General features: G+C 41.5%; 3 protein-coding genes across 11 annotated transcripts in view; 1 reads left to right on the plus strand and 2 right to left on the minus strand.

Annotated features, from left to right (window-relative positions):
• The window catches only part of ZCCHC24 (zinc finger CCHC-type containing 24), a 137,995-nt gene extending 130,859 nt beyond the window's left edge, over positions 1-7,136 (plus strand). The window contains exons 3-4 of the mRNA XM_070752008.1: positions 5,637-5,801; positions 6,523-7,136. Of these exons, the coding sequence (XP_070608109.1) occupies positions 5,637-5,801; positions 6,523-6,636 (279 nt within the window). The 3' untranslated portion in view covers positions 6,637-7,136. The remainder of the gene's footprint in view (positions 1-5,636; positions 5,802-6,522) is intronic.
• Positions 7,137-28,114: 20,978 nt separating this feature from the next.
• On the minus strand, positions 28,115-51,755 carry PPIF (peptidylprolyl isomerase F). Its single transcript, XM_070752009.1, has 6 exons — positions 51,365-51,755; positions 40,987-41,017; positions 39,341-39,429; positions 36,215-36,311; positions 34,728-34,803; positions 28,115-31,354 (listed from the first exon to the last, which is right to left on the minus strand). Exons 1-6 carry the CDS (start codon positions 51,572-51,574, stop codon positions 31,222-31,224), a joined length of 636 nt encoding a protein of 211 aa, XP_070608110.1. The 5' UTR covers positions 51,575-51,755; the 3' UTR covers positions 28,115-31,221.
• Positions 51,756-66,308: 14,553 nt separating this feature from the next.
• Positions 66,309-72,089, minus strand: part of ZMIZ1 (zinc finger MIZ-type containing 1) — a 479,806-nt gene continuing 474,025 nt past the window's right edge. For all 9 annotated transcript variants that reach the window (XM_070751999.1, XM_070752003.1, XM_070752002.1 and 6 more), the window contains one exon: positions 66,309-71,770. In XM_070751999.1, the coding sequence (XP_070608100.1) occupies positions 71,663-71,770 (108 nt within the window). In that variant the 3' untranslated portion in view covers positions 66,309-71,662. The remainder of the gene's footprint in view (positions 71,771-72,089) is intronic.

Consider the following 72,089-nt stretch of genomic DNA (forward strand, 5'->3'; position numbering starts at 1 on the left):
ATGTTTCTATGAAAGGGACCTTGTAGGTCATCTAGTCCAACCCACTGCTCAAGCAGGAATCCTACACCACCCCAGTCAGATGGCAGTCCAATCTCCTCTTGAATATATCGAGTGTTGGGGCGTTCACAACCTCCACTGGCAGGCTGTTCCACTGGTTGATCGCTCTCACCATCAGAAATTCCTCCTTATTTCCAGGTTGAATCTCTCCTTGGTCAGTTTCCATCCATTGCTCCTGGTCTGGCCCTTTGGTGCCCTGGAAAACAGTGTGACCCCCTCCTCTCTGTGGCAACCCCTCAAATATCTGTATACTGCTGTCATGTCCACCCTGGCCCTCCTTTTCATCCATGCCCAGTTTCAGCAACCTCTCTTCATATATTTGGGTTTCTAGTCCTTTATCGTTTTGTTTGCTGTCTTCTGTACCTTTTCCAGAAGGTGAGGGAGATTATGATCCTGCTATATAGAGCGATGGTGAGACCACATTTGGAATACTGTGTCCAGTTCTGGAGACCTCACCTACAAAAAAGATATTGACAAAATTGAACGGGTCCAAAGACGGGCTACAAGAATGGTGGAAGGTCTTAAGCATAAAACGTATCAGGAAAGACTTAATGAACTCAATCTGTCTAGTCTGGAGGACAGAAGGAAAAGGGGGAACATGATCGAAACATTTAAATATGTTAAAGGGTTAAATAAGATCCAGGAGGGAAGTGTTTTTAATAGGAAAGTGAACACAAGAACAAGGGGACACAATCTGAAGTTAGTTGGGGGAAAGATCAAAAGCAACATGAGAAAATATTATTTTACTGAAAGAGTAGTAGATCCTTGGAACAAACTTCCAGCAGACGTGGTTGGTAAATCCACAGTCACTGAATTTAAACCTGCCTGGGATAAACATAGATCCATCCTAAGATAAAATACAGAAAATAGTATAAGGGCAGACTAGATGGATCATGAGGTCTTTTTCTGCCAGTCTTCTATGTTTCTATGTTTCTAGGTGACCAGAATTGAATGTAGTACTCCAGGTGTGGTCTGACCAGGGCATTATATAGTGGTATTAGTACTTCTCTAGTCTTGAAATCTATCCCTCTGTTTATGCAATTTAAGATTGTGTTGGCTTTTTTAGCCACCGCTGCATATGGTGACTCATATTTAGTTGGTTATCCACCAAGACTCCGAGATCTCTTTTATTTTTTATTTATTTTGTTTAATTATTTGTTTTGTCCAATACACAATAATATACAATGAGGGTTATAGAGGGTATAGTCAGGTAGAATGTATTAAAGGAAGAATAGAGGAGAAAATAAAGGAGTGAAATATAACTATGAGAGAATAGCAGAAAAAGATATAGGTATAGAAGAGAAGATATAGGAGATATAGGAGAGACAATAGGACAGGGGACGGAAGGCACTCTGGTGCACTTATGTACGGCCCTTACTGACCTCTTAGGAACTTGGTGAGGTCAACCGTGGATAGTCTAAGGGTAAAGTGTTGGGGCTTAGGGGATGATACTACAGAGTCCGGTAGTGAATTCCATGCTTCAACAACTCGATTACTAAAGTCGTATTTTTTACAGTCACGTTTGGAGCGGTTAATATTAAGCTTGTATCTGTTGTGGGCTCTTGTGGGCTCTTGTGTTGTTGTGAAAGTCACTCTTGTGACTTTCACAGTCACGACTGCTAAATGTGGTATTTTGGAATAAGATCTCCAGTGAGTATGTTTGAAGGTGTACCTAGGATGGAAAATTTGGAAGTTATCATTTTGGAAAGGATTTGTTTCTCAGATAAAATCCAATTAATTGGCATAGAATGAATGAATGAATGAATGAATGAATGAATGAATGAATGAATGAATGAATGAATGAATGAATAATGAATAAATGACACTATAAATTAGGATCCACCCATCTCACAAGATCAACTAAATAGATGCCCAAGAGAAGGCTCCGATTGGAGGCTCCGAGTTGAGCTATATCTCTGCTGTTGGGATCTTAGAAAAGAGATTAACACGGCCAAGATTCTTATAAATGAATACAGAAAATAATAGTTAGAAAGCTGTAGTTGCAATGCCGACAAGTAGGTTGGCAAATTTATGTTTATATGTTTTGGTTTTGTCTTTAGTTTTTGTTCTGTATTTGTTTTAAACTTAATAATTATGTTAATAATTAATAAAGATATTTAAAAAAAAAAAGAAAAGAGATTTAGAATTACAGGAATATTTGGTCCAGAATTTCTGGGAAAAAGAAAAGTCTGGCATTTTAAAAAGTGTAATTCGATTGGAAATGGGGGTCCTCTGACAATTCACTACCAAACTAGATACCATCATCAGTGCGGGGAGACAGGAGAGTGGAAATTTAAGACAAGGTTTATTACACCCAGAGTGTTGCTTTAGTAGGCGCAAAGCAAGACATCTAGGAAAGAAATAGACTGGTCTCCTTGGTGAAGGGCTGCAAATATTTTTACTACCACACTGTGGGCATGGCTTATTTTGTGGGCGTGGCTTACCAGCCATGTGACCAGGTGGGAGTGGCTTTACAATCATGTGACCAGGGGGTGGCTTAAAGGTCATGTGACTGGTTTAAAGGTGGCCAACTTGACATCACTCACGTCAAGAGCTTGAGTTAGGATTAGGGTGCCCGGCCTCGCCTCGCCTCAAAGAGACACAATCTCCCTCTCTATTTACTATTACCGAACATCCAAAATATACTATTTAATTCTATGTATATATTCCACATGTGTAGATACATATTGCACACAGGCACACGTTATCTACTATATAAACTGTATGTATATATACACACATACTCATACACAGCTCTTCCAAAATTAGTCTTTGGAAAAGGGTGCAATACAAGTCTAATATATTATTATTATTATTATTATTATTATTATTATTATTCACATTCAACGTCATTGACTGCGATAGGAAAAACATATTGATTACTGCAACACTCTCTACATGGGGCTACCTTTGAAAAGTGTTCGGAAATTTCAGATCCTGCAGAACGCAGCTGCGAGAGCCATCGTGGGGCTTCCAAGATTCGTCCATGTTTCTTCAACACTCCGTGGCTTGCATTGGCTGCCGATCAGTTTTTGGTCACAATTCAATGCCCTACATGGCATTGGACCAGATTACCTCCGGAACAGCCTGCTACCGCACGAATCCCAGCGACCGATAAGGTCCCACAGAGTTGGCCTTCTCCGGGTCCCGTCAACTAAACAATGTCGTTTGGCGGGCCCCAGGGGAAGAGCCTTCGCTGTGGCAGCCCCGGCCCTCTGGAATCAACTCCCCCCGGAGATTAGAATTGCCCCCACCCTCCCTGCCTTTCGTAAACTGCTCAAGACTCATTTATACCGCCAGGCATGGGGGAGTTGAGATATTCCTTCCCCCTAGGCCATTACAAGTTATGCATGGTATGTTTGTGTGTATGTTTGGTTTTATAAATAAGGGTTTTTAGTTGTTATATTATTGGATTGTCACATGTTGTTTTTATCATTGTTGTTAGCCGCCCCGAGTCTACGGAGAGGGGCAGCATACAAATCCAATAAATTATTATTATTATTATTATTATTACTATTATTATTACTATTATTATTGTTATTATACCCAGAGCCCAGAAGGGAAAAATAAGAACAAAATTCAAAAATTTTCTACCAGTTCTGCATTCCTGACCAAATTTTTTCTACCAGTTTTGTGTACCTCCACAAGGAGGGGAATAAACCCTTAAGAATTATCTTCAATAATGGGTGCATCTGTATAAAATTAAAGGAAATGTTTACGCTGCCAGGATTTTAATTTTATTATGTTTACATAGAACCCCAAACAATTACAAAATAGCTAGAGCTTTTAGGGAATTTTGTAACCGCCAGAGATAACAATATCCGCCCACGCAGATCATCAGATCCATCAAAGATATGATTCACGTTTTCCAGAAAATGGATAATAAAACAAATACATGGATAAGAAAAGCTAAAAGGCGGCAGGGGGGGGGGGGGGGGATGATTGGTGAATGCGAAGGAATGGCAGGACCTACTGGTAAAAAAGTCCGAGGGTTTTAACTTTTGCATTGAGCACAAATATCCCGTGGCTGAAAAGTGGAGCAGCCAAAAATATTCCCCCCAACCCCTTGAGGGTGAAATGACCAAGGAAGCCATGGAAAAGGGGAAGAAAGCTGGCTAATTGCAGGAAGGGAAAGCTCCGCTGCCTTTTCCGGCAATTGGAGAAAATAGAAGCAGCCATCTTTTGAAATGCACCATAGAGTTGGAATGGCCTTCAAAGAAATTCCATCGTTTAACAATCTCTGAAGGCCAGTTTTGTTTCGACTCCGACTTTGAAACTGATCAAAGGAAAGTATTTTTCAGTCTGTTTTGTTCAAATCGGGCCTCTGCTGGCAGGGTATCTTTAAATCTTTCTTTCTTTCTTTCTTTTCTTTTTTTCTTTCTTATTCTTTCTTTTTTGTCTGTCTCTCTGTCTGTCTGTCTGTCTGTCTATCTATCTATCTATCATCTACCTACCACAAATCAATCTATATCTATCATCTGTCTGTCTGACTGTCTGTCTATTTGTCTCTATCTATCTATCTATCTATCTATCTATCTATCTATCTATCTATCTATCAATCTATATCTATCGTCTGTCTGTCTGTCTGTCTGTCTGTCTGTCTGTCTGTCTGTCTGTCTCTATCTATCTATCTATCTATCTATCTATCTATCTATCTATCTATCTATCTATATCTATCACCCATCAATATAGGTAAAGAAAGCTACAGAAGACAAACAATTCAGCAAATTGAATGTTCCTTTCAGTTTCCAAACCGATTGTCCTTGTTAATAACAACAACAATAACAACTACTACTGTTGTTGTTGTTGTTGTTGTTGTTGTTATTATTATTATTATTATTATTATTATTATTAATATTAATTTAGGGCTCTGGCCCTCTGGAATCAGCTCCCCCCAGAGATTTGCACTGAACCCATTATTATTATTATTATTATTATTATTATTATTATTATTATTATCATCATCATCATCATCATCATCATCATTATCAGTATTATCATCATCATTATTATTAATTGGATTTATATGTTGCCTCTCTCTGAGAACTCGGGGCTGCTTACAGCATATAAAAAGAACAATGCAAAATCTGAAATCCACTATTTAACTAAAACTAACACTCTAAAACCTCAATTTAATTAAAAAAACCAGTCACTTCTAACAGACCAAACATACATTCCATTTAACAAACATTCATTCATAGGCAGGGGCTGATGGCTAATGTCCCCAGGCCTGTCGGCACAAGTGCGTCTTCAGACTCTTTGCGGAAGGCGAGGAGGGTGGGAGCAGTACGAATCTCTGGTGGGAGCTGATTCCAGAGGGCCGGGGCCGCCACAGAGAAGGCTCTTCCCCTAGGCCCCGTCAAGCAACGTTGTCTGGCTGACGGGACCTGGAGAAGGCTGACTCTGTGGGACCGAACTGGTCACTGGGATTCATGTGGCAGAAGACGGTCCCGTAAGGAATAATGTAGCTGCTGTTCTTGTTCTTATGTTAATATAATCAGCAAACAAAATGCCTCTTTGTTTTCGATCCTGGCCTTCAGTAAGCGTGGTCCCTCTTTTTCTCTCTTTCTTGTTCTTAGGCTCGTCCGAAAGGAGAAGGTTTGACTCCCTACCAAGGGAAGAAACGCTGCTTTGGAGAATATAAGTGCCCCAAATGCAAGAGAAAATGGATGAGCGGGAACTCGTGGGCCAACATGGGACAAGAATGTATTAAATGCCATATCAATGTTTATCCTCACAAGCAGGTACGGATGGGGTTCCAAAGAGGGTAGAAGTAGACGTTTAAGGCAGTGATGGCAAACCTATGGCACAGGCACTACAGGTGGCACGCGGAGCCATATCTGCTGGCATGCGAGCCGTTGCCCTAGCTCACCTCGTACAGAGGCTCTGGGAGGGTGTTTTTGGCTTCCAGAGAGCCTCCAGGGAGAAGAGGGAGGGCATTTTTAGCCTTCCCCCAGTTCCTGGGAAGCCTTTGGAGCCTAGGGAGGGTGAAACACGAGCCTGCTGGGCCCACCAGAAGTTGGGAAACAGGCCATTTCCGGCCTCCAGAGGGCCTCAGGGGGCAAGGGAAGCTGTTTTTGCCCTCCCCAGGCATTGAATTATGGGTGTGGGCACTCACGCATGAGTAAAAAAAGGTTCTCCATCACTGGTTTAAGGGATGTCCAGGTTGAAGACGCCTCCATGGCTGGATGGTGGCCACCAGAGGTCCTAAGCGCAACTCTGCTATGGAGTTTGTCAACTTTTCCACAACTCATGAAACTTCAGCGAGTGCTGAAAGCCAAGGGTGGCAACAAAAGAGATTATTATTATTATTATTATTATTATTATTATTATTATTATTATTATTATTATTTCCTGAGCTGCTTCTTGAAAAAAGACTCTTGTATCTGTCATGGATTCAGAGGGTGTAGCAGCAAAAAAAATGTGGGGCTGGGCTTAATCTCTGTGCTTGCTCCCACCATGCAGAGACCCTTGGAAAAACCTGACGGGCTGGACGTCTCGGATCAAAGCAAAGAACACCCTCAGCATCTCTGCGAGAAATGCAAAGTCCTGGGCTACTACTGCCGCCGTGTTCAATGAGGAAACCCGCGAAGATCCTGAAGGGAAGGAGGAGCTGTCGTCTGAGAACCTTCATCCGTCGCCAATATCGCCTAACTTAATCACATGCCTTTCCTTTAACTGAATGTAACACTTTTCCCGTCTATGTATGGACATAAAACCTGTATCCCTAGGTCTATGTGGCGGGATGCAGATTCCTTCCTTAAGGGTCACGCCAAACAAGCCATGTTTTGATATGGGCGGAGACCAACTGACCACTTGCTGGACTGTCCGCCCTACTCATGATGGATTCCCACCGCGATGGTGGTTTCCACCGATTGTTTACACAATTCCAGTATTCTACCCCAAGGGAACTAGTGTTGTTTGTCCAGAGAGATCTGTAAAGTTGGGGACGTGTGCTTGGATGAATTAAGGGGGTGAGGCAGGGTAGGATCACGAGGGTCAGGCCTGACTCAAGATGCAATTGATGGGGACAGTCCATAAGTCTAAACGCTATTGATAAATGCTTATTTTTTTAGCCTGGTGATTAGAATTCTTTAAAGCTAAGGTTTCTAGGAGGAATTAAGGATGTGGTGCAAATATTCCGTTGTCTTGGGTGAGTTAGGACATGGTTTGTTCTACTAGCTTGCTTGCTTGCCTCCCAAGGGTCCTGGAGGGCTTTTGGTGAGCTTTAAGGGGTTGCTGTTTCTTTTAATCGGAGGGCTGAAAAGAACGAGTGAATCATTGTCTGACGAGTGGTTTTCATGGAAGAATGGAGATGGTAGAACACACATAGAGTGGAACAAGAATTTGTCTTTCATTTATGTCAATGAAGGTCCCACTAAAATCGAGGACACCTATTTCAGGACGAGCTTGCATAAATGCCCTTATTTTTAAAAGTCTCTTTTTGTTTGCCCTAACTTCCCATGTAATCCTCGCCAATGGTGACTAAATTTCCTATCTTCAGGCTGCATAGCCAACATACAGGGGGTGGACAAAAAGATGGAAACACCTGACTTTCTGGTATCGTAACGTTTGAATATGTTCAAATCAATCCAAACTTGACATATTTTAATGGTTTTTTAAATAATTCTGTTATTTGATATGTTTTTTTAAACTACCTTTTTTAAAACAGAAATTTAAGGAAATTGGTTATAACCTTCTAGAAAGGGCCAACCTCTCAGACTTTCAAAGAGGCCAAATTGTTGGTGCTCGAATGGCAGGCGCTCGTGTAACAGAAAGTGCCCGAATGTTTGGCGTTTCAAGAGGTCATGTCTCAAAAGTCATGATTGCTTTTGAAAGAGAAGGGAAAACGTCCTCAGCCAAGCACAGGTCTGGTCGAAAGTCGAAATTGTCTGAGAGAGACCGGTCGGACTCTAAAGCGAATAGTTAGAGCGGATCGCAAGACCACAGCTCCTGAAATCACTGCAGAGCTCAATAGACACGTACAGAACCCAGTTTCCACAAAAACTGTTCAATGGGAGCTTCACAAATCTGGATTCCACGGAAGAGCTCCAAGGTGTTTCCATTTTTATGTCCACCCCTGTATTTTTAAAGCCCTTATTTTTAAAGTCTCTTTTTGTCTGCCCTAACTTCCCTGTAACCCTTGCCAATGGTGGCTAAATTTCCTATCCTCAGGCTGCATAGCCAACATAGGTAGCCAACAAGAGGTGGCTTCAGCAGACAAAGGCTTTCCAAATTGAGCTCCCTCTCGCCACTTGTCTCTGTTTCTCTACCATCGTTGTCCCCCCCCAAACACACAATTCCGAGTGGAGTTTGGCCGGTTCATCCATCAACAATGGCGGGACCAGCCAGAGTTTCATCTTTGTTTCTTGCTACTCTTTGCTACATGAACGTTCTCTCAATGGGTCGGACTGCACCCCACCACGTAATCCCTGGCCAACTAGGTGAAGGAAACGAAAGTTTGATACCCTTAGAGAAGGAAGACTGAGAATTAATCCCTCCCTCCCTCCCTTTCTCTCCCCCACCCATGTCACATCTGAGCAAAACAGTTGGAATGGACCTTGGAAATCTTGCAGTCTAATCCCCTGATCAAACAGTAGATATATTATTCTGGACAGATGGCTGTCCAGTTTCTCTTAAAAACTTAAGTGATGGACCTCTCTCAATTTCTGAAGGCAACCCGTTCCACTGATTTAATTGTTCTTGCTGTCAGGAAATGTCTCCTTAGTTCTAGGTTAGATCTCTCTTGGATAAGTTTCCGTTCATTAATCCCTGTCTTGCCCTCAGGGCCTTTGGAAAACAGGTTGTCTCCCTCTTTTTTGTCCATCTACAGATTGCAATTCGTTTCAATTCTTGCACGGTGCCACGACTGATACGTCTAATAGAAAAGTATCCGGGGTCAAGATTTAGCCTTGAGTTTAGAACAGGGCTCTTCTAGGACAAGATGGCTCTTCTAGGACATGTGGACTTCAACTCCCAGAATTCCCGGGCTAGCATGACTGGCTCAGGAATTCTGGGAGTTGAAGTCCACAAGTCATGGGAGAGCCAGCTTGGCCTACCTATGGTTTAGAACAGTGATTTTCAACCTTTTTTGAGCCATGGCACATTTTTTACATTTACAAAACCATGGGGCACATTGAGGGGGGGGGGCTAAAAAAGTTTGGACAAAAAATTTCTCTCTCTTCCTCCCTTTCGCTCTATTTCTCTCTCCCTCCCTCTTTCTCTCCCTTCCTCTTTTTTTTCTATCTCTCCATCCCTCTTTCTTTCTCTCTTCCTTCTTTCCTCTTTTTTGCTCTCTTTCTCTCTCCCTCCCTACCTCCCTCTATGTCTTTCTCTCTCCCACCTTCCCTCCCTCTTTCTCTCTCTCTCTCTTTCTTTCTCTCTCCTCTCTTGCTTTCTTTCTCTCGTTCTCTTTCTCTCTCTCTTGCTTTCTTTCTCTCTCATTCTTTCTTTTTCTCTCTCTTGCTTTCTCTCTCTCTTGCTTGCTTGCTTTCTCTCCCTCTTGCTCTTTCTTTCTCTCTCTCTCTCTTTTTCTCTCTCTTGTTTTCTTTCTCTCCCTCTCTTTCTTTCTTTCTCTCTCTCTTGTTTTCTTTTTCTCTCTGAGCTTCGCGGCACACCTGACCATGTCACACGGCACACTAGTGTGCCACGGCACAATGGTTGAAAAACACTGGTTTAGAACACCCAGAAATTTATTGTAGGAGTCTGTACCTTTCTGTTGGCCAAGATCAACTAAATGGGCAATCCCATTTCCCATGTCCTCGCGCAAAATTTCACTGGCTGCGCATGCACACATCCAAATCTCGTGCTGACGGGCTTGCATTGGGGGCGCGGAGCTCAATTTCCGCTACCAGAATCCCGATCCCAGCCGTACTGGCCGCAACCCATTACCGCTTCTAGCCCCCCCTTTTCTTTTTAATCTTTACTCAATCTCTTTCCAAGCTTCTTTTAAAAAAATTACCTTCATTTAAAATGCTGTTCAAGCAGCGGTGGAAGCATTCTAGGTGTCCCCTGTCTGTTTCTATAGAAATCTAGAGTCAGGCATGAAGAATCTACACCAGTGGGGGCGAACATTTCCTCAGGTGCTGAAACCGTGCGTGTGTACATGCTATCACACATGCGTGAGTGCCCACACCCATAATTCAATGCCTGGGGAGGGTGAAAAAGGCCAGAAATAGCTTGTTCCCCAACTTCGGGTGGGCCCGGTAAGCCCATTTTTCACCCTCAGCTCAGAGGCTGTCCCGGAGGCTGGGGAGGGGCAAAACGTCCTCCCCCATCCCCCCAGAGAGCCTCCAGAAGCCAAAAACACCCTTCCAGAGCCTCCGCATAGGCCAAAAAAAAGTTGAGCTAGGGCAACGGTTCGAGTGCCGTAGATATGGTTCCACATGTGACGTGTGGCACACATGCCATAGGTTCACCATCACTGATCTGGACCATACATTAAATTGAAGTTAGATAGAGCCAATGGGATTACACTTCGAGTGTTTGTGGGAGCGTAAATACTCTAGGCCAGGGGTGTCAAACACAAGGGCCAGGGGCTGGATCTGGCCTGTGGGGTGCTTAGGTCTGGGCCATGGGGCCGCCTTGGGAATAACAAAGGACCAGCGGTGCCTTTACCAGCGATAAAGAGCCCAGGAGGGCTGCATGTTGAGTTTTCGGAGAAGGGCGGTATACAAATCTAATAAATAATAATAATAACGCCATCCTGAGCTCCATTTTTGCCGGCAGAGGGTTCCAGGAGGCTGTTGCAGAGGAAAACGGCTCAGGAGGCTGTTTTCTCTGGCAGAGTGCTTGGGCCACCACCCCATGACACAAACATGAGTGATGTTGAACTGGCCATGCCCACCCCAGCGTCGCCCACTCCAGGTGCCCTGAGGTTAAACACAACCCCGATAGGGCCTTATAATGAAATTGAGTTTGACACCCCGGCTCTAGGCCATTTAACTCCTCCCTCTGGCCCTGCCTGCTCTTCTACAACTAGAGATGGATTAGGAATTCAGATGAAGGCAATACTCAACAGTGAAGATATGTTATAGAAAATCAACCAAGACCATTGCCAGATGATCAAGAAGACTAGTACAGTGGTACCTCTACTTATGAACTTAATTCGTTCCGTGATCAGGTTCTTAAGTAGAAAGGTTTGTAAGAAGAAGCCATTTTTCCCATAGGAATTAATGTAAAAGCAAATAATGTCTGCGATTGGGGAAACCACGGAGGGTGGAGGACCTGTTTCCTCCCAGGAGTTTCCTAGAGAGATCCCACGGAGGCTTTTCCCCGCCTTTTCCGGTCTTGTTTCCTCCCAGGAGATTCCTAGAGAGGCCTCACAGAGGCTTCTCCCCACCTTTTCCAGCCCTGTTTCCTCCCAGGAGATTCCTAGAGAGGCCCCACGGAGGCTTCTCCCTGCCTTTTCTGGCCCTGTTTCCTCCCAGGAGATTCCTAGAGAGGCCCCACAGAGGCTTCTCCCTGCCTTTTCTGGCCCTGTTTCCTCCCAGGAGATTCCTAGAGAGGCCCCACAGAGGCTTCTCCCTGCCTTTTCCGGTGCTGTTTCCTCCCAGGAGATTCCTAGAGAGGCCCCATGGAGGCTTCTCCCTGCCTTCTCCAGTTACAGTTTCGGAGGTTGTAAATGGAAAATGGTTCGTGAGACGAGGCAAAAAAACCTGGTTCTTATCTAGAAAAGTTCATAAGTAGAGGCATTTGTAGGTACAGGTATCACTGCACCCTGCATTGTACTTCAGATGGCAAGTAAACAGAGGTTCTTTGCATCTGGAACAGTTTCAAGATACTGGTAGGACCTAAGACCTTAGAGAACAGGACCTGCCTTATTTTGCCAAACCACAAGAGTTCAGCAATGTAAGAACTACTGGATAAGGGTCTACAAGGCAGGGAGTTATTTGACAGATCTAGCTACACTTGTCTACCTATTCTTAGTCTCTATAAATTCCAAGTCAAGCCATAGACCTTTCTGCCATAGAACTTAAGGAGCCCCGTTCAAATTATAGCCTGTTCCAGCTATTTCCAAATACAGTGATACCTTGTCTTACAAACTTAATTGGTTCCTGGATAAGGTTCTTAAGGTGAAAAGTTTGTAAGACGAAACAATGTTTCCCATAGGAATCAATGGAAAAGCGATTAATGCGTGCAAGCCCAAAATTCACCCTTTTTCCAGCCGATGTGCCTGTTTTTGCGCTGGTGGGATTCCAATGAGGCTCCCCTCCATGGGAAATCCCACCTCCGGACTTCTGTGTTTTTGCGATGCTGCAGGGGAATCCCAGCAGGGGAATCGCAGCATCGCAAAAATGAGCGCTTCGCTGGCAATAGAAGTCCGGAGGTGGGGTTTCCCAGCGAAGGGAGCATCAGTGAAATCGCAGCATCACAAAAACACCGAAGTCCTCGAAACCCCACCTCCGCACCTCTGTGTTTTTGTGATGCTGCGATTTCACTGAGGTTCCCCTCACTGGGAAACCCCACCTCCAGACTTCCGTTGCCAGTGAAGCGCCCGTTTTTGCGCTACTGGGATTCCCCTGCTGGGATTCCCCTGCTGGGATTCCCCTGCAGCATCACAAAAACACGGAAGTCCGGAGGTGGGGTTTCCCATGGAGGGGAGCCTCAGGGGAATCCCAGCAGCTCAAAAACGGGTGCTTCGCTGGCAACGGAAGTCCGGAGATGGGGCATCCCAGCGTCGGCGGTGGGTTTGTAAGGTGAAAATAGTTTGTAAGCAGAGGCAAAAAAATCTTAAACCCCAGGTTTGTATCTTGAAAAGTTTGTATGACGAGGCGTGTGTAAGATGAGGTATCACTGTACTCTCCATAGATATGAGACCTCCCAAGCCAGGATTACACCAATGGTTTGGCAGATTGAACTCGTTGGAGATGTTTGTCCAGCACATTTGGAGGAGGGGGAATTCTGGGCAAATGTTGCCAACACCAAGAATTATTTTCCAGACGTGCAAGCAACACATACACCCTACAATTTCTCAAGAAAAATGTTTCCTTTTTCCAATCGGTGGGAAATTCCTGTATCTTAATACAAATAGTTGTAGTGCCTTCTACAGTGATGGGGTGAACTTCCTAATTTAGAAAAGTTGCTAAATCTGTTTAGGCTGCCACTAGAAAGCAGGTGGATCTCTTTATGGGGGTATTTAGGAACTTTATTGATCTGCCTTAAGCCATAGGTAGAAAGCTATTTACGTGACACCTTTAGATAAAAGTCATCAGCAGTTGGATCATCCTTTGTATTGCATCCAATGGTTTTATGGCAATGACTCCTTTAAATCCCATTATTGTCAAAGGCTTTGTTATAAAAATGAATAGGTGTAGATGAAGCCATGGTTAGAGCATTTCTGGACTGTTCTTGTTTACATAGCAATTCTTCGGAATTAACAAAGCTGAAAGCTTTCTTCCGCATTGTTTACATGATGAAAGACTCAATTAATTGAGTCCGGCAAAAGAACGTGAAGATGAATGGTATTATAACACGTTTTAAGAAAAAAAAGATATAAACCAGATACATCTGGTTTATAATTAGACTCCCGAAGTCACAGCACCCTTTCTAGAATTGTGTCATTATCCAGAGCAGGAAGAATGCAGTAACGGCTTTTGAAGACTTGGACTTTAGTGTTTAAAGTTCATTTGGTCTCCCCCCCCCCCTTTTTAAGTAGGAGTAAGAATTGAATAATAGGAGAAAGACAATACAAGTAGCCTTATATTAAACCAGCTTCCGATTTTGTTGTCGTTGTTTGAGCACTTATAAAATATTAACCAAAATCTTTCTAGTTGTTGTCATTACCTACCTACATAAAATCCCCCAAAGTTATACTAGGAGAAGAAAATGTAGATAAGATTATTATTATTGTTGTTATTATTATTATTATTTTCAACTGATGTTAAAAATGAAGGCCAGTTGAGCACAATTCATGTTAAATAGCAGGTGGTTGTTCTTAATTATTTTAACAAAATGACAGTGTTGGAAGGGGTGGTGGAGGTCTTTTAATCCAGTGATGGCGAACCTTTTTTTCCTCGGGTGCCGAAAGAGTGTGAGTGTGCACTATCGAGCATGTGTGAGTGCCCACACCCATAATTAAATGCCTGGGGAGGGCGAAAACAGCTTCCCCCGTCCTCTGGAGGCAGGAAATGGACTTTACCCTCCCCAGGCTCCAAAGGCTCCCCTGGAGGCAAGGGAGGGTAAAACGCCCTCCGCCATCGCCCCAGAGGCTCTCTGGAAGCTAAAAATGCCCTCCCGGAGCCTTTGTGCAAGCCAAAAATCAGCTGGCCGGCACACACATGCACGTTGGAGCTGAGCTAGGGCAATGTCTCGTGCACCAGCAGATATATCTCCACGTGCCACCTGTGGCCCCCGGGCCATAGGTTCGCCACCACTGTATCTAGTCCAATCCCCTGCTTAAGCAGGAGATCCAATCACTACATGAGCCCTGTAGTGGAATGTCCAGCCCAAGCCGTTTCATGTAGGTTTAATACATTATGCTAAAAAAAGATGTCTTCTGGATAGGGTTCTGCAATTTGATTAAAAGTTAGTGGCAGACCGAACTCAGAATGTACTTTTGTGTGTGAGAGAGACTTTAGGAAACACCGTGATTTTAAAGACGGCTGAGAAAAAAACTCATTGGTAGCAAGTTAATTAGCAGTGCTATTGATGGAACGAACCAGTTGCGCGCGGTATGATGTGGAGCATCCGTTGAGATCGTTGCCTCTGAAAAGGGTTGGTTTTTAAACCAGGTTGTGAAGTTTTTCATTCGGGGTTGCAAATGAGAGAGCAGAGGGGGGATCTGCAGTGGTGGCGAATGACGTCCTACGTGCCTTAAAATAGAATAGAATAGAATAGAATTTTATTGGCCAAGTGTGATTGGACACACAAGGAATTTGTCTTGGTGCATATGCTCTCAGCGTACATAAAATATATAAAATGAATTCCTCTATCAGCCTTGTGGCCTTTCAGTTGAGCAGGGAGTAGATTCGAATTCGGCTTTCTAATAACGTTGCATGCCAAGGGTCCCTGATTTCCGGGGATGTGAACTCGGACCAGGCCGTGGCATGCCAGAAACGTGGCCCACGCAAACAAGGGAAGCCCGAGCCGCAGGACGCAAGCACAAATCCCTCCAGTCCATGGGAATACCTCTTTCCACGGAGCCTGTCCCCCGGTGCCTTAAAGTGTTGGGGAGGGGGGGCGCTGTTATAAGACATGATTTTATATACAGTGGTACCTCTACTTACTAACTTAATTAGTTCTGTGATCAGGTTCTTAAGTAGAAAAGTTTGTAAGAAAAAGCAATTTTTCCCATAGGAATCAATGTAAAAGCAAATAATGCGTTCGATTGGGGAAACCACAGGGAAGGTTGAGACCCTGTTTCCTCCTAGGAGATTCCTAGAGAGGCTCCACGGAGGCTTCTCCCTGCCTTTTCCGGCCCTGTTTCCTCCCGAGATTCCTAGAGAGGCTCCACGGAGGCTTCTCCCTGTCTTTTCCGGTCCTGTTTTCTCCCAGGAGATTCCTAGAGAGGCTCCACGGAGGCTTCTCCCTGTCTTTTCCGGCCCTGTTTCCTCCCGGGAGATTCCTAGAGAGGCCCACGGAGGCTTCCCCCTGCCTTTTCCAGTTACAGTTTCGGAGGCTCAGGTTTGTAAGTGTAAAATGGTTCTTGAGAAGAGGCAAAAAATCTTGAACAACCGGTTCTTATCTAGAAAAGGTCATAAGTAGAGGCGTTTGTACGTAGAGGTACCACTTTATCTAGCCAAAATTTCAGTGCTCTTTCTTCCATGTCTGCAAAGAGAAAAGAAAAAGAAACCACCACTGCCTTCTCGAAATATTTCTGCGTGATTGTAGCACTGTTTGAGCCTGACCCATATGGTAACGGAGCAAAATGAAGGCTTGTGTTTTCTTAGGATAATTTTCAAAAGGGACAATCGTGTGGAGTTCATAAAATGGATATTAATGTTTACTCTCCCTTGTTATGGAATATTTTACAGTTTTACTTGCCGAAGTGTATTTATCTTGAGTTATACTTGACATAGTGTTGTTCCTCTCCATTTTTTTTTAATACTATGTGTGTGTGTGTATTTTGGAGAACCTTTTAGATGTTTAAAATTTTTTGAATGGTTTCAAATATTTCTTTGTCATACTGAATTGTTATTGGAATACTTTGCAGTAACCTTTCTGTATATATTTGAGGGTCTTTTAAAATTACTATTGTTAAGTTTTGCTTGAGCCTTTTTAAAAAAAGTGTTTCTACAACTCTGAAGCTTTCGGAAAGGGTCTTAGTTTTCTATACTATGATACTAACAGAGCCAAGACTTTTCCTAAGTATTATACAAAATTAAGGGTGTATCCTCAAGAAAATATTTATGGAAGGAATTTTTTTTCTTTTTTCTTTTTTACAGTGCCTTTGTCTGTATAAAATATGCAACCGAGCTACATTAAGAAGGAAATATTGTCTGCATAGAATATTATATGAAAGTTGATACATAATTCTGACAAGAAAAATGAAGCCTTGCAATACTTTTTAAGCCATATTGTTCTTATTGCTTATATTTGGATGAAAATATCAGTATTAAGTAACCAGTGTATTATTTGGGTGTTTAGAACTTATATTAATATGCTTAATCGATTTATTTATATGTGTATTATGGAAAGTATTATTGCCTTATTTAGAAAAGCTAGGACTGATTTTATAAGAATCAGGTTGTTGGAGTTAACTTTTTCCGCTTAATGACCTTGAGTGAAACGCACTAACAATCCAGACCTAATACATGCATTTGGGCTGGGCCTAATGGCTACCACATCTGCCCGTTGTCAGCAGCAACTCTAGTGCAGAACTAAACTTTAGTAAGAACTACACTGTTCCCTCGATTTTCGCGGGTTCGAACTTCGTGAAAAGTCTATACCACGTTTTTTCAAAAATATTAATTAAAAAATACTTAGCGGGTTTTCCCCCTATACCACGGTTTTTCCCGCCCGATGATGTCATATGTCAAAGCCAAACTTTCGTCCGCCTTTAATAAATATTTTGTTAATAAACTTTAATAAATAAACATGGTGAGTAATAATCTAAATTGTTGCTAAGGGAATGGGAAATTGTAATTTAGGGGTTTAAAGTGTTAAGGGAAGGCTTGTGATACTGTTCATAGCCAAAAATAGTGTATTTACTTCCGCATCTCTACTTCGCGGAAATTCGACTCTCGCGGGCGGTCTTGGAACACATCCCCCATGAAAATCGAGGGAACACTGTAAAGCATAAATGCTCTATGGATGTTTTTCACACATTCCACTTAAACGCACACCTAGGATCTTTCCGTTTAAAGAAAGCAATCTTCATTTCTGTTATAAATTCTGTTTATGCATAGCATCATGGAGCAATAAAAAACAGTCACCATGTGCTTTACTGCTCAGCTGTTCAACTGTAACAGGAAACTCTTACTTTGAGCATAGAGTCTGTAGCGTAGATCCAAACCTGCAAACACTGCCATCTACTGGCTGGATGCTACTGTAGTTGTTGCATACCTATACATTCCCACATTACATTACAACAATTTTCCTATCTGAAGGGTCAAATTTTAGAAAGTAAAAACCAGGTTGGTCTGCTAGAGAGTTGAGCTCTTAGTGGTATGCACACTTTCTCGAGGAGAACTCTGGGCATCTTGTGGTGTGAGGTGTGAAATGATCCAAAGAGTTGTTGTTTCTGAAACGCTATCGTATAATTGGATGTGTTCAATTTGTTTACGTGCATCTTAGAGGTGAGCCGGGTACGCCTTGCTCTACCCAACAATGTTGAAAACTTGAAGAAACATTTCACTGAGGTCTGGAAAGCAACAAGTCTGGCGTTAAAGCAACACACTCAGTCATTGAAAGAAAAGATTGCGGTGATATAAGCATTTTGTGTTTATTTTTATTTAGAATGCATAATGTGACACAGTATGCATGTTAGAATCATTATACATTATATGCATCTTATTCTTTACGGTTTCCCATAGTTCCGTTATATTAAGATTGTTTGTTAGTTTTAAACCATGTTTAAAATGAGCTTGGGCCCTCACTGAGCTCTTAATGTCTCTTACAAAAGTTACTTAGAGCAGCAAACTCCAATATATGAAACTAATGTTGTCGTTATATTAATTTCTGCCGATTTCAATTAGTTTAATTACTTATTTTTTTTAAAAAAAAAATTCTAGCTGTACTCACTTGAGTTCTCAGTTGTATAATTTTTCTCTTCTTTAACCATTCGTTAACTTGTACAGCTTTTTTTTTTTTAAATGAAGAAAATAATAACTTTTCTATGGACATGGGCCTCAGAGAAGACAGGCTTAGCTCAGCCACCAAAGTGACAACTGACTATAAAAAGGGTTGCGGGAAAGACTGTCGAAATTCTGCTGTGGATTGTCCATAAAATGGCATTCCGATATGTGCCTTAATTACTGGATAGTATTAGCTTATTTTTTTAGTGTTATGGCAGTTTAATGCTGTATTAAAATACTGCAAACAAACAAGGAATAACACTGTCTCCTCTGCTTTGTTTCTTTGGAGCTTTGCGCGGGTTCTTAGGTTGTGCTGAAACCAGAATGGAATTGGAGAGTCCTAGAAGGAGATTTCTTCCATGGACGCAGTGGCTCAGGGGTCAGATGCTGAGTTCATCGATCAAAAAGATCAACAGTTCATTGGTTCAAATCCTTAGCATCGCAAAATGGACTGGGCTCCTGTTACTTGTCCCAGTTTCTGCCAACTCGGGGATAATTTTGCATTGGCAGTTCTGTGTTAGCAAAAACTTCAGAAGAGAAGGATTTAGGGGTGGTGATTTCTGACAGTCTCAAAATGGGTGAGCAGTGTGGTCGGGCGGTAGGAAAAGCAAGTAGGATGCTTGGCTGCATAGCTAGAGGTATAACAAGCAGGAAGAGGGCGATTGTGATCCCCTTATATAGAGCGCTGGTGAGACCCCATTTGGAATAATACTGTGTTCAGTTCTGGAGACCTCGCCTACAAAAAGATATTGACAAAATTGAACGGGTCCAAAGACGGGCTACAAGAATGGTGGAAGGTCTTAAGCATAAAACGTATCAGGAAAGACTCAATGAACTCCATCTGTATAGTCTGGAGGACAGAAGGAAAAGGGGGGATGTGATCGAAACATTTAAATATGTTAAAGGGTTAAATAAGGTTCAGGAGGGAAGCGTTTTTAATAGGAAAGTGAACACAGGAACAAGGGGACACAATCTGACGTTAGTTTGGGGAACGATCAAAGGCAACATGAGAAAATCTTATTTTACTGAAAGAGTAGTAGATCCTTGGAACAAACTTCCAGCAGACGTGGTTGGTAAATCCACAGTCACTGAATTTAAACATGCCTGGGATAAACATATATCCATTGTAAGATAAAATACAGGAAATAGTATAAGGGCAGACTAGATGGACCATGAGGTCTTTTTCTGCCGTCAGTCTTCTATGTTTCTATGTTTCTATAATCCAGGATACAACACAGCTTCGTTATCTCTGGGTCTCTCTGGAGTAGGAGAGGAGCCCCTGTTGAGGATGGAAATAAAATAAATTCGAACACGACAGAGTTCCTGTCGACTTAACAGGGTTTGGAGACAGGCAGTCTGGACACTTTTGGACAAGAGATAACGAGAACAAAAGACTCAGTCCTTCTCACCGAAACATCGTATATGACAAGAATATATTTATCTTCGTATTTCGAGTTCCTGCACTTAATTTATCTTGCACACAGGGAACACTGCATGGTTAGGAAATCCAGACAGATCAGTAATGTGAAGGCATAAGAAAGTTCAAAGATTAAGCTCTAGGCCAGGAGCATCCAACTCAATTTCACTGAGGGCCGAAACCACGCTGGCTTGATCTTTCCCCTTCGCACCCGAAGCCACGGTGGCCGGAGGAATGAGTGCAACCCGCGGTGGAGGCTTCCCTCCTCCCCCTCCTCCTCTCACGCCCCTTTGGCTGGCTGTGGCGGGGCCAGGAAGGTGTGCTCTGGAGGTGAGGAAGGAGGAGGGAAGCCTGCGTTGTGGGTTGCACTCGTTCCTCAACCAGCCTGGATTTCCAAAAGGAAGAAAGAAAAACAGATAGCGGAAAGCCCCATGGGGACCACGCATGGCTTTCTGAGAGAGTGAGAAGAGACACAGAGACAGGGAGCGAGAGAGAGCGAGATACAGAGAAAGAGAGAGAGAAATGGGAGAGAGACAGATAAGAGAGGGAGAGAGACAGAGGGGAAGAGAGAGAAAGAAAGATAGCGGAAAGCCCCATGGGGAGCACTCAGAGCTTTCTGAGAGAGTGAGAAGAGACACAGAGACAGGGAGAGAGAGAGAGCGAGATACAGAGAAAGAGAGAGAGAAATGGGAGAGGGAGAGAGACAGAGGGGAAGAGAGAGAAAGAAAGATAGTGGAAAGCCCCATGGGGAGCACTCAGAGCTTTCTGAGAGAGTGAGAAGAGACACAGAGACAGGGAGAGAGAGAGAGATACAGAGAGAGAGAGAGAGAGAGAGAAATGGGAGAGGGAGGGAGACAGATAAGAGAGGGAGAGAGACAGAGAGGGGAAGAGAAAGAAAGAAAGAGAAAAAGAGAAAGAGAAATGAGAGAGAGAGTGATAGGGAGATAGAGAGAAAAAAAGACAGGAGAGAGAGAGAAAAGATGAGAGGAAGCGAGTGAGAGGGAGATAGAGAAAAAGAGATGAGAAAAGGAAATGAGAGAGAGAGGGAGACAGAGAGAGGGAGATACCTACTTCCCATGAAAAACAAAAAATGGGAAGCCACAAAACCTGGATAGGTGTGGCTGTGGGTTCATGAGACTGGATGGGAGTGAGTGACATCCAGTTGGCTGTGCCCGACCAGGTTTTGTGGCTCCCGTTGTTTTACTTCCATTGATTACTTCTAGTCCTTCCCTCTTGTACTTTAGACTTTAGAGAACACATCAATCCCCTCTTCTCTGTCACTGCCCCTCAAGTACTGGAGGACATTTGTCATGTCCTTAATCCTCCTCTTTGATATGATAGACATACCTAGCTCTCTTGTCTCTGCTTTCTGTAATCTTCGCTAATGCAAGATTAGGGCCCCAGAATGGGGGGAAAAATAGTCCATCTCCGTTTCCAAAATAAAACTCCCAATACATCAACTCAAATGTAAGCATGAGAGACAGGCATGTTTTCCTGGGAATCTTAATGATGCAACTGCCACCATTAAGTCATTATTTTTTTCTTTAAATGTAAGCCAATTTATCAAAGAAAGGTCAGTCTGTCCCAAGGCAGCAAGGATTCAATCTTCTTTTGCCCTCTATTATATTATTTGCAGTAAATAAATACACCCTTGGGCATGTCCAAACGTCCCCGATGAGTTTGGTAACAATTCTACCTCCTTCACTTTTGAAGCACTAGATGTTCTGTTCAGTTTCTGAGCCTGGGAACAATTTATTCTTGCCCAAATATTTTGTTCTTCTCTCCATCTGTCCAGCTTCGGTCACCACAATAGGAAAAAAAATGCTGAGATCTTAGAAAGGATACAGAGAAGAAAAAGCCAACATAGCAGATAAGAGACCTGGAGGCCAAAGTATTAGGATGGATGGTTGAAGGAACTGGGTATGTCTTATCTAACAAAGAGAAGGACTGGGGTGACATGATAGCAGTCTTCCAATATTCCAATATCCAGATTACTTGTGGGACCATCTACTGCCGCATGAGTCCCAGCGACTGGTCAGGTCCCACAGAGTTGGCCTTCTCCAGGTCCCGTCAAGTAGACAATGTCGCTTGGTGGGGCCTAGGGGAAGAGCCTTCTCTGTGGGGGCTCCGCCCTTCTGAAATCAGCTCCCCCCAGAGATTCATACTGCCTCCACATTCCTTGCCTTCCGTGAGAACTTGAAAACCCATCTATACCGCCAAGCTTGGGGTCACTAGACCCTTAGCCGATGAGTGTGGTGCATGCTTGTTGTTCAAATGTGAATGAATGATTTTTTAATGTTTTAGGGTTTTTAGAATAGTTAGTTATATTAATTGAATTTTAGATATTTGTATCGTATATATTAATGAACTCAATCTGTGTAGTCTGGAGGACAGAAGGAAAAGGGGGGACATGATAGAATAGAATATAATTTTATTGGCCAAGCGTGATTGGACACACAAGGAATTTGTCTTGGTGCAGATGCTCTCAGCGTACATAAAATAAAATATACATTTGTCAAGAATCATGTGGTACGACACTTAATGATTGCCATAGGGTCAATAAGCAATGAAGAAGCAATATTAATAAATATTAATTAATTAATTAAGCAATATTAATAAATATTAATTAATATGAATAAAAATTGAAACATTTAAATATGTTAACGGGTTAAATAAGGTTCAGGAGGGAAGTGTTTTTAATAGGAAAGTGAACACAAGAACAAGGGGACACAATCTGAAGTTAGTTGGGGGAAAGATCAAAAGCAACGTGAGAAAATATTATTTCACTGAAAGAGTAGTAGATCCTTGGAACAAACTTCCAGCAGACTTGGTTGGTAAATCCACAGTAACTGAATTTAAACGTGCCTGGGATAAACATAGATCCATCCTAAGATAAAATCCACAGTAACTGAATTTAAACGTGCCTGGGATAAACATAGATCCATCCTAAGATAAAATCCACAGTAACTGAATTTAAACATGCCTGGGATAAACATATATCCATCCTAAGATAAAATTCAGGAAATAGTATAAGGGCAGACTAGATGGACCATGAGGTCTTTTTCTGCCGTCAGTCTTCTATGTTTCTATGTTTCCTTTAAAACTCGCTTGAACCATTTGGGTTATAAGTGGGTTTTTTAAAAGTTTCAAATCATTGCAAAATAAAGTATAAATGGATATTGATTTAGGAGAGCAGTGTTGTTTTGGAGTCAAATCTCTCGAGTCACAACTTAGGGAGATATTTCATCTGCTTCGCACAAGTGTGACTGAAACGTGGACATGTTGTACTTTAGTGGCTGAAGAGAAGGGGGGGGGGAAACTGTGCCAAACAGGTGCACAATTTCTTTATGCCTTGACATGGGCCCATTTGCAAAAAAAAAGAAAAGAAAAAAAAAAGACAAAGGATTCTCAGTAAAATTTGCAAAACCTACCACAGTGAAAGGACATTGTGCTTCGTTACAATCAATGGTTTTGTTTGCATCCATGCGAATCGTGTTTGGGTCGATGTGAGTTGATCTATGCAACTTCCAGGGCAATTATTTCTGGTCTCATTTTCTCTCTCTCTCTCTCCTTAGCTCGGACTGCCAAAAAGGGAGAAACGTCAGCCCCCATCCCAGATAAATTGCAGCTGTTGTTCTTTAATAAGGAATGCTCAAAAACTTCAATCCTGGTTGAATTGCATTAGCAAAATTTCTCATGGCAAGTCAAGTGATAGATACTCAGTTTTAACTACTGAATTAATCTATTTTCTGCATCCACAAGCTAAGATAGAATAGGAGAGGATTATCTATCTATCTATCTATCTATCTATCTATCTATCTATCTATCTATCTATCTATCTATCTATCTCTATCTCTATCTATTTATCTATCTATCTATCTTTCTATCTATCTCTATCTATCTATTTCTATCTATCTCTATCTGTATCTATCTATCTCTATCTATCTATCTACCTCTATCTATCTATCTATCTATCTATCTATCTATCTCTATCTATCTATCTATCTATCTTTATCTCTCTCTATCTATCTCTATCTATCTATCTATCTATCTATCTATCTATCTATCTATCTATCTATCTATCTATCATCTATCAATCATCTACCTATCAACTACCTACCTATCTCTCTCTCTCTCTCTCTATCAGATTTATATACAACATATAAAAGAAAACAATATTTACAGCAATGAAAGATTTCCCCCCCCCAAAAAAGCATGCTTTAATTTTTGAGAACATCTTCTGACCAGTGTCACAAAATAGAAACATAGAAACATAGAAGTCTGACGGCAGAAAAAGACCCCATGGTCCATCTAGTCTGCCCTTATACTATTTTCTGTATTTTATCTTAGGATGGATATATGTTTATCCCAGGCATGTTTAAATTCAGTTACTGTGGATTTATCTACCACGTCTGCTGGAAGTTTGTTCCAAGGATCTACTCCTCTTTCAGTAAAATAATATTTTCTCATGTTGCTTTTGATCTTTCCCCCAACTAACCTCAGATTGTGTCCCCTTGTTCTTGTGTTCACTTTCCTATTAAAAACACTTCCCTCCTGGACATTATTTAACCCTTTAATATATTTAAATGTTTCGATCATGTCCCCCCTTTTCCTTCTGTCCTCCAGACTATACAGATTGAGTTCATGAAGTCTTTCCTGATACGCTTTATACTTAAGACCTTCCACCATTCTTGTAGCCCGTCTTTGGACCCGTTCAATTTTGTCAATATCTTTTTGTAGGTGACAACCACACACATAAAGTCCTCCTTGTGTGATATAACCATAGATTTCTTGACATTTCTTTGTCATTGCTCACTTTTGTCATTCTTTTGTTCTGTCCTAATTTAGCCCTATCAAGGTGGTATACGATAAAAATCCTGGCCATATCCAACCACCCTGTCTAGTTTTTAGAACTGGAGTTGTGTAGCTGGGGTAGCTGGATCACCCAGAAACATGTAGGCAAACTAAAGACATTTTGAATGTGCGAAATCCTGCTGCAACAACATCGCCAAAAAGGCTTCAAGAGTTGCTAACCTAATCCTACATAGCTTCTGCTCCGGTAATCTCACACTATTAACCAGAGTCTACAAAACGTACATCAGACCAATCTTTGAATACAGCTCATATAACCCACACCTAGTGATGGGCGAACCGAACCCACACAATTCGGGTCCGTACTGAATTTTGCGGTGTTCAGTATGCCGAACACGAACCTGAAATTTTTTGAAACTTTGGGCAAAGTTCAGAGCCGCGTTCGACGTTCGGAGCTTTGACATCACCGGCAGGTTGCTAAGGACGCCAAGGTGATCACTTCCTGGATTCCATGGAATCCAGGAAGTGATCGCCTTGGCATCCTTAGCAACCTGCCGGTATACGTGACGTCAAAGCTCCGCCCCCAGAATCTCTTGGTGGGATTCCCTGTTTGGGTGAATTTTGCGTAAAGTTCATCCGAACTCGCCGAACTCGAACACCCTTGGGTTCGCCCATCACTACCCACACCGCATTTGGGATATAAATACATTACAGAGTGTCCAGAGATACTTTACTATAAGATCCCTCCACTCGCAACAGAATATGCAACTAGACTTAATTCTAGGTTTAGAAAGCTTAGAACTACGTCGCCTTAAACACGACCTAAGCATAGCCCATAACATCCTCTGCTACAACGTCCTTCCTGTCAACGACTACTTCAGCTTCAACCACAACAACACATGAGCACACAAAAGATACAAACTTAAAGTAAACCGCTCTAAACTCGACTGCAGGAAATACGACTTTAGTAACCGAGTAGTTGAAGCATGGAACTCACCACCAGACTCTGTACAACTTTACCCTTCGACTATCCAGTTGACCTCTCCAAATTCTGAAGAGGGCAGTAAGGGGCCTCCATAAGTGCACCAGTGTGCCTTCCATCCCTTGTCCTAATGTTTCTGTTTTGCTACTATCATGTACTGTATATAAACATTGTTATATCTTAGTATGCTACCAATATGGACTTGACAAAAATCAATAAATAAAATGTGAGGTTCCACAAGGAACAAGTGGTATCTTTCCTTTGAGAGCAGCAAGAATTGAGCTGGTCCACCAACTGTGCAGCCCTTACAGATATGGAAGGTCTATGATGGAGGAAGCTGATCTATCAATAGATATCGGTTACTTCCACTAAATAGACTGTACTATCTCATTCCCAATTGCCCTATTTAGTCTCACAGTTTGGCTCTTGGCAGAAATCACAGCTGGCTTTTCCTTGGGATCTTATGGAATGGCAGTCAGAAAATAAAGCTACAGCATTTATCCACTTTTCAAACTTATGAGTCTTAAGATCGTTCTTTTGGCACCATCTACTGGTAGAAGAAGAGTACAACCACATAAAATCTCTACTACGTAGCTACAGTTACAGAAATGATGCTTAACTTCATTCATACTTTCATACATGTATGAATGTATGTATATATGTATGTATATGTATGTCGACTAAACAATGCCGTTTGGCGGGACCCAGGGGAAGAGCCTTCTCTGTGGTGGCCCCAACCCTCTTTGTGTGTATGTTTCCATCCATTATTCCTTGTCTGGCCTTGAAAAATAGCTTGACCCCCTTCCTCTCTGTGGCAGCCTCTCAAATATTGGAAGATGGCTATCATGTCTCCCCTGGTCCTTCCCGTCACTAGACTATAGCCATGCTCAGTTCCTGCAACCGTTCGTCATATGATTTAACCCCCTAATCATCTTTGCTGCTCTGGTCTGCACTCTTTCTAGCCATACTTGCCTACAATGTAGGTATTGGAAGAGGCTTATATTGGTGGGAATTTAAGAGGAACGTTGGGATTACAACTTAGTGATAAATTTGGCATCATATTATCAAAGAAGAAAAATGGAACTAACACTGTATATAAAATGGGAGATATATCTATGTAGAGACCTATACTGTATTTAGGAAGAGAAATAATTTAATTAATTGGATTTATATGGATAATTGGATTTATATTTATATTAATTGGATTTATTAAATAACTCGATGAAAACATGCCAACTGGAATATTATATCATGTCCGTGTCTTTGTTTTTTAACTGTAAAAAACTTTTTAATAAAAAAAAGGAGGCCACCTATGTCAAAATTGAAAAGCCCTCTCTCAACATAAGAGAGGGGGTGGATATGATACCATTTATCTCCTGTCCACAACATAGTCCTTCCAACAGTTCCAAGAAAGCTCCACACCCCTTTGCACCTTCAGGTGGCCCTCAGGACAAAGACAAACCTCCAAGTGGACTCAACGATTCTCTAAAAGGATGCAAATGACCAGCTGTGGGCAAGGAATATAAATCTTTGGAACGAACTCCCTCCGGAGATACCTACCGCCCCATCCCTCCTGGCCTTTCGCAAAGCTTTGAAGGCCTATCTCTACTGGTGGGCGTGGCGGCCGCGAGCGTTAAGATGGGCTCCGGCCGATGCTGTGAGTGACTGGATTGGATGGAGTGTGTTGGGATAGATGGGGATTTTAGAATTCTTTTTAGCTTTGTAGTATTTTTATAAATTATATTTCTACACACAGTTTTGTATTTATATATTTATATATATTTATTAGATTTGTATGCTGCCCCTCTCCGAAGACTCGGAGTGGCATTATTATGTTGTACGCCATCCTGAGTCGCTTGAAAAGGACAGCACAGAAGTCAAATAAATAAGTAAGTAAGTAAATAAATAAATAAGTAAACAAGTAAATAAGTAAATAAATAAATAATCTTAACAAGAAGTTGCTTTTGTGTTTCTTTTGCAGTGTTTCTCAAATAATGGGGTGGGGGCCCCTGGCAGGGGGCGCAGAACAATACCAGTAGGGGGGCGTGACCCCAAGGACTGCAATTTTTTTTTTGCCGCAGGGAGTAGGGGGTGTTTTGCACCGAACAATAGCACCCAGCACAGAGCAGGAGGTATGAAGTGCAGATAGCAAACCCTTAGGAGACACCATGGAAAAATATTGAACAGGGATGAAAAGAAAGGAGGAGAGGGACGGAGATGATGAGACAAATGTTAAGTCTCCCGGAAGCTAAGACGAGGAAATGTGACGAAGCGAATGTAGCGCTTGGCTTCACTGTGACTATGGTGGGAGACAAGGAAAGACCGGTATGTTGACTGGGTTTAAAAATGTTGGCAGGGGACAGTATGAAGTCAAATAAATTACGGTGCCACTTAAACACATTACACCCCAATCATGCTGATAAGCCGCTTGAGTTTTTTCAGCGAAAATGTGCTGAATATTGCAAACAATCATCCTGGCAAAGAGTTGGGGGGGCACAAAATGTTTATTTCTTCCTGGGGGGGGAATAGCAGAAAATAATTGAGAAACACTGCTTTACGGGATTAAGGGACTGCTTCTTTTTAACCTAAGAAAGACATAAAACCATCTTCTTCTATCAAAGGTATTTAATATATTACATACTTAGAACAAACATGTCATTAAAAAATACCGTTTTATTATCGATAGAGGACACGAGCCAAAACAGTTCAAAAAAATGAGAAAATTGTGGATCAAAATTTCACATTGGTTGTTAGGCTTTTCCCATATAACGAGTCTCAACCAATGACCGCAACTAAATAAAAAAAATAAAAAATAAAAAAAACCCTTCATGATGTGACTTCCACCATTTTATGACCCATTTTCACCACAATTGTCACAATTTCCTTGCGGGCTCCCACGCGAACGTTAGAAGCCAACTGTGATCTACGAGGGTTGCCCAGAAAGTAATGCACCACATTCTTTTCTTCAACAATTATTTATTGAACACAATGAAACTTACACACAGGAATGATGTTTCTTCTACACTATTTTTCCATGTAATCTCCGTCCCATTCTATGGGTTTTCTCCAGCGAGACACAAAGGCGCATAGGCCCTGTTGGTACCACTCCTTGTTCTAATGGCCTCACCCTCTGTTCTTCTGTTCTGTTCTAATAGCCTTACCCTCTGCGCCCTGCGACTAACCGTACTTCTGTCAACTGCAGAGTGTCCATAAACTATACACAAACATTTGTGAATGTTCCCAACAGTTTCTTTCTCCAGTGAGAAATTCAGTGATGATACGCCGCTTGTAACGTACATCACTTACAGACACCATTTCGAAACACTGCTGTAGCTACGCTATCTGTCTGAAGAAACGCAAAATTTACACACACACTCCTGACAATTCAAATAATGTACAGTGGCACCTCTTCTTATGAATGCCTCTACTTAAGAACTTTTCTAGATAAGAAACGGGTGTTCAAGATTTTTTTGCCTCTTCTTAAGAACCGTTTTCTACTTAAGAACCCGAGCCCGGAAAAATTTCTCAGGAAATTTGAGAGCGGCATGAAGGCCCGGCCAGTTTCCTGCCATTCCACCTTTAATCCTGGCCATCTTGGGCTTTTCTGGGCTGCCAGAGGAGCCTTTCGGTGGCGCTTAAGGAGGCGTTGGCAGACCAGAGCGAACAAAACATTTCCCTTTCTCTGGCCGCTTGGAGAGGAAATAAACCTGCCAGCACCCAGAGAAAAGAAACGCTCCTTTCGCTCTGGGCAGCGACTGTCCTCCTCCTTTTCTTCCTCCTCCTCCTCTCACCCAAATTCTGAGCTTTTATTTCTTTCCTAATGAGTTTGCACGCATTATTTGCTTTTACATTGATTCGTATGGGAAAAATTGCTGCTACTTACAAACATTTCTACTTAAAAACCTGGTCACGGAATGAATTAAGTTCTTAAGTAGAGGGACCACTGTATATCTAAAGTTTTGCATTTGTACCATTACGGTAGGCTGAGAAAAAAAAATTGTGGAGCACTACTTTCTGGGCGACCCTCGTACGTGAGCACCCAAAACAGTCATGTGGTTGGAGGGGGGGGGAGATGCGATGGTCGTAACTTGGAGGATGGGTTGGAAGTCACTTTATTCAGCACCGCTATAATTTTGAACTGTACACATGAAGTCGAAGATACCTGTATAAGGCAGCATTTTCAACCTTCAGCAAAATGACCATTAGAGTTTGTAAATTCACATAAAAAGGGTCATCACATTTCAAAATCTGATAAAAGGCGCACATATATGGCTTCGATGTTTAACTCTGCTCGCTTAATGGAGACATGTACAATCAGTTAGAGACTAGAGCATGGGTATTTTCAGTTTGCCTTCAACAGGATTCAAGGTGACTGCTTGCGTCAACAATTCAAGTTCCTCATAAGCCCCCGGCATAGAGTCATTTTCTATACCGCCTGGGTTTAGGTATTTCTGTTTTAACTGGATGTGGCAAGCTTAAAAGGGCAAATAATTGAATTAGTAATCCAGTGACAATCTTAGTCTCAAAGCTGTGCCCAGCAGCTTGGCAGCTATTTAATCTACTTTTAAATAAAGCAAAATGCAGTTCCAATGCTGGTTCTGATACAGAATTGTAAGAGGAGAAATATACCATTGAGTATATACGTTCACCATGCTATATTTACAATGGTGGATATACCAGTGGGTAGGCAGTTATCCCTGATGCTTAAATTCAAGTCAAAATTACATCTGAATTAAGTAACTTACTTTTCTTTCTTTCTTTCCTTCTTTCTTTCCCTTCGTTCTTTCCTCCCTTCCTTTTTTCTTTCTTTCTTTCCCTTTGTTCTTTCTTCCCTTCCTTCCTTTTTTCTTTCTTTCTTTCCTTCCTTCTTTCTTTCTTTTCCTTCATTCTTTCCTCCCTTCCTTTTTTCTTTCTTTCTTTCTCTTCATTCTTTCCTCCCTTCCTTTTTTCTCTTTCCTTCCTTCTTTCCCTTCGTTCTTTCCTCCCTTCTTTTTCTTTCTTTCCCTTCATTCTTTCCTCCCTCCCTCCCTTCCTTTTTTCTTTCTTTCTTTCTTTCCCTTCGTTCCTTCCTCCCTTCCTTTTCTTTCCCTCTTTCTTTCTTTTTTCCCAAGTTAATAAAAACATTCTGCTTGTTCTGGTACCACATTCCTAAATTCAGATTCTAAGAGCAGCACATTCCTTGCAAGCACCAATTCTAAGCAGCCCAAACAAACATAATCATTTTGATCCAGGCACAGAAGCAGTTTCAGAACAAACTGTAGAAAATCTATTAATTCCACCTTTGCGGCTTGGAGGGTTTTTCAGTCTTCCAAGTCAGGGAGACACGAAGAGATTTAACTGAAAGTCAATATATTCTTTTAAGAGTTTGTGTTTGAAGTTTACAGGGGGAGAAGCTACTATGAAGCCATCTTGACTTAATGGCCCACACAATCCTACGTCTACTTGTAATGAGAAAAATTCAAGTACCAACAATCCAGTTCTCACATTTTCGGCTACTAAGCTACTGTGGATAGAAAATTTAATTTGGGTATTTAAAAAAGTGATAGACGCTATTGAAATTAAGAGTTCAACGTGGCTCAAATGACAACTGGACTTCTTCGTCTACTTCAGCGGGTGTCCAAGGGGATTAATTGAGAAATCACAAAGTAAATAGTTTTGAGGCTATTTTCTGCATCTCTGATTCTTCAAACACGTCTTGAGGTCACAGGTTGAACTGTTCACAGCTGGCCACAGTCGGTAATGACTATCTTCTTTGAAGTCTTCCCACTCTTTGACCCAAAGCTTTCAATTTTTTTCACAACGTCCATCCCTTCTTTGACGTGGCCAAACACAACGTGCTTTCCATCCAGCCTGCAATACAAACAAAAAACCCCGACAAATAACAGAATGTTGGAATAACAGAGCTTGAAGGGGCCTTCCTTCCACTTACAAACTCGCGCCTCCGAAACTGTAACCGGAAAAGGCAGGGAGAAGCCTCCGTGGGGCCTCTCTAGGAATCTCCTGGAAGGAAACAGGGCCGGAAAAGGTGGGGAGAAGCCTCCATGGGGCCTCTCTAGGAATCTCCTGGGAGGAAACAGGGCCAGAAAAGGTGGGGAGAAGCCTCCGTGGGGCCTCTCTAGGAATCTCCTGGGAGGAAACAGGGCCAGAAAAGGTGGGGAGGAGCCTCCGTGGGGCCTCTCTAGGAATCTCCTGGGAGGAAACAGGGCCAGAAAAGGTGGGGAGAAGCCTCCGTGGGGCCTCTCTAGGAATCTCCTGGGAGGAAACAGGGCCAGAAAAGGCAGGGAGAAGCCTCCGTGGGGGCCTCTCTCGGAATCTTCTGGGAGGAAACAGGGCCAGAAAAGGCAGGGAGAAGCCTCTGTGCAGCCTCTCTAGGAATCTCCTGGGAGGAAACAGGGCCAGAAAAGGTGGGGAGAAGCCTCCGTGGGGCCTCTCTAGGAATCTCCTGCGAGGAAACAGGGCCAGAAAAGGTGGGGAGAAGCCTCCATGGTGCCTCTCTAGGAATCTCCTGGGAGGAAACAGGGCCAGAAAAGGCAGGGAGAAGCCTCCGTGGGGCCTCTCTAGGAATCTCCTAGGAGGAAACAGGGCCAGAAAAGGCTGGGAGAAGCCTCCATGGGGCCTCTCTAGGAATCTCCTGGGAGGAAACAGGGCCTCCACTCTCCCTCTAGATTCCCCAATCGCACACATTATTTGCTTTTACATTGATTCCTATGGGGAAAATTGCTTCTCCTTACAAACATTTCTACTTAAGAACCTGGTCACGGAACGAATTAAGTTCGTAAGTAGAAATACCAATGTATATTAAAATTTAAATAAGATCAGCCCTGGAAAAAACTTAGACAAGCCCTGTACTTTGGCAGGAAGGCTAACTGACAGGCAGGATCATCAGAAAAGCAATTCTTTTGCAACAGAAAGCTGGAATGTTGACAGAGCTCAAAGGCTGGTCAGCAGAGCAATCCCTGCTCCCAAAAGTCTAGAGGTCATTGATCAGCAGGGCGGTCTTTGACTAAGCTCTAGCTGACCAAACAAAATCAGAGATAACTTGGGGCTACCTTTGAAAAGTGTTCGGAAACTTCAGATCATGCAGAATGCAGCTACGAGAGCAATCATGGGCTTCCCCAAATATGCCCATGTCACACCAACACTCCGCAGTCTGCATTGGTTGCCGATCAATTTCCGGTCACAATTCAAAGTGTTGGTTATGACCTATAAAGCCCTTCATGGCACCGGACCAGAATATCTCAGGGACCGCCTTCTGCTGCGCGAATCCCAGCGACCAGTTAGGTCCCACAGAGTGGGCCTTCTCCGGGTCCCGTCAACTAAACAATGTCGTTTGGCGGGACCCAGGGGAAGAGCCTTCTCTGTGACGGCCCCGGCCCTCTGGAATCAACTCCCCCCAGAGATTAGAATTGCCCCCACCCTTCTTGCCTTTCACAAGCTTCTTAAAACCCACCTCTGTCGTCAGGCATGGGGGAATTAAGATATTCTTTCCCCCTAGGCTTCTACAATTTATGTATGGTACGTTTGTATGTATGTATGATTGGTTTTAAAATAAGGGGTTTTAGCTTCTTTAGTATTGGATTGTCGCATGTTGCTTTTATCACTGTTGTTAGCCGCCCTGAGTCTACTGAGAGGGGCCGCATACAAATCCAATAAAATGAAATGAATGAAATGAAATAATTTAAAAAAGAAATCAAAAGGCCGAGTTTGTCCTCCACCACCCCACCCACCTCAGGCCCAACCTGTAGTTCTTTTTGTGACAACCCCTTAAATATTGGAAGACTGCTATCAAGTCAAAGAATCCCCATTCCTTCTTTTCATTAAACTAGATGCCCCCAATTCCCAACCCACTAATGTTTTAAGTCTCCAGGCCTTTAATCATCTTACCGTATTTTTCGGAGTATAAGACGCACGGTGAGTCTCTGCTCACAGTCGCTCATGCCCTACAGGGGGCTACCTTTGGTTGTTTTTAAAAAAATAATGATAGGGTTTTATATGTTTTTTAATATTAGATTTGTTCTACTACTATATTGTTTTTATTATTGTTGTGAGCCGCCCCGAGTCTTCGGAGAGGGGCAGAATACAAATCTAATAAATAAATAAAAGAATGTTCCGGTAGCTATGACGATCTAGTGGGCCTACCTGCCCACCCCTGCCCTTTACTGGCCTGTTGTAATCATAGGTTCATAGGCACTGAACTTTGGGATAGAATATTGATGAAGGGTGATGTTTTAGCCTAATGGGTGCTCTATAAACCTTATTATTATTATTTATTATTATTATTTATTAGATTTGTATGCCATCCCTTTCCGTAGACTCGGGGCAGCTCACAACACAATAAAAACAGTTCATGACAAATCTAATAATTTACAATTTAAAATTTAAAATAGTTAAACAAAACCCAATTTTTAAGCAGACATACCTACAGACATACCATACATAAATTATATAGGCCCGGGGGAGATCAATTCCCCCATGCCTGACGATAAAGGTAGGTTTTGAGGAGTTTACAAAAGGCAAGGAGGGTAGGGGCAGTTCTAATCTCTGGGGGGAGCTGGTTCCAGAGAGTCGGGGCCGCCACAGAGAAGGCTCTTCCCCTGGGGCCCGCCAACCGACATTGTTTAGTTGACGGGACCCGGAGAAGGCCGACTCTGTGGGACCTAACCAGTCGCTGGGATTCGTGCGGCAGAAGGCGGTCCCGGAGATATTCTGGTCCGATGCCATGAAGGGCTTTATAGGTCATAACCAACACTTTGAATTGTGACCGGAAACCGATCGGCAACCAATGCAGACTGCGGAGTGTTGGTGTAACATGGGCATATTTAGGAAAGCCCATGACTGCTCTCGCAGCTGCATTCTGCACGATCTGAAGTTTCCGAACACTTTTCAAAGGTCGCCCCATGTAGAGAGCGTTACAGTAGTCGAACCTCGAGGTGATGAGGGCATGAGTGACTGTGAGCAATGACTCCCGGTCTGAATGAATGAATGAATGAATGTATGTTCCGGTAGCTATGACGATCTACTGGGCCTACCTGCCCCACCCCTGCCCTTTACCGGCCTGTCCTTTTTCCGCTGATTTGCATGGCAGAGCAGGTGGCCCCGTGTCAGCTGTGTTTCTCCCCAGCAGTAACGTGGAAGGTACGTTTTCGTAACACTGCACATAAAGCACATGATCACCGAACCGGTTGTTAAACCAGTAGGATCCCACGACTGCCTTAATACTTACCAGTCTGTTTTGGCCGTGCAAATGAAGAACTGAGATCCGTTTGTGTTGGGGCCGGCATTGGCCATTGAGAGAATGCCTGCAAGAAACAAGAGAGGAATTTAACCTGTATATTTCACCAGAAGAGCCCTTCACTCCTCCACGGGAACAGAATACCATACGAAAATAGACTAACAATCCTGGGTCTAGAAAGCTTAGAACTACGGTGCCTAAAACACGATTTAAGTATTTCCCACAAGATCATATGCTGTAATGTCCTACTGGTCAATGACTACTTCAGCTTCAACCGCAACAACACAAGAGCACGCAACAGATTCAAACTTAATATTAACCGTTCCAAACTTGACTGTAAAAAATATGATTTTAACAATCGAGTTGTCGAAGCGTGGAACTCATTACCGGACTCAATTGTGTCAACCCCTAACCCCCAACAATTCTGGGAGTTGAAGTCCAGATTCCTTCAAGTTGCCATGGTTGGGAAACACTGATCTACGTAACAAGCCATCGTTTGATTTGGAGACTTTGGCCTGCCACATATTATGCATTGGGCAGTATTCGTGCTATGGGAATTTGGGAAGGATTGTTGCATGAGGGAAGTAGAAACATAGCCATAACAAGTTCCGTCTAGAGTCTCAAGGTCATCCTTCGTTCCACACCTACCTGGAAGTTGATGGGAGCAACGGACACACTGGTACGAAGGAGACTGGTCAACGTGATGAACTTGTGGGTGTGGGAACAAGGGAATGAACTTTAAACTGGGTGGGGAAACCCTGGTAGCCTTAGATTCGGGTTACTCTCAGATGTGCCAACATGGTTTTGCTAATACCCAGTGTTCCCTCGACTTTCGCAGGGGATGCGTTCCAAGACTGCCCGCGAAAGTCGAATTTCCGTGAAGTAGAGATGCGGAAGTAAATACACTATTTTTGGCTATGAACAGTACCACAAGCCTTCCCTTAACACTTTAAACCCCTAAACTGCAATTTCTCATTCCCTTAGCAACCATTTAGATTATTACTCACCATTTTTATTTATTAAAGTTTATTAAAAAAAATATTCATTAAAGGCGGACGAAAGTTTAGTGATGACATATGACGTCATCGGGCGGGAAAAACCATGGTACAGGAAAAACCCCACAAAGTATTTTTTAATTAATATTTTTGAAAAACCGTGGTATAGACTTTTCGCGAAGTTCGACCCCGCGAAAATTGAGGGAACACTGTAAATCGGAACTTTGAGGAACGTTATGCCTCGGACTCCGATTTAATTTCAGATGCTATTTGCAACCCTGACCAGTGGTGGGTTTCAATCATTTTCGCTACCGGATTGCTATTGGGAGCGTACGCGGTGCTTCTGCACATGTGCAGAAATGTTTAGGCGGGTAGGCGGAGCCATCCACCGCCATTACCGGTTTCCCCAATCCGGTGTGAACCAGTAGCGATCCACCACTGTAATGCCGACATCCAGAAGGATGGACGGGAAAATGTACTTACCGGCTCCAACATGTTTAAGAATGAAATTTTCATCGGGAAAGCGACTGCCGTATATAGATTTCCCTCCCGTACCGTTGTGTTTCGTAAAGTCACCCGCCTGGGGGAGGGGAGGAAATATTTGTGTCAAATTACATACACATATTAAAGAAATGAAATCCTAGAAGATTGAAATTTTCAGCAATCGGATGTCCTTTATGTTTATAACAAAAGTTTTCACCACGGTTGTGAAGTCATAGAGGGCTGTTTCATCACCTTCAATCACCTTCATTAGAAAGAGCACGGGTTTTTTTCTATCACTCTCTGTTTTCTCACCTTCAATTATTTTTATTTTTATTTCATTAGAAAGAACACTTTTTATTCTATCATATATGTTGTTTTTGTGATGGTTTCTTTTCAAATAAGGCTTCAATTTCACCTGGTCCACTTGACAAAGAATGACCTTATTCTATTTTATTCTATTTCTAATTCTTCTATTCTATTCTATTTCTAATTCTTCTATTCTATTCTATTCTATTCTATTTCTAATTCTAATTCTTCTATTCTATTCCATTCCACTCCACTCTTATTCCTATCCCTATTCCCATACATTTAACAATTCCCTTTTATAAAAAACATACCGAAATGTACGATTTATTGACTTTTAGAAGGTCTGCTCAACTCAGTGAGAATTTTTGGCATGGTTCAAGGATATCAGAAGTAGCTCCTTAAACAATGAAATCAATTATGAGACATCACCTATATAACAAACAATGTTGTTTGGCGGGCCCCAGGGGAAGAGCCTTCTATGTGGCGGCCCCGGCCCTCTGGAATCAACTCCCCCCAGAGATTAGAACGGCCCCCACCCTCCTTGTCTTTCGCAAATTACTCAAGACCCACCTTTGTCGCCAGGCATGGGGGAGTTAGGATCTTCCTTCCCCCTAGGCCATTACAAGTTATGCATGGTATGTTTGTGTGTATGTTTGGTTTTTATAATAAGGGTTTTTAGTTGTTTTATTAAATTGGATTGTTACATGTTGTTTTTTATCATTGTTGTTAGCCGCCCTGAGTCTACAGAAGGATGTGTAAACAAATCACATCAAAGCTGGCAGTCCATTGGCTCCGTGCATCATTTATGGGAGTCAACAACCAATTTTGGGAGGTTGGAATTGCATAGGAATTGGCTTCAGAGGCCTGCAAATCAATTTAATGCATTATGGGCAAACTCTGTATGCCTCACTCCCCAAATTTAACATGCCTGGAAGCACACCTGTCATTTAATGAGGCTGACAGATCAAAGTGCTCTACCTTTAATTGTTTTAATTAGCTCTGCCACCCAGAGCTTAAGTGTAAATTGTGGAATGACAGACATTGTTATTACAGGCTCTTTATAAAACACACTTAAATACGACTTACTTTTAAGTGGCAGGGCTATTTAGGAAGCCTGACAACAGAGTTCAAATATATCCAGAATGTGGGATGCATTACACATTTCCACTGGACTTCTGATGATATTTGCAGGTGAGGTCATTTATGAATGATCTAAGCAATTATCTTCAAGACTACAGTTTCTGATATTATTATTATTATTATTATTATTATTATTATTATTAATTAGATTTGTATGCCGCCCCTCTCCGCAGACTCGGAGGTAGACTGGCTAGTTGCTCTATGTATTGGGGTGGGTTAGCTTCTGCAAAACGCTACTCCAACAGGGATAGAAACAAGGAAGATTGACGGCAGAAAAAGACCTCCTGGTCCATCTCGTCTGCCCTTATACTATTTCCTGTGTTTTATCTTAGGATGGATATGTGTTTATCCCAGGCATGTTTAAATTCAGTGACTGTGGATTTACCAACCACGTCTGCTGGAAGTTTGTTCCAAGGATCTACTACTCTTTCAGTAAAATAATATTTTCTCGTGTTGCTATTGATCTTTCCCCCAACTAACTTCAGATTGTGCCCCCTTGTTCTTGTGTTCACTTTCCTATTAAAAACACTTCCCTCCTGGACCTTATTTAACCCTTTAACATATTTAAATGTTTCGATCATGTCCCCCCTTTTCCTTCTGTCCTCCAGACTATACAGATTGAGTTCATTAAGTCTTTCCTGATATGTTTTATGCTTAAGACCTTTCACCATTTTTGTAGCCCATTTTTGTAGATGACTTAACAATTAACTTAACAAACGTGTTACTAACACATGATTCTCTTAACAACCATGGGAAGGACGGTGGTAAAATGGACAAAACTCACTTAACTATTCCACCCCCCACCCCCCGGGAAAACATGTTGCTTCTCATCGAAGACACTTCAGAACTGAAGAAGCTTCTTGGATGAAAAGCAAAATATTTTCAAGGAACCCCCACTCCTCCCCAAGAAAATCCAGTTGCCTTTTAAAAGACTTGGATGTGGGGAGAATATTTCCATTAGATATCTATTTATGGTTAGTGACCAGACAAAAGGAGGTCTCTTTTCTTCCCTATCCAGTTCCAAGCTTGGCGACTGAAAGTGATCGCAAGGTGTCTTCCCGTCTTATTTCGAGCCATTAAGGTGTCTTTCGCGGCCGGGGTGGGCTGCTACGGGTTAGGGCTGGCTCGGCAAACCCCAAATCCCACCCCTGGCTGGCCCCACCCACCCCTCCCCTCCTAGGAGTCTCCACACGGCCCATTTTGGATACAAGGTAAGTGTAGTGGTCATGCGGTGGCTTGGGGAGGCGGGAAAATGTATCTTCTGGAAGTCCCAGAAATCCGAAAACTGGCTCATTTCTGACCTCCGGGAGGGCTCTGGAGCCCAGGGGAAGCTGTTTTTGCCCTCCCAGAAGCTCAAGGAAAACCTCTGGAGCTTGGAGAAGGTGAAAAATGGCCCTCAAGAATGGGCTTGTTTCTGGCCTCCAGACCCCAGGGGAGGTCATTTTCACCTTCCCAGGGGCTTGAGGAAAGTCTCCGGAGCCTAGGGAAGCCGAAAACCGCCCCCTCAGTGGTGCAGAAGGCTAAGCCACGCCCACCATGGCCACACCCACCCAGCAACCAGGCAGAAAACCCGTTGTTGAAATTTTTGAACTCCACTTCCTACTTTCGCTCCATTACCTAAAGCCACTTGTGTCTGATTCACAATTAACTTTGCAAAACGGACGTTTGGGATTTTATTACCTGGCACATGAACGAAGGGATCACTCGATGGAAGGTGGATCCTTTGTACCCGAAGCCCTTTTCCCCAGTGCATAAAACTCTAAAATTTTCTAAAGGGAAAAAAAAGAGCAACATTTATTGCAAAGAAACGACAGCATATGATAATGCAGATAATATATGGCAAGGGCTGCAGAAGCCCTGAAAAACAAAATACAGGCAGTCCTTGTTTAGTGATTGCTTTGTTTAGTGACCGTTATAACAGGGATTCGAAAAGTTCACTTGGTGACCAATCCTCACATTTTACGACCTTTCCAAGTCTGTGATGAGTGAGATTATAAAAACAGCAACCATTTCCCTTATCAAATGCTTTCTGATTGAGGTCACTAAACAAGGATAAAAAAATCAATTTAATGTATCTCTATATTGTCTGTTTGTCTGTATCTATCTATCTATCTATCTATCTATCTATCTATCTATCTATCTATCTATCTATCTATCTATCTATCAGCAATCTATCAATCTACTATCAATTTACTATCCTCTATCATCCATCACCTATCTCTGTCTATCTTCTATCAATCAATCATCTATCAATCTGCTATCCTCTATCATGCATCATCCATCCATCCATCCTTCTATCCATCCATACATCTATCATCTATCTAATCATTTATCTGTTCATTCATCATCCATCATCTATCTATTCATCCAGAACTTTTCAAAACAACCAGAGTATTTATTTATTTATTTATTTATTGCTTAGATTTGTATGCCGTCCCTCTCCGAAGACTCGGGGCGGCTCACAACACGTGGAAACAAATCATAAATAATCTAACAAATTTAAAATTAAAAGATTTAAAAGACCCCATATGCTAACAGACATACACACAAGCATACCATATATAAATTAAACGTGCCCAGGGGAAGATGTCTCAGTTCCCCCATGCCTGACGGCAAAGGTGGGTTTTAAGGAGTTTACGGAAGGCAGGAAGAGTAGGGGCAGTTCTAATCTCCGGGGGGAGTTGGTTCCAGAGGGCCGGTGCCGCCACAGGGAAGGCTCTTCCCCTGGGGCCCGCCAACCGACATTGTTTAGTTGACGGGACCCGGAGAAGGCCCACTCTGTGGGACCTGATCGGTCGCTGGGATTCGTGCAGCAGAAGGCGGTCCCGGAGATATTCTGGTCCAATGCCATGAAGGGCTTTAAAGGTCATAACCAACACTTTGAATTGTGACCGGAAACTGATCGGCAACCAATGCAGACTGCGGAGTGATGGTGAAACATGGGCATACCTGGGGAAGCCCATGACTGCTCTCGCAGCTGCATTCTGCACGATCTGAAGTTTTCGAACACTTTTCAAAGGAAAGGAAAAAAGTTCCCAGAATTTGGACTGCCTCTTTGCTATCTTGCTCTTTTAACACACCTTTTTAATATCCCCAGATCCATAAATCATCAATTCTTGTTCTTTTTTTTCCCTGCAAAAAGTCCCCATCAGCTTCCAGTCCTTGGCAGTTGGTTACCGGATCACTAAACAATTACCTATGATTATTTAAACATCCATATGATTTTAAATAGAGAAATGGAATTCACTATTTAAAGGCATGTTCATTTTCTCACTGTGATGCTATCCGAGGAAATGTTTAAAAAACATCATTAAGAGTTTTCTTACCGGCTGTTTTTGGTACCACATCAGCTTTCAGCTGTCAAAAGAAGAAGAGCAGAAAAAAAACACATGTGAAATATACCACCACATTTCAAGGGGAAAAAAATTACACAGAGTTGTAACACATTTAATAGGAGATTTCAGAATGAATTCAGTCCTGAGCATAGCCAAATCTAACTCTCCTCAACTTTTAAGTGAAACTGTTTTAAACCATCGGGTTTCAAGGATATGCTTTATAAGGAAGACATGCTGGTTAAAAATATAGAATCTGAAATATAATTATAACATAATTCAGTAATTATTTCGGCTGCACTTGCCGTATGGATAGAAAAGAAGAAAAATTGGTCAAATCATCATTTTATTTACCAATAATACACTCAGAATCATGGTGAAAATCTAAAAAAAAAACCCCTACCCCAATAAAATAGGCGAATGCATCATTTCTTCCAGCTACTCCATTTCCATATTTATATTTGTAGTTTTCAGGAAGTCCTTGACTTACAACCATCCGATTAGTGACCATTCAAAGTTACAACACAAGTGTCAGAGTGAGATTTGGTTTCTGCGCAAAAATCTTGCGAGTGGGTGAGATTTTGGTGAATTTATTTATTTATTATTATTTTATTTATTTATTGGATTTGTATGTTGCCCTTCTCAGAGGACTCGGGGCGGCTCACAACATATCAAAAAGTACAAAACGGCATACATCTCAAAAGATCCAATTAATATGACTAAAAGAACTTAAAAACTCCAATGTAATTTTGGGGGAAAAAACACAATCATTCATCACCATTTGTTTATTCAATTTTTAAATGCCGCCCTTCACGTTAGACTCTTACAACATGTTACAACATTCACACCCTAAATACACTAAAACTAGGATGCTTGGCTGCATAGCTAGAGGTATAACAAGCAGGAAGAGGGAGATGGTGATCCCGTTATATAGAGCGCTGGTGAGACCACATTTGGAATAATACTGTGCTCAGTTCTGGAGACCTCACCTACAAAAAGATATTGACAAAATTGAACGGGTCCAAAGACGGGCTACAAGAATGGTGGAAGGTCTTAAGCATAAAACGTATCAGGAAAGACTTCACGAACTCAATCTGTAGAGTCTGGAGGACAGAAGGAAAAGGGGGGACATGATCGAAACATTTAAATATGTCAAAGGGTTAAATAAGGTTCAGGAGGGAAGTGTTTTTAATAGGAAAGTGAACACAAGAACAAGGGGACACAATCTGAAGTTAGTTGGGGGAAAGATCAAAGGCAACATGAGAAAATATTATTTTACTGAAAGAGGAGTAGATCCTTGGAACAAACTTTCAGCCGAAGTGGTTGGTAAATCCACAGTAACTGAATTTAAATGTGCCTGGGATAAACATAGATCCATCCTAAGATAAAATACAGGAAATAGTATAAGGGCAGACTAGATGGATCATGAGGTCTTTTTCTGCCATCAGACTTCTATGTTTCTATGTTTTGTTCCAAAAATTGCCAAAATCTCTTTAGAACCATAGAAACATAGAAGACTGACAGCAGAAAAAGACCTCATGATCTATCTAGTCTGCCCTTATATTATTTCCTGTATTTTATCTTACAATGGATATGTTACATTCGGTTACTGTGGATCTACCAACCACATCTGCTGGAAGTTTATTCCAAGGATCTACCACTCTTTCAGTAAAATAATATTTTCTCATGTTGCTTTTGATCTTTCCCCCAACTAACTTCAGATTGTGTTTTATGAGTTTGCTTCCAACGGAGAGGGGCGGCATACAAATTTAACAAATAAATAAATTTAATAAATAAATAAACAGAAGCCAAATATCGCTTCGACGCATAAGCGCACCCTCCCATCCAGGTAGGAACTCAATACTAGTGGACACCTCTGGTCCAAAGCACCATTTCTCAACCCTGGCTACGTTTATTCTAAAATACACCTAATCATCTGGAATCATAATTCAATGCCTAAAGTACTGCACACATTTTTCTTTCTTTGTGCAGGAAACAGAAACAGCTTCTACATTTTTTTCATGCAGAACCTTGCAGTAATTCCTCCTCCTTTTTCAGGCAGCACTTAACCTCTTGCACAATCCCAACACCTTCAAGGGTGTTAAAAATAAGCCGCAAAGTGATGTCTGGAATTTCAAGTAAAACAAGCAGAAAGGCCTCAGACCAGACAAACTAAAATGAGCGCTGAAGGGGCGAGGAAATTTCACAGCTTTAATTTCCCTATTCGTCTAAAGCCGGTGTCAAATACAGTGATACCTCGTCTTATGAACTTAATTGGTTCCGGGACAAGGCTTGTAAGGTGAAAAGTTTGTAAGACGAAACAATGATTCCCATAGGAATCAATGGAAAAGGGATTAATGCGTGCAAGCCCAAAACTCACCCCTTTTGCCAGCCGAAGAGCCCGTTTTTGCCCTGCTGGGATTCCCCTGAGGCTCCCCTCCATGGGAAACCCCACCTCCGGACTTCCGTTGCCAGCCGAAGAGCCCGTTTTTGCCCTGCTGGGATTCCCCTGATGCTCCCCTTCATAGGAAACCCCACCTCCGGACTTCCGTGTTTTTGTGATGCAGCAGCGCAAAAACGGGTGCTTCTCTGGCAACGGAAGTCCGGAGATGGGGTTTCCCAGCAAGGGGAGCCTCAGCGAAATTGCAGCATCACAAAAACACGGAAGTCCGGAGGTGGTGATTCCCAGGGAGGGGAGCCTCAGGGGAATCCCAGCAGCGCAGAAACGGGTGCTTCGCTGGCAACAGAAGTCCGGAGGCGGGGCATCCCAGTGGTGGCAGCTTGGGTTTGTAAGATGAAAATAGTTTGGAAGAAGAGGCAAAAAAAACCTTAAACCCCAGGTTTGTATCTTGAAAAGTTTGTATGACGAGGGGTTTGTAAGACGAGGTATCACTGTACTTCCTTGCCTTATACATCTCTCTTCCCAGTAATTTTGAGAATTTAAAATGTGTCAAACAGTTGTAGGGTGGTAATTTGTATAAACATAACATGATTTTTGACAAATGTGCCTTTTCTTTTATGTACACTGAGAGCATCTGCACCAAGACAAATTCCTTGTGTGTCCAATCACACTTGGCCAATAAAGAATTCTGTTCTGTTCTATTCTATTATTGTTAATAAAGAAAAAGTAATGATAAAAAGTAATGATAAAAGACAATAGGACCATAGGACAGGGACGGTAGGCACAATGGTGCACTTATGCACGCCCTTTTGTACTTGTTGTAACCCATAAAAAATTATTTCCGTGAGTTGGGCAGGAATATTAATACAGTGATACCTCGTCTTACAAATGCCTCATCATCCAAACTTTTCGAGATACAAACCTGGGGTTTAAGATTTTTTTGCCTCTTCTTACAAACTATTTTCACCTTACAAACCCACCGCCGAAGCACCCATTTTTGCGCTGCTGGGATTCCCCCGAGGCTCCCCTCCATGGGAAACCCCACCTCCGGACTTCCATGTTTTTGTGATGCTGCAGGGGAATCCCAGTAGGGGAATCCCAGCAGGGGAATCCCAGCAGCGCAAAAATGGGCACTTCGCTGGCAACGGAAGTCCGGAGGTGGCGTTTCCCAGTGAGGGGAGCCTCAGTGAAATCACAGCATCGCAAAAACACAGAAGTCCGGAGATGGGGTTTCCCATGGAGGGGAGCCTCAGGGAAATCCCAGCAGTGCAAAAACAGGCGCTTCAGCTGGCAAAAGGGGTGAATTTTGGGCTTGCACGCATTAATCGCTTTTCTATTGATTCCTATGGGAAACATTGTTTCGTCTTACAAACTTTTCACCTTAAGAACCTCGTCCCGGAACCAATTAAGTTTGTAAGACAAGGTATCACTGTATTCCAAACCAGTTTAGCATCCTTGCTCAATTTAATAGCATGTGACAGTTTCTAGATGGTTATTCACAGCGACTTGAATGTGTCACCGGGTCAATTTATGACATAAGCCACACTGCACATGGTTCATGGGTGTGATTCTGCAAGTATTTACATGTGGATACATTACATCATAATGATTCAGAGAAAAAAACATTCCGGAAATTACCTTACACATGGCGTGTGGCATAACATTTGGATTCAACTCACGCCACCGAATGGAGGTGTGGGAGGGAATTCCAAGAATATTTTTAAATATCTAAGAATAATCCTGACATGTCACGTGGGAATGTGCCTGCAGGTAACTAAATGAGATATTCAAAACCTTCTCCCCCAGAAGAGAAGAAACAGGATGAAAGGGATCAGGAATTAAGGTTATTTTTTTGTTTTTAAAAAAATCAGATTTCAAAAATTTTGAAAATTTCAAATGCACTTTTTAAACTTCCTTTAAATCAGTTGAATGAGAAATCAGTTAGAATAGAATAACAGAGTTGGAAGGGACCTTGGAGGTCTTCTAGTCCAACCCCCTGCTTAGGCAGGAAACCCTACACCACTTCAGACAGATGGTTATTTATTCAGTATCTTCACAAAAACATAGAAACACAGAAGACTGACGGCAGAAAAAGACCTCATGGTCCATCTAGTCTGCCCTTATACTATTTCCTGTATTTTATCTTAGGATGGATCTATGTTTATCCCAGGCATGTTTAGAGTCAGTTACTGTGGATTTACCAACCACGTCTGCTGGAAGTTTGTTCCAAGGATCTACTACTCTTTCAGTAAAATAACATTTTCTCACGTTGCTTTTGATCTTTCCCCCAACTAACTTCAGATTGTGTCCCCTTGTTCTTGTGTTCCTATTAAAAACAGTTTCATCCTGGACCTTATTTAACCCTTTAACATATTTAAATGTTTCGATCATGTCCCCCCTTTTCCTTCTGTCCTCCAGACTATACAGATTGAGTTCATTAAGTCTTTCCTGATCAGTTTTATGCTTAAGACCTTCCACTATTCTTGTAGCCCGTCTTTGGACGCGTTCAATTTTGTCAATATCTTTTTGTAGGTGAGGTCTCCAGAACTGAACACAGTATTTCAAATGTGGTCTCACCAGCGCTCTATATAAGGGGATCACAATCTCCCTCTTCCTGCTTGTTATACCTCTAGTTATGCAGCCAAGCATCCCAGTGTTGGGGCATTCACAACTTCTGGAGGCAAGTTGTTCCCCTGGTTAATTGTTCTCACTGCCGGGAAATTTCTCCTTATTTCTTAAGTTGCTTCTTTTCTTGATTAGTTTCCACCCATTGCTTCTTGTCCTGCCCTCAGGTGTTTTGGAGCATGATGGATAAAAATCGTTTATTTTTATAAATGATTTTTAATTTTAAAAAAGGTTACGTTTAATAAAATTGACCAAATAAAGAAAGAAAAATTAGATCTGGAGAAGAACTAGACGTAGTAGGCCACTATGTTATAGCTTAGCCCAGTGATTTTCAACCTTTTTTGAGCCGCGGCACATTTTTTACATTTACAAAACCAAGGGGGCACAGTTGGGGGGCAGGCAGGCTAAAAAAAGCTTGGACAAAAAAATTCTCTCTTCCTCCCTTTCGCTCTATTTCTCTCTCCCTCTTTCTCTCCCTTCCTCTTTTTTTCTCTCTTCCTTCTTTCCTCTTTTTTGCTCTTTCTCTCTCCCTCCCTACCTCCCTCTATGTCTTTCTCTCTCCCACCTTCCCTCCCTCTCTCTTGCTTTCTTTCTTCCTCTCTCTGTTGCTTTCTTTCTCTCTTGCTCTCTTTCTCTCTTGCTTTCTTTCTCTCTTGCTTTATTTCTTTCTCTCTCTCTCTTGCTTTCTTTCTCTCTTGTTTTCTTTCTCTCTCTTGCTTTCTTTCTCTCTTGTTCTCTTTCTCTCTTTCTCTTTCTTTCTCTTGTTTTCTTTCTCTCTCTGAGCTTCGCGGCACACCTGACCATGTCTCGCGGCACACTAGTGTGCCACAGCACACTGGTTGAAAAACACTGGCTTAGCCAATGGATCTGAATGGAGGGTGATAAAAAAAAGGAAATTGAATGTTATGTTAGACTTTAGAGAATTTAGACTGAGTTTATTGTCACTTTGAATGTACACTAGTTGGCACACAATAAAGTGAAATTTCGCTGCATACAGGTTTGTACATAAACATGACAAGATAATAAACACAAAATTATGCATATACCCACATATACTGCTGAAAAAAATAAAGGGAACACTCAAAAGAACCCATCCTAGATCTGAATGAATGAAATATTCTCCTTGAATACTTTGTTCTGTACAAAGTTGGATGTGCACAACAGCAGGTGAAATTGATGGTCAATCCGTGTTGCTTCCTAAGTGGGCAGTTTGCTTTCACAGAAGTTTGGTTTACTTGGAGTTATATAGTGTTGTTTAAGTGTTCTCTTTATTTTTTTTGAGCAGTGTATATTATATGACACAGAGAAACAACACCTAAAAGCAACACCTAGAAACTTTATTGTCGGTCGTATCTTAGCATAGTCCCTCTACCTTCTAGAGACAACCCTCACTTCGCAAAAGACCTTGTAATACTCACATCAAATGACCTAAGTGCCAAAGCCCACTGCAACAACATCATCAAAAAAGCTTCAAGAGTTGTTAACCTAATCCTATGTAGCTTCTGCTCCAGTAATCTCACACTACTAACCAGAGCATCCAAAACGTTTGCCAGACCAATCCTCGAATACAGCTCATCTGTCTGGAACCCGCACTGCATTTCGGACATAAACACCCTAGAAAATGTCCAGAGATACTTTACTAGAAGAGCCCTCCACTCCTCCACTCGCAACAGAATACCCTACGCAACTAGAGTCACAATCCTAGGTTTAGAAAGCTTAGAACTACGTCACCTTAAACCCGGCTCATAAAATCACCGGCTACAACATCCTTCCTGTCAACGACTACTTCAGCTTCAACCACAACAACACACGAGCACACAACAGCACCCGAGTCTGCGGAGAGGGGCGGCATACAAATCTAAGTAATAAATAAAATAAATAAAAACAGATACAAACTTAAAGTAAACTGCTCCAAACTCGACTGCAGGAAATATGAATTTAGTAACCAAGTAGTTGATGCATGGAACTCGCTACCTGACTCTGTAGGATCATCACCTAACCCCCAAAACTTTAACCTTAGACTGTCCACTGTTGACCTCTCCCGATTCCTAAGAGGTCAGTGAGGGGCGTGCATAAGTGCACCAGGGTGCCTTCTGTCTCCTGTCCTTATGTTCCTCTTACCTTGCTCAAACACATTAAAACCTTCCCTACCATGAGGCCTACATCCCTTAAATCCCTTCCCAAACTTTTCACCTGTGAGAACCAATGCAGCCACCACCGATTGAGGCACCGCCATGTTAAATGTAAGCGGCAGATATTGGACAAGTTAAACAAAATGTTCATGTTTACTGAAAGAGTAGTAGATCCTTGGAACAAACTTCCAGCAGACGTAAATCCACAGTAACTGGATTTAAACATGCCTGGGATAAACATAGATCCATCCTAAGATAAAAATACAGGAAATAGTATAAGGGCAGACTAGATGGACCAGGAGGTCTTTTTCTGCAGTCAGTCTTCTATGTTTCTATGTTTCTTATGAATATAATTCGTTTCGTGACCAGGTTCTTAAGTAGAAAAGTTCGTAAGAAGCAGCAATTTTTCCCATAGGAATGGGAGGGCCTCATTTGCCAAAGGAAGCTTGGAACTGTATGGGTTGGAAACTTCCTGCAGTGGACAGACGATGGCTAAAATGATGATTTTTTTAAAACGTGGGACAAAAACACCCTGAAATGAGCCTTAATTTATTTTCTTAGCTGCCTCAACTGGAACAGAAGCATCGGGGTGACAACCTCTCTGCATTTTTGCCTTCTGCAAATCAACATTACAGGTGTGAATTTTCCAAAAGATGCCATAATTAATTCATGAGCCACCAGCCAAGTTTCAAAAGAAATCCAGTCATTTATTAAGAGCAATATTCCGACATTTACTCAAATGGAGTCAGCTCTGAGTTCATGTAATTTACGGCACCTCGTGACCCTGTCGCCCTTTACTCCTCCCTGGGCATGTCATAAATCACATTCTCCAAGGAACCACGTTGGTGGGGTTTTTATTATTATTATTATTATTATTATTATTATTATTATTATTATTATTTCAATACAACACAGCAAATGAGATCACTATGCTGGATTTCGTATTTCATCACCAGTCGGGCGCTTCCCAAGCACCTAGGACTGCGTGATGTAGCGGCGAATTATGTTTGCCGATCCCAGTAAAGCGGCCTTTTGCAATTGACAGATGGAGATTTTGTCAGTTCTGATGGTTTTCAAATGTCCACTGAGATCCTTTGGCACTGCGCCCAGCGTGCCAAGTACCACTGGGACCACTTTCATTGGCTTATGCCAGAGTCGTTGCATCATCATCATTATTATTATTATTATTATTATTATTATTATTATTATATTAGGGGAAAACCCCAATTCCTCTTCCAGAGTGGAATGCTTTGCCTCAAAATCAAGATTGTATTATTTTGTTGGGAAAATATACAGTAAGTACAAAAGCAACAGTACTCATTGAAAGCAACAGGACAGACTCTAACAAGTCCTGAGCCTAGAAAGCCTAGAACTACGGTGCATAAAACACAATTTGAGTATTGCCCACAAGATCATGTGCTGCAACGTCCTACCGGTCAATGACTACTTCAGCTTCAACCGCAACAACACAAGAGCACGTAACAGATTCAAACTTAATACAAACCGTTCCAAACTTGACTGTAAAAAATATGATTTCAACAATCGAGTTATCGAAGCGTGGAACTCATTACCGGACTCAATTGTGTCAACCCCTAACCCCCAACACTTCTCCCTTAGACTCTTCACGATTGACCTCTCCAGGTTCCTAAGAGCCAGTAAGGGGCGTACATAAGTGCACTGGTGTGCCTTTCGTCCCCTGTCCAATTGTCTTTCCTTTCTCTCACTTATCATATATATTTTCTTTCTTTCACATATCCTCTCCTCTAAGTTCACTTTTACCCTTATACTGTATATATTACTACATGTCTATTTTTCTTCCTATGTATTTGTGTATTGGACAAATGAATGAATAAATAAAATAAATAAATAAATGGTGGGGTTGAAAAGCAGGATTGATGCTTAAGAATGAGAAGAAGAATTAAAAACAGAAACCCAGATCTCCTTACACAGAGAAATAAAATAAGACTGGAGTAAATTCTCTTTACTATTGTGCCATTGACTTGGGTTTTTTTTCCTGGTCTGTTTTGGCCTCTGAAGTACCAATGTGACCTTTTTGTGTGAGTTGCCAGCCATTTGTTGAATGTCCTCTAACTGTAGAAACACAGACGGCCTCCTTGGGGCTGGTATTATGGGATGGGCAAAGGAGAACAGGGACCAAACAACCAGACTGCCACCAACTGGCAAAACACAATTGTGTAACTCTACACTGCTTCAGACAGATATTACCCAACACCTTCTTGAAAACCTCCAGTGTTGGAGCATTCACAAATTCTGGAGGCAAGCTGATCAATTGTTCTAACAGTCAGGAAATTTCTTCATAGTTCTAAGTTACTTCTCTCCTTGTTTAGTTTCCACCCATTGCTTCTTGTTCTACCCTCAGGTGCTTTGGAGAGTAGGTTGACTCCTTCTTCTTTGGGGCAACCCCTGAGATACTGGGAGACCGCTATCATGTCTCCCCTGGTCCTTCTTTCCATTAAACTAGCCATGCCCAGTTCCTGCAACCATTCTTCATATCTTTTAGCCTCTAGTCCCTAATTATCTTTGTTGCTCTTCTCTGCACCCTTTCTAGAGTCTCAACATCCTTTTATTATTATTAATTAAATTTGTATGCCTCCCCTCTCCGTAGATTCGAGGCGGCTCACAGCAGTAATAGAACACAATGTAGAATACAAATCTAATATTTAAAACTAAAAACCCATAACTTAAAAAACATACACACAACATACCATACATAAAACTATATACGCCTGGGGAAGATATTTCAGTTCCCCCCTGCCTGACATCAGAGGTGGGTTTTAAGAAGTTTCCAAAGGCAAGGAGGGTGGGGGCAATCCTAATCTCCGGGGGGGGGAGGAAGCTGGTTCCAGAGGGTCGGGGCCGCCACAGAGAAGGCTCTTCCTCCCCTGGGTACCATACCTGTGCATTTTGCTTTCTTTTGCCTAAATGTAGAACCTGACTTTTTTCCACCCTTGACTTTCATTTTAATGCAATTATTTCCATCATAATTGCACAGATCTCTTATGGCTCATTTCTGATTTCTAATTATTGACAGAAATTAGAAATGAGGACTCGTAAGAGATCTGTGCAATTATGATGGAAATAACTGAATGAAAATGAAATTCGACGGTTGAATAATAATGTTTATCTGTGGTTATTTTTATTTCGCCCCCTACTTTCAAGGGCACCTTGGCATTTCATCCAAAACCCCGCTTACCTCCAGCACGACGCGTCCCAGCGGCTGGTTGTCGGCGCCCACTTCCAGGAAGACCAGCGGGTTCGGCGAGGCGCTTCGGCCGCCGGTGCTGCAAGCCCGGCAGGCGGGTCCGGGGCCGCGGGCGCCTTCTGAGGAAAGAGCGGGGCTTCCCCGCGGAGGAGGCCGCGCCAAGAGGAGAGGCAGGCGGCTGGCCGAGCGCAGCGCCAGCATCTCGGCGGGGACGGCGGGAGACAAGGAGGCACCAGAAGCGGCAACGCTGAGCGGGAGACTCGGGGAAGAAGCACGACCGGCCCTGCACGCGGACTGAGGGCGACTGGCGAGGGCGGCGAGGCTGGCGGCCTTTATAAGCGCTTCCGGCCTGTCTCCGCAGCGCCCCGCCGGGGAGGGAAGGGAGGCCGGACGGCCTTGGGTTTGGCGGCGGGAGTTTTGAGGGGAAAGGGGAAGAGGAAGGAAGGAGAGGAAGAAGAAGGAAGGAGGAAAGAAGAGAAAGGGGAGGAGGGGAAAGAAGGAAGGAGGGAAGGAAGGAAAATAAGAAGGAAGGGGAAAGGAAGAGAAAGGGGAGGAAGAAGAAGGAAGGGGAAAAGAGAAAGGGGAGGGGGATGGAAGGAAAATAAGGAAGGGGAAAGGAGAGAGAGGAGGAGGGGGGAGGGAAGGAAGGGTAAAGGAAGATAAAGGATGGGGAGGGGGAAAGGGGAGGGTGGAAGGAAGGAAGGAAGGAAGGAGAAGAAGAATGAAGGGGAAAGGAAGAGGAAGAGTGGGGAGGAGGAAAGGGGAGGAAGGAAGGAGAACAAGAAGGAAGAGAAAGGAAAGAATGAGAAGAAAGAAGGGGAAAGGAAGAGAAAGGGTGGGGAGGGGAAAGGGGAGGGTGGAAGGAAGGAGAAGAAGAATGAAACGAAGAGAAAGGAGAGGGGATGAAGGAAGGAAGGAAGGAGAAGAAGGAAGAGGAAAGGAAGAGAAAGGGGAGGGGATGAAGGAAGGAGGGAGGAAAGGAAGGAAAGGAAAAGAGAAGGGGAGAGGAGACGGGGCAGGAGGAAGGAAAGAGAGGAAGAAGGAAGAGGAAAGGAAGAGAAAGGAGGAAGGAATGAGAAGAAGAAAGAAGGGGGAAGAAAAATAAAGGAAGGGGAGGGGAGGAAAGAAGGAGAGGAAAAAAGGAAGGGAAAAGGAAGAAAAATGAAATGGAAGGGAAGAAGGGGAAGGGGAGAGATGAAGGGAGGGAGGAGGAAGGAAGGAAGGGAGGGAGGGAGGAAAAAAAGCTGGGAGAGAAGAGGAATGGAAGGGAGAAGAGAGAGAACAAAAAGAGGGCAAGAGCAAGAAAGAAATTCATAGGGCCATTTGAATTGAACAAATGTATCCATACCAGAAAACAATGCTTAAGAACTGTAACAAACAGGTAAAACACTTCCCTCCTACTAAATTATTGTGTATCTGAAACATAATTCCTCTCATCATTTTAGAAACCTTTTTTAAAATAAAAATGGGGAATATCTATTCCAAACTTTTGGGATATTGTAAAGAAAGGAATAGATAGAATTACAATGGAATATAATTCTTTGGAATTCCAAGTGTGATTGGACACACAAGGAATTTGTCTTTGGTGCAGATGCTCCCAGTGTACATAAATAAAATATACATTTGTCAAGAATCATGTGGTACAACAATGATTGCCATAGGGTACAAATAAGCAATCAGGAAACAATAAATATTAAAATAAATCATAAGGATACAAGTAACAAGTTACAGTTACATAGTCATAAGTGGGAGGAGATGGGTGATGGGAATGATAAGAAGATTAATAGTACAGTACTGTAATAGTAATTCTGTTCTGTTCTATTCTATTCCATTCCATTCCATTCTATTGTTGAATAATTATATTCAATTGAGTTTAGTTAATATTATTTATTTATTTATTTATTTTTAACAAGTTTTTATTCACAAATAGAAAAACAATACAATTCAAAAAGAATAGTAAACGACTACTACAAACATGTAATTAAGAGAAAGAAAAGAAAGGGTGTGGAGAAGAAAAAGAAGGAAAAACCTAGAAAAAGAGAAGAAAGAGAAACAAGAGAGATGGACAGAGAGAGAAAAAGAGAGAAAAGAAAATAGAATAAAAAGAAAATAGAAAAAGAAAGGAAAATAGTTACATTGTACTGTACTGTACATGTTTTTTTCTTTCTTTTAATACTGCCCCCTATCACTGCTTCTCGGTACTGCAGCAAACCACTGACCCCATTCATTTGAGGCCTGCTTTCTTGTCAGCAACTTTTACCTCAGAATCTTCTGTTTCAAATAAGATTCTCAATCTTCCCTTCTACTGAATATTCTTATACAGTATTCAGTACTTTAAATTCTTTTCTCTTTTCTCTCAGATTACTGTTTTTTCTTGTATTTCTCTCTTTACTTTCTGAAATCTCACAAATTTCCTTTCTGGGCCTACTCTCTTTACTTGCTCTCGTTTTATTTCTCTCTGTGTCAATCTTTCTATTTATTTGGACCTTTAACATTACAAGCGACATAAAAATGTCTTTATGCTCTGCATGTGAATGTAGCAAGACATCTGTGGAAAATAATCCAAAGCACAATTATTATTTTCATGGGCAAGTCAATATTTTAGCAAGAAAATGGATATCAGGTGAATTCACCACAGGGCTTAGAGCTGATAGTGGGTGTACTTATTTTATAAATAGTTTTAAATTAATTATATTAACTTTCCTATATATATTTGATACACTGGATTCAATAATTTGTTTGCTTCATTCATTTAAAGAAAGCATGCTAATGATTTTATGCTCCACAGTTAATTTGATATATTAAATTAATTTTAACAGGTATTTTATTTTAATATTAAAATTTGTAACATTCGTTTTCTAAGTAATATTATTACAATATTATTAATATTGATAATATAGCAATATTATTTATAAATTGAATATTTCTTTTAATACTTCTTTGCATGATTAATTTCTTTTTTGCCATTTTATTTATATGTGTGTGTGTGAAACTGACATAACATTTTAAACCCCAAGCCCAACATCACAATATAGTGTGTGTATTTATTTTATTTTAATTTTATTTTATTTTATTTTATTATTTTATTTATTTTATTTTATTTATTTTATTTTATTATTTTATTTTATTTTATTTTATTTATTTTATTTTATATTTTATTGTATTTTATTTTATTTTATTTATTATATTTATTTAATTTTAATTTTAATTTAATTTAATTTAATTTAATTTAATTTAATTTAATTTTTATTTTATCTTTATTTTATTTTTATTTTATTTGACTTCTATGCCGCCCAATCCCAAAGGACTCAGGGCGCCTATCACCATCATCACAACCATCGAAGTGCATTCACTTCATAATATTAATATTATTATTAATAATAATAATAATAATAATAATAATAATTATTATTATTATTATTTCGATTTGCATGCCGCCCCTCTCTGCAGACTCCGGGCAGCTCACAATAATAGGTTTTTCTCAGATTTATTTCTTTCAGTCACAAACTCTATGCATAAAATGCATAGTGCATTAAAAAAAAAAAGTTCATAAGTATTCAGAGCACTATCTAAATTTGGTTTCATCCCTGCTATCCATGATGAACGGTTTCCTTTCTGCCTCTTATGCCAAAAATGCTTAACCAATTATTTTATATTTATGTACAGTATTTCAGTTTTCTATTACAGTACATGTTTTGAAACTACTACTACTACTTCCTCCTCCCCTTCCCCTTCCCCTTCTTCTTCTTCTTCTTCTTCTTCTTCTTCTTCTTCTTCTTCTTCTTATTATTATTATTATTATTATTATTATTATTATTATTATTATTAAACAATTAATTAGTGGTTTCTTCTTCACTACTTTGCCTGTCCTTTCCTCCTTTTATTTTTATTTTTTCATGGATGCCATGTTGTTTGCAAGCTTGTGTAGACCAAGTTAATGGCCTTTTGGACTTCCTCCATGTGAATAGGAGTTCACTTTTTGAATACGAATTATACATCATATGGGAGGGGGGCATCGGGATTTTAGAGATGTTTAGTTGGGGCATGGCCCAAAAAAAGGGGCTAAACTGTTGAGAAGATTACTGTCCACCGGCTATTTAGCAATGTATATCAGTTTAATTGAAACTTCACCTGCGATGGTGGCCTATCCCTTCAAGGTCACTAATCTAGGGGTTAGTGAGGAATGGCCTTGCCATTTTTCATGCTTTCTGTTATTGTTATTATTTTTAAAAGGCATAACAACATCAACAAATACACATATAAAACAAATACTGTATAAACAAAACAATGAGGGATCAATTTCCCCTTTTACAGCAAGTTTGCATAGGTATGTATCAACATTTCAAATTTTCGCTTTTAAATATTTACATATATTTAAATATTACACTTTACATTTTACTTCCCTTGTTCTTATCATATTTATATATCGTATTTCTTAGACTTTTACGAGCCGTGGCGGTGGACATAATTTAGCGTTCCAGCTAGTGGCCATCCCCTGATTTTCCTGCTGCGGTGAGTTTTTTGCTGAAATGGGCCAATTTATTTTTATTTTTTATTTATTTATTTTGTCCAATACACAATGAGGGTTTTAGTGGGTATATATCAATATACACATAGTAAAATACATGATGAAGGTTATAGAGGAGATACTCATAGTAAAATATATCTAAGAAATAATAGAAAAGAAGATATAGGAATAGAACATACCAATGAAAGAATAGAAGAAGAGATATAGGAATAGAGGAGATACTCATAGTAAAATATATCTAAGAAATAATAGAAAAGAAGATATAGTAATAGAACATATCAATGAAAGAATAGAAGAAGAGATATAGGAATAGAGGAAAGGTATAGGAGATATAGGAGAGCAATAGGACAGGGGACGGAAGGCACTCTAGTGCACTTGTACTCGCCCCTTACTGACCTCTTAGGAATGTGGAGAGGTCAACTGTGGATAATCTAAGGGTAAAGTGTTGGGGGTTTGGGGATGACACTATGGAGTCCGGTAATGAGTTCCACGCTTCGACAACTCGGTTACTGAAGTCATATTTTTTACAGTCAAGTTTGGAGCGCTTCGTATTAAGTTTGAATCTGTTGTGTGCTCTTGTGTTATTGCGGTTAAAGCTGAAGTAGTCATTGACCGGTAGGACATTGCAGCATATGATCTTGTGGGCAATACTCAAATCGTGTTTTAGGCGCCGTAGTTCTAGGCTTTCTAGGCCCAGGATTGTTAGTCTATTTTCGTAGGGTCTTCTGTTTCGAGTGGAGGAGTGAAGGGCTCTTCTGGTGAAGTATCTTTGGACATTTTCAAGGGTGTTAATGTCTGAGATGCGATATGGGTTCCAAACTGCCCGCCATCATTTCTAAAAAGTAACAATTCACGTCTTTGAACTTTTGATTTGCAAAAGCTTTTCAGCTCATTTCTACATGACCCAATAAATGTGCACCCTCATTTCCTGCTGCCGACGCCCTTGGCAAGGCTGGGCCGCTGCAGAGTTTTCAAGATGTACAATGCAAATAGATGAGCCACTTTTAATTACCTCATGCAATTTGCCAGCACGATGAGTGGTGCGTAAATGAGTTTCTAAGACTCACATGGCTACATTTGCAACCCTCGAAACCGGTCATTATTGGCAGTGAATCATTGTTTATAAATAGGGGGAAGAAAAAAAAAGTGAAACAGCTTTGTGACATGTCTGAAGTCTCTCTCCCCCCCCCCCAAAAAAAAAAAATGTTCAAGGTGCTCTTTTGTAGTCCTCCAGTAATTCATGAATCTTACTGGATAATTATATGAAAATGAATTGCTTAAGGATACCTTAATATTCTATTATTAATAGCGGTATTACGTTGGGTGTGTTTAGAAAGTGTAAATGTCTACAGAGATTTTCAGTTGTCCAGGTCATGGTTGTCCCGAAGGTGCTTTGTCAAAAGGCACCTGGACTTTCTTGTTTTTTTCCTTCTCTTCTCAGAACTGAAGAAGCTTCTAGGATGAGAAACAAAACGTCTTCAAGGAGAAAACTAGAAAGTACAGCTGTGTTTTGTGAAAGCAACTTTGAATGTTTAATTGTTCATTAGCAAGCAATGGCTGGGATTGCCCTAGCTTGCTTCTTTTCTTTCTTTCTTTCTTTCTTTCTTTCTTTCTTTCTTTCTTTCTTTCTTTCTTTCTTTCTTTCTTTCTTCCTTTTCTTTTTTCACCCTTCTTTCTTTCCTCCCTCCCTCCCTCTTTCTTTCTTTCTTTCCTTCCTTCCTTCTTTTCCTTCCTGCCTTCTTTTTATTTTCTTTCTTCCTTTCTTTCCTCCCTCCCTCTCTCCTTTCCTTCCTTCCCTCCCTCCCTCCTTCCTTCCTTCTTTTTCTTTTTTCATCCTTCTTTCTTTCCTGCCTGTTTTTTATATATATATATATCTATATTGGGATTGTTTTATGAAATTACTAATTTTAAATTGTAATTAGATTGGTGGGCATTGGATTTGTTATTATGTACTGTTTGTTATTGTTGTTGTGAGCCGCCCCGAGTTTGCGGAGAGGGGCGGCATATAAATCCAATAAATCTAATCTAATCTAATCTCCCTCCTCCTTCCTTCCTTCTTTCTGTCTTTCCTTCCTTCTTTTTCTCCTTCCTTCCTTCCTTCCTTCCTTTCTTCCTCCTTTCTTCTTGATATCTCCCTCCTTCCTTTCCCCCCACTCTCTCCTTTCCAGTACCTGGATCCATTAAATAAGATACTAATTTTGTTTAACCTTGTTTTCAGCATACCAAACAATATACTGAAATCACGAACGAGAGCTAATTAGGGCTGGAGCAGTGATTTCCCGAAAACGCTGGAAACAATCTCAACCAAAGCAAGAAATACATAGAAATGATGAGATCTAACAAGGGCAGAAGCCGCCTGGATCCCAGCAGGCATAAACTTCCTAGAAAGATTTTCCCCTTAAACCTAGTTTCCTTAACGTGATATTCTAGTGTTAGTCAATAGGATGTGTACGCAAGGCACTGACTAACACCCGACAGCAGGACTCCTACCCCTATACTTGCTAGAGAAAGAAGGAGAGCAGAGAATAACAGCTAGATAGAAAGGAAGCAGCTGTGATGTTGAATATTGCACTACAAATGCATGATGTAAGAAAGAGGGATGTGGCTGAGTAAAACTAAATGTGTCATTATAACCTTGTTGTACGGGAAGGTGACAGCAGGGCAATTAACCACTGGCCAATTGCTCTCATTGTTTGGAAATTTCTCCTTAATTCCAGGTTGAAAGTTGCTTCAAACAAAATCACTCCACCAGATAAACTTAATCCACACACAAGAGCCCTCACGAGGCAAGACAAGGCCAGAGTTTGCCAGGCACTTATCTTTCCTTGATAAGTTAACATCCATTCCTTCTTGTCCTGCCCTCTGGTGCTTTGGAAAATAGGTGGATTTCCTAAGTGTATCGGTAGTTATTGAATTGGATGTCCATGTGCCGCTACTTTGTTGGTTGAGGCAGGCAGGGTTCCCTTGGGTCCCATTTGTTGGGGGTCCAGGGAACGGGAGGGTCTTGCATTCCCTTTCTGCTCAAGATCCCCATGGACAATTGGTGGGCCACTGTGTGACACAGAATGCTGGACTCGGTGGGCTTTGGCCCAATTCAGCGTGGCTCTTCTTATGTTCTTCTTTGTGGCACCCTCCCAAATACTGGAAGATTGTTATCATGGCCCCCTCCCCCAGTCCTTTTTTCTAAACTGGCCAACCCAAATTCTGCAACCATACAGGTGAAACTTGAAAAATTAGAATATCGTTCAAAGGTTCATTTATTTCAGTAACGTAACGTAAAAGGTGAAACGTAATAGAGTGATACCTCATCTTACGAACTTAATTGGTTCCGGGATGAGGTTTGTAAGGTGAAAAGTTTGTAAGATGAAACAATGTTTCCCATAGGAATCAATGGAAAAGGGTTTAATGCGTGCACCCCTTTTGCCAGCCGAAGCGCCCGTTTTTGCGCTGCTGGGATTCCCCTGAGGCTCCCCTCCATGGGAAACCCCACCTTCAGACTTCTGTTTTTTATGTGATGCTGCAGGGGAATCCCAGCAGCGCAAAAATGGATGCTTCGCTGGCAATGAATGTCCGGAGGTGGTGTTTCCCATGGAGGGGAGCCTCAGGGGAATCCCAGCAGGGCAAAAACGGGCTCTTCGGCTGGCAAAAGGGGTGAATTTTGGGCTTGCACACATTAATCGCTTTTCCATTGATTCCTATGGGAAACATTGTTTCGTCTTACAAACTTTTCACCTTACAAACCTCGTCCCGGAACCAATTGAGTTCATAAGACGAGGTATCACTGTATAGGGGAGAGACTCATTACATGCAAGACAAGATATCTCGAGCTATGATTTGTCATAATTGCGATGATAATGGGATACAGCTCATGAAAACCCCAAATCCCCCATCTTAGAAAATTAGAATATACATGCAGTCAATAAAACAAGGATTGAACATAGAACGATATTGGATCTCTGAAAAGTATAACCATGTATGTACTCAGAACTTAATGAAGCACAGTGGACCAACACCAGCAGATGACGTGGCTCCCCAAATCAACACAGACTGTGGAAACTTTACACTGGACCTCAAGCATCTTGCAGTGTGCGCCTCTCCATTCTTCTTCTAAGTGAGATGCAAAAGTTTCCATCTGACGTCATCTGCTGGTGTTGGCCCATTGTCCTTCATTAAGTCCTGGGTCAACACAGCCATCTACCGGGAGATTTTGGAGCATTCCATGCTTCCATTCGCTTGTGAGCTTTATAGGGATGCTGACTTCAGTTTTCCAGCAGGATTTGGCACCTGCCCACACTTCCAAAAGCACCAAAACCTGGTTCAATGACCGTGGGATTACTGTGCATGATTGGCCAGCAACAATATCGCCAAAAAAGCCTCTAGAGTTGTTAACCTGATCCTACGCAGCTTCTGCTCCGGCAATCTCACACTACTCACAAGAGCCTACAAAACTTTTGCCAGACCCATCCTAGACTACTGCTCATCTGTCTGGAACCCATACCACATCTCAGACATCAACACCCTTGAAAATGTCCAAAGATATTTCACCAGAAGAGCCCTTCACTCCTCCACTCGAAACAGAATTCCCTACAAAAATAGACGAACAATCCTGGGCCTAGAAAGCCTAGAACTACGGCACCTAAAACACGATTTGAGTATTGCCCACAAGATCATATGCTGCAATGTCCTACCGGTCAATGACTACTTCAGCTTCAACCGCAACAACACAAGAGCACGCAACAGATTCAAACTTAATACGAACTGCTCCAAGCTTGACTGTAAAAAATATGATTTCAACAACTGAGTTATCGAAGAGTGGAACTCATTACCGGACTCAATTGTGTCAACCCCTAACCCCCAACACTTCTCCCTTAGACTCTCCACGATTGACCTCTCCAGGTTCCTAAGAGGCCAGTAAGGGGCGTACATAAGTGCACTGGTGTGCCTTTCGTCCCCTGTCCAATTGTCTCTCCTTTCTCTCACTTATTATATATATTTTCTTTCTTTCACATATCCTCTCCTCTAAGTTCACTTTCACCCTCTTTTATATTATCACATGTCTATCTTTCTTCCTATGTATTTGTGTATTGGACAAATGAATAAAATAAATAAAATAATAATAAAATAAACTCCCCTGACCTGAACCCCATAGAAAATCTATGGGGCATTGCCAAGAGAAAGGTGAGAGACACGAGACCGAACAAAGCAGGAGAGCTGAAGGCCCCTATTGAAGCATCCTTCCATAACACCTCAGCAATGCCACAGGCTGATAACTTCCATGCCACACCGCACTGGGCAGTAGTTGCTACAAAAGGGGCCCAAATAAAGTACTGAGTACATATGCATGCTTATACTTTTCAGAGGTCCTATATTCTGTGTACAATTCTTTTTTATAACTGATCGCGTGTAATATTCTAATTTTCTGAGATGGGGGTTTGGGGTTTTTCATGAGCTGTGTCATGCCTTCAGTGGCACTTTCCTATGTGGCTGCAGCCCTACAGGGTAGTTTTATCTATGCATTAGATCAGTGTTTCCCAACCTTGGCAACTTGAAGATATCTGGACTTCAACTCCCAGAATTCCCCAGCCAGCATTTGCTGGCTGGGGAATTCTGGGAGTTGAAGTCCAAATATCTTCAGGTTGCCAAGGTTGGGAAACACTGCATTAGATTCTGGGAAGGAGAATTGGGTGCCTGTCTCCTTAAGAGAGAGTGAGGAGGATGCAGGGGGTTGGATTGCAAGCAATGGTTTCTGGCCTCCTTTAGTAGTCACAGTTTTTCCTCCTTTGCAAGAAAGGGCTGGCAGGTTATCTCTTTTAGAGGGGTGAATTATTCTCCCCACAAACATTGAAGAATCCAGACCCAGCTCCGGAGCAAAGCAGGAGTATCCAGAAGTCTGCAAGGACAGCCTGATAAGTATTTTTTATCTTAGTTAGCTGGTCTGGGCAAACAGCCAAGTTGTTTAACTTTCTTTAAGTGAAGTCTGTTGAACCTTAGTTGTGGATGAGTTTTTTCCTCCTTGGAGACTACGCCCCGAGAGCCAGGATGATAGTTGAAGCTAGTTTGCTCTGGGGCAGAATAAGCTGTACCCCATAATCATCACAATTATGACAAATTATGGCTTGAACTATCTTGCCTTGCATCTTTATTTATTTATTAGACTTTTATGCCACCCTTCTCAACCAACTCAGGGCGGCGTGCAACATACTACTACTAGTAGTACTATATTATACAGTGGTACTTCTACCTAAGAACGCCTCTACTTACGAACTTTTCTAGATAAGAATCGGGTGTTCAAGATTTTTCAAGATTAACTGGAAAAGGCAGGGAGAAACCTCCATGGGGCCTCTCTAGGAATCTCCTGAGAGGAAACAGGGCCGGAAAAGGCCATGGGGCCTGTCTAGGAATCTCCTGGGGGGAAACGGGGCTGGAAAAGGCAGGGAGAAGCCTCCATGGGGCCTCTCTAGGAATCTCATGAGAGTAAACAGGGCCGGAAAAGGCAGGGAGAAGCCTCCAGTGGGGCCTCTTCAGGAATCTCCTGAGAGGAAACAGGGCCGGAAAAGGCCATGGGGCCTCTCTAGGAATCTCCTGAGAGGAAACAGGGCCGGAAAAGCCAGGGAGAAACCTCCATGGTGCCTCTCTATGAATCTCCTGGGAGGAAACAGGGCCGGAAAAGGCGGAGAGAAGTCTCTGTGGGGCCTCTCTAGGAATCACCTGAGAGGAAACAGGGCCGGAAAAGGCAGGGAGAAGCCTCCGTGGGGCCTCTCTATGAATCTCCTGGGAGGAAACAGGGCCGAAAAAGGCAGGGAGAAGCCTCCATGGGTCCTCTCTAGGAATCTCCTGGGAGGAAACAGGGCCTCCACCCTCCCTGCAGTTTCCCCAATCACACACATTATTTGCTTTTACATTGATTCCTATGGGAAAAATTGCTTCTTCTTACAAACTTTTCCACTTAAGAACCTGGTCACGGAACGAATTAAGTTCGTAAGTAGAGGTGCCACTGTATATACTATTACTTTTCATCATTACTTTTCTCATGTTTTATTTATACAAATTACCATACTATAATTGTTTGACAAAAATAAATGCAATACAATACAAGTGTATAGAAATCTAGTATTAAAAATACTACAAAACCTAAACATTTCTAAATCCCCACTTATCCTAACCCAATCATCCACATATCATCTAATCTAGTCACTCATGGCATCGGCCAGAGTTAAGTCTCAGCGCTCAGGGCCCTCATACCCGTCGGCAGAGATGAATCTTCAAAGCTTTGTGCAAGGCCAGGAGGAAGGGGGTGGAGGCAGTTTGTTCCAAAAGGGCCAGGGCCACCACAGAGAAGGTCATTCCCTAGGTCCCGCCACACAACATTGACATTTTATATCCTGGTAAGCCGCTTTGAGTAGCCATGGGGGGAATAGGCGGCAATATAAATTCAATAAAATAAAATAAAAACAATAACATAACATATAACTAACTAACTGAATAAATAAATAAATAAATAATGGAAGGACTACTTATATTGCTTCTTCTTACAGGCTATGCACACACTGATTTAACTATTTTCTTGTTATCGGTTATCTCCACATTTCAATGCTTAATTTGACGCTTTGCAACCAGGTGGGGGGAAAATGAGTTTCTAAAATGTAATGAAAGTATCTCCACGAGAATTGAGGGCCAAAAGATACATGTTAGAGAAACCAAAGAAATCTGAGCTCACCAAACAATTTCAGAAGAGGGGAAAATTCTTATATAAACACTGTAGTTCCTTGGTAAACTCATTAAAACTTTGAGATTCCCTGTTGGGCTTAGAACAATTGTTAGTATAGTCTTTCAGGCTTTTTGTGAATCTATTTGTGTAACTGTGCAGATCATGGCCTATTTGTTAAATTGACGGGATTGAAAGCAGCTTTGGCTTACAAAGACATATGCCAGGTAAGAATGAAATTGAATGGGTTGTGTTGTTATTTTTTAACCACACTCATTTATAAGTTATGTTTTGGGTTTGTGTCCCAATGCTTTGATGAGCATTTGGATCCCAAATTCTGGCAATGGTGCAGGGCATGGAAAAATATTTTGAGATCGCATCAGAATTGCAAGCAAACAAACAAACAAACCTGTTTTAACAATTTGGGTAACACAAACAAAGGCTGTTGCTCAAAAAATATTTAGGAGTGTTAGAATAATAATTGTTGGTTGAGTAATAACATTTTTCCTTCAGTCAATAATGTCAAACATATGTGGCCATTCAAAAAAATAAAAGGAACATCCAAACAACATATCCTGGATCTGAATGAATGAAATATTCTCACTGAATACTTCGTTCTGTACAAAGTTGAATGTGCACAACAGCCGGTGAAATTGATTGTCAATCAGTGTTGCTTCCTAAGTGGACAGTTTGATTTCACAGAACTTTGATTTACTTGGAGTTATATTGTGTTGTTTAAGTGTTCTCTTTATTTTTTTGAGCAGTGTATATCCACTAAGCAAACTGATCAACTCAAAGTCACTCCTAATATCTACATAATCCTTTTTACCCATCAACTTCAAAACTAACATAAATTAATTTTTCAGTTCTCATTGTGTATTCATTTTCATCTCAATGATGATAGATGGACAGAGACTCCTAAATGATGAACAGCAATGAGCGATCTGTATTTCAAGCAGGTATTCGTAACACGCAGTATGTGGTCATGATGTATACAGGCTAATGCTGGACCAGTTCGTCTGGTATTACATAATGTTTGTACTCTTCGTTCTGAACATTGCTGAAGGATGGAGAGCATGTTAAAGAGATGACACAGAAGCTTAATTATTTCTATCTCTACCTATGGAATCAGCGTAGTACACAAGCCAACGAAAGCCCTTCAAAATCTTCTAAGCAGATCATAAGACCTCGCCACCCAGAAGACAAAACAGGAGTCATACACAACGTACAGTGTGATGACTTCAACAATCGCTATGAGGGACAAAAAGGCGGAAGACAGGCAGAAGACCTGATGAAAATTCTTTAATTTCACAACGTACAGACAGATTGAACCCTAGTTTCAATTGGGGGAAATGCCTGGGAATTTCTAGAAGCCTGGCACTCTGACAAATCAGACATTGATGGACACTTGGACATTAACCTCATCTATGGACTGTGCAAAAGAGGCAACCAACCAGTCCAAAAAAGAGCAAAAAAAAGACCCAAGCACCTCTCCAGCAACCATTAGCACCCAGATCAGCAGAGATGAACTCCAAGATTAGCCTCAGACCAGGGATCAAGTATTATTAATACTTGATTAAATATTCAAGTATTATATAAACAATCTTTAATCTTTGACAGGATTTATATGCTGCCCAACTGCAGTCAACTCTGGGTGGCTAACCAGCGACCGGTTAGATCCCACGGAGTCGGCCTTCTCCAGGTCCTGTCAACTAGACAATATCGCTTGGCAGAACCTAGGGGAAGGGCCTTCTCTGTGGGGGCCACGGCCCTCTGGAATCAGCTCTCCCCAGAAATTCGTTCTGCCCTCCACCTCCTCACCTTCCGCAAGAGTCTTAAGACTCACTTATGCCGCCATCTTGGGATCATTAGATTTTGCCCCCTGGCTGACGAATGTATAGAGTTTGTTGATTGAATGGATATGTGTGTATTTTAAATGATTCTTTAGTTTTTAGATGTAACTTTTAATTAATTAATTGGATTTTGATGTCTATTGTCTTTTTATATTTAATTTTATTTAATTTTAATTTATTAGATTTGTATGCCGCCCCTCTCCGGAGACTCGGAGCGGCTCACAACAATCACAACGATATACAAATCCAATATATAGAAAGAAAACAAAAAACATTTAAAACCCTATCATTACGAACCATACAATACAATCATACCATTCATAAAAGCTATACGTGCTCAAGGGTATCTCAGTTAACCCATATGTTGTATGTTGTATATATGCTGCATGTCGACCCGAGTCCTTGGGGAGGGGTGGCATATAAACCCAATAACTTAAATTCAGATTCATTTAACAACCATGTGTGACTAACTTAACAACTGCAGCAATCCACTTAAAAACGATGGCAGGAAAGGTTGTAAAATGGGGCAAAACTCATTTAACAACAGTCTCTCTTAGCAAACCAAGTTTTGGGCTCAATTGTGGCTGTAAGTCAAAGACTACTTGCAGGGTCATACAATTATTATTATTTTTTCTTGAGATAACACCGGAAACCAAAGCTCGAGGTGTACAAAACAGCTGCCCAATGATCAGTCCATCATTTTTTTTTCCAAATTTATTTAGGAAAAGAAAAGTAACATGAGCAAAAAAATGAGTGTACTTTCAGTGTTACAAGAAAGTATATATAAACGTCTAGCAATAATCAATCTGATCTTTTTTAAATACAAAATAACGACATGAACACCTAATATACAGGTTTCATTCGAATACATATTTATTAGATAAATATTAGGTTTGTCACATCATCTAACTACATACAATTTTTGCAAGACTAAAAATCACAATTCTTTTTTTTTTTCTGACCAGTTTTAAAGTATGAAATGACTGGAGTTGTACTGTACATACAATGTACAAACAAAAGACAAATGGCCATTTTTGCATGTTAATTCAGATTGTACTTTTTTTAAAATTCTCGTTCGGATCACAATATCAAAAAAATTGTACAAAGTATGAATTTGGTTACAATCTTTTATTATCTTCATTATCATCACCATCATTATTATTTAATCCCCTTATTTTCTTCATTTTTTTTTTCTGTAGCACCCTAAAAATACACAGGTGATAAAGACTAATACACTGAAGCTAATTATTACATGAAGGTTAAACAAAACAAAAGCAATTCCTCACCTCCCGCCCCACAGAAGATTCAGAGTATATTACAAGAAATGAAACAAATGTGGAGACTTCACAAACGCTAACAAACAGGATTCATTTTCCACATTAAGATGGTTCTTCAAGCTTTATTATCCCCCCCCTGTAAAATAAAAACAATACACAATCCAAGGAAAATGAATGCATTTCTGTTAACATGTCCCTATTTTCCATTTACATATGTACAGCTGTCCCTTGGAGTCTCCACTGCAAACATTAGTGTGTGTGTGTGTGTGTGTGTTTGTGTGTGATCATCCTATAACAACAACAGCAATAACAACAATGCCCTGGCAGTAGAACTATAAATCTTTGTGTAGGCTTTTCCAACTGTTGGGAAAATTTAAAAGCAGTTGAAAGCTCAAACAAAATGCTCCTAAAACAACAAATTGTGTGGTGTGATTTGCTATTCAACACACACATATAAAAACCCTCATTAAGGCCATAACTTATATTTCTTCAGAGTGAGTTGCGCTAAATGTAACAGGTTTGACTTTTAAGGACTTAACTCCACACTGTTTAGCAAATATTCTCTGTATTTTAACAGGATGGCAGTGTAGTTTATTATTATTATTTTTCTCTTCCCGGGCCTAATATGCTGATGAATCATTTGCGTCTATTTGTGTGTCTTGTATTTGTGCAGTTTGTGTGTGTAAGTGCAGTGCTTTCTAGGCTAATTTTCGGAAAGCCGCCGCGCTCTTTTGATCCGATTCATGCCCTAATTCCTCAACTTAGCCGTAGAGATTCCGTGTTCAATAAATAACGCTTCTCCATTTTTTGCTTACCTCTACTATCCCCGCCCCACAATGTGGATTTAATTTCTGTTCTTTGATACCTTCAAATAATGGGACGCCTCATACCAACAATAACCTCAGGCGTAGATATCTTCCCTACTATCATGCTTGGAAAAAAACTAAAGTGGCTTTTATCTAGATCTCTATGAGCCGAACGAAGTGATGGAGTAATGGAGCCAAGCACTTGTTGGAACATGTATACGCTTAATGGTACAAGGGGCCATTTTGCAGAATTACACAACTCAGTCTATGGCTTATGATTGGCCTCCTGCAAATTGCACCCATTAAGCTGAAGACACCGACAGGAAAAACAGAAATGGATTTTTAAATGTTTATTTTACTAAGCTTCCTGTGGTGGGCAACTAGACATAGTTGGGCCTGATTTCAATGAGCACAAATTTGAGGAAATATATTTAAAAAAAAAGAAAAGAAAAGATAGCACTTCTATCTTCTGTTCTCATGGTTTGTCATCTACAACTCCAAGCACTGTAATGTATATCAGATATCAGGGTTTATCCTGCCCCCCCGCCCCCCCCCCCCCGGCTGCCTTTTTCTTTCCTTATAGGTGTGGATAAAGGATAATTCTCAGATATATTTAAACAAGGATATTTTAAAATAATAATGTATTTCTCTGTAAAGCAGATGACAGGCATAATTCTTGCTCTTTGTGAGTGTGAGATCCCTTAGTGGGGCTATGGATGGATGATATGGATTTGCAAACTGATAGGGGCTAATATATATATATATATACATATATATATATATGTTTTTGTAGATTTTCACAGGTATATGTATGTAGATTGTTCTGAGTTCGGGTTTTGCCCCGTGTAATATTTTGAATGTCTATGCGATGTTTCGGTGAAATCACATTCACCATCATCAGGCTGAAGTTTTAAGCTTCGTGTTGCTGTAAATATGAAAAATTTTCATATATATATATATATATATATATGAAAATTAAATGCTCTCTTAGTTCAAGAACCTTTGGTTGGAGATGGAGGGAAGAAAGAAAGCAACAAGAAAGAAAGAGAGAGAAAGAAAGAGAGAAGAAAGAAAAGAAAAAGAAAAAAGGCTAAAAAGGCCATTCCTTCTCCCCTCCCAGGCTATGCATTTTAAAAACACACATAAAAAAGTGTTGGCTATTATAATCAAAAACAAGGCTAAAATATTCACAAAAGATATTTACAATATTGTTTCTTAAAATAATTGATTTTGCATAATGTACAGCACTTTTTTCTTTTTTGAGAGAGAGAGAGAGAGAGAGAGAGAAAGAGAGAGAGAGAGAGAGCTGGAGCAAGAGAAACAAAATATAAGAACAGTTCTATGTAAAACATTTTTTAAAAGTCAACTGTTGGAAAAGAATAAAGGAACTAAAACTGCCATTTCCTGTTTAGCTACAGCAAGATGCTGGGGGTTAGCGCACATCTATATATCTATATAAAAGGAGAAATATATAGATATCTATTTCTATGTGCATGTATATATATATATAATGCATGTACAGCAGTGGCAGTAGAACAAACGCTCCAAGAATTTACAAGCATGACTTCAGTGGAGAGAACAAACACATGAAGGATGCAGAGTTTTTTTTCCTTTTCTCATGTCATTCTTTGAGAAGGTAATGGCAGAACTTATACCTGGAAACCAAGAAGCCAGAGAACCGCTGCCTAGATCTGACAGCCTTCTATTGATTCTGGACAGGTAAGGGAGCAATAGCATTTTTTTAAAAAAGAAAGGGATGTAGGAAATTGAGGAAGGAAGAAAGGAGAGAGGGAGGAAAGGAAAGGGTCAGAGAAAGGAGAGGAAAGGAATGAAGGAATGAGAGAGAGGAATGAATGAAAATGAGATTTATTTATTTAGCCTATGGCAAAGGAACGGAGAGGAAGTGATAAGGGAGTTAGATGAAAGAAGGAGATGGATGGTAGGTAGGAAGGAAGGAAGGAAGGAAGGAAGGAAGGAAGGAAGGAAGGAAGGAAGGAGAGCAATACGTGTACACAGAAAGCAGATGGTGAAATGTTGGCCTGGGACAGAGCAGAGCTGGCACACATGCGCCAACACGTAATTCACTGCACATAATTTTATCAAAAGAGAACGAAAGCACAACAGTGGGTTCAGAAGCGACCTGAAGCTCTGGAAAGAAGGAAGCAACTGAGGGAGAATCACAAATACCAGCGAAGCATTCAGCATGGGAATTGGCAGGAAAATTGCACCAGAATAACTTAATTTTCTCCCATGCTTGATATCCTTGGAAATTTACATTTTTTTAAAAAAAGAAGAAGCAAGCAAGCATGAAAGAAAGAAAGAAGAAAGAAAAAAAGAAGGAAGGAAGGAAGGAAAGGAAGGAAGGAAAAAAAGAAAGAAGGAAGGAAAGGAAGGAAGGAAGGAAGGAAGGAAAGAAGGAAGGAAGGAAAGAAAGAAAGAAAAGAAAAGAAAAGAAAAGAAAAAGGAAGAGGTCCCGTCAGGTAAAATAATAAAACACAAGATCAAATGGATGAATCACAGCACAGCCTGGAAAACCCAAGACAAGCACTTAGGGTCATTTGATGTGTCTCTTAATATTAGCGCCTGTTTCAATTCTTTGGATTAAGTGGACAGGAACATCTGGTCAGTCAAAACAGTCAAGATTTTAGCTGTGATGTGATGGAAACCTACTACTTTTAACTTACCCTGCCCTCCACCCTGTAGAGCAACTCAGCGTGGCCAATTTTGCCACGGGACAAGAGTTACACTAGTAACCAAAGAAATGGTGGAATAGAATCCTTAAAGAAAAGATACCAAAGGAAGGATAAAATGAAATAAAATGTGAATGACAAAAACAGAATTAAAATATTTTTTAAAAATATTTGAAATACTTAAAATGGAAGTATTGAATTGTCCCGCCAAGGACGTGGGTTGGCTGTGGCGAGATCAGCACCTTGTAGGTTAAAAAGGGGTAGAATTTTGATCGCCTGGTTATGGCGGCCATCTTGATTTTGAATCTTTTCCCTCGCCTTGCTGGGGGGGGGGGGCAGCCTTTATTTCCTGCCCCTTCCCCTTTCCTGGTGGAGCAATTTTTCTAACTGCTTGAGTAAAGAAAATGGAACATTTTCACCACTAATATTTTGCAGGGTTTTCTTATGTCCTATGCAAATAAAAAATAAAAATTTTCTTCTCCTTTCTCCCATTTTTCTTTCCTTTTCCTTTACCCCCCTCCCCCCACCGGGGACTGGCCATTCTATTACCCAAAAGACAATCAACAGAGAAAATGTGTTTGTCGGGGTGGGGGAGCAATAAACACACGAGAAGTCGGACCACAACACACTGTGTAAAAGGGAAAAAGAGTTGTTCTGCTCACAAGAGTGATTGAATCAAATCAAAAGATGCTACAGTTGACTAGGACAAAAAAAGAAGAAGAAAGAACCGCATGCTGCCACACCTTGGAGATTTCACAGGACCATAGAGGGACGGGCCAAAGCCCCACTGTCCGATGTCTCCCTCTGACACGTGTTGTACGTGTATCCCTACTGGTGACATGAACTGATTTCTTTGTGCTTTTTGGTATATTTTCGAGTTCCGAGTCTGAACTGTGCTGCCAATGGTTGTCCTCATTTCATCCGGCAGGTAAGACTGGAATCTGCATAACTTGGAGAGGACCGAGTAGAACAGACGTTACAGCCAAAGGAAGGAAACGCATGGAAGAACACTGGTTGGAAAGACACTCTGAAACTGGTCGAGGATGGACCTGTTGCCCTTTTCGTGCTGAGAGTGGCTGGGATGTTCCTTGCTAGATATCCCAAAAGTCATCCCCTCTTTCGGTCTGCAAGAACCAGCCCGAAGAGTGAGGTGTAATTCCCTCCCCCCCGCAGTTGTACAAACGATCTTGGATGTGGCCAGACAGTCTTAAGAGGTCAACCCCAGATTGTCCTCTGGCTTCTCTCCACCGCCACGGCCCAAGCGTGGGACTCGAGCAGGTCCGAGGTGAAGGCAGGAAGGAGTGTGTGCTGCTGTACGCTCAAGCGGCGAGCTTGACCTCGTGGAAAAGAGTCACTCAAGATCCCTCACGGTGAAGCTACGGATGTGTCAAACGGGAGGAAGGTGGGTCGGGAGTGAAAGGCAGAAGGCTTCAGTTGTTCTCAAAGAGAGAGAGAAGGTCATCGTTGCTATTGCTCGGTAAGTCAGGAGGATCCAAGTAGGAAAGTAACTCATCGGGGTTTGTGAGCTCGGGAAGTAGCTGCAACAGAAAGAGAAGACAGGTGGTCAAGCTGTTGTCAAGTGTGAAGGCTTCCATGGCCCACGAGGGTTGGAAGATGCAACTTCTAAAGCAGTGATGGTGAACCTTTTTTTCCTCAGGTGCTGAAAGAGCATGCACACAAACTATTGCATATGCGTGAATGCCCACACCCATAATTCAATGCCTGGGGAGAGCGAAAACAGTTTCCCCACCCTTCGAAGGCCCTCTGGAGGCCAGGAGCAGCCTGTTCCCAACTTCTGGTGAGCTCAGTAGGCTCATGTTTTGCCCTCCCCAGGTTCCAAAGGCTTCCCTAGAGCCT

Source organism: Erythrolamprus reginae, chromosome 5, assembly GCF_031021105.1.
Source record: "Erythrolamprus reginae isolate rEryReg1 chromosome 5, rEryReg1.hap1, whole genome shotgun sequence".
NCBI classification, from domain to species: Eukaryota; Metazoa; Chordata; class Lepidosauria; order Squamata; family Dipsadidae; genus Erythrolamprus; species Erythrolamprus reginae.

Bases quoted from the DNA above. Each gene is read 5' to 3' on its own strand.
- PPIF (XM_070752009.1), bottom strand. From the start codon at position 51,574: ATGCTGGCGCTGCGCTCGGCCAGCCGCCTGCCTCTCCTCTTGGCGCGG. The intron at 41,018-51,364 runs GTAAGCGGGGTT...TTCTTTTGACAG, and splicing joins TGGGACGCGTCGTGCTGGAG to CTGAAAGCTGATGTGGTACC. The intron at 39,430-40,986 runs GTAAGAAAACTC...TTTTCCCTTTAG, and splicing joins TGTGGTACCAAAAACAGCCG to AAAATTTTAGAGTTTTATGC.